General features: G+C 35.0%; 1 protein-coding gene and 2 long non-coding RNA genes across 4 annotated transcripts; 2 read left to right on the forward strand and 1 right to left on the reverse strand.

Annotated features, from left to right (window-relative positions):
- The first annotated feature begins 1,411 nt into the window (after nt 1-1,411).
- On the forward strand, nt 1,412-32,831 carry LOC111056352. Of its 2 annotated transcripts, XR_002606434.2 has the most exons (5): nt 1,412-1,698; nt 5,274-5,392; nt 23,381-23,531; nt 24,528-24,716; nt 31,953-32,831. It is a non-coding gene; the product is annotated as an uncharacterized LOC111056352 (long non-coding RNA). The 2 variants fall into 2 exon arrangements; XR_005573227.1 differs by lacking the exon at nt 23,381-23,531.
- Nucleotides 4,057-24,684, reverse strand: LOC120354826. The gene is made up of 2 exons (XR_005573228.1): nt 24,557-24,684; nt 4,057-4,108 (listed from the first exon to the last, which is right to left on the reverse strand). It is a non-coding gene; the product is annotated as an uncharacterized LOC120354826 (long non-coding RNA).
- A 1,529-nt stretch (nt 32,832-34,360) lies between the features above and the next one.
- On the forward strand, nt 34,361-57,485 carry LOC111056353 (transmembrane protein 234 homolog). The gene is made up of 7 exons (XM_022343714.2): nt 34,361-34,745; nt 36,315-36,494; nt 38,040-38,191; nt 39,125-39,194; nt 40,983-41,075; nt 48,587-48,788; nt 53,117-57,485. Exons 2-6 carry the CDS (start codon nt 36,485-36,487, stop codon nt 48,655-48,657), a joined length of 396 nt encoding a protein of 131 aa, XP_022199406.1. The 5' UTR covers nt 34,361-34,745; nt 36,315-36,484; the 3' UTR covers nt 48,658-48,788; nt 53,117-57,485.
- Nucleotides 57,486-72,089: the final 14,604 nt, after the last annotated feature.

Consider the following 72,089-nt stretch of genomic DNA (forward strand, 5'->3'; position numbering starts at 1 on the left):
AAATCTTTTTGTTTTACATACATTCCCAATACTTCTTTCTATATTGATCAGTTTATTTGACCAAAAATAAAACAACAAATTTGGTTATATTCCTAGTAAGTTATACCGTACTGTGATAGTTTCTATGTTTATTGAAAATTTCGGCCTACTTTATAGCATCTAAAATAAAAAACATAGTTGAAGAACAAATTAATCCTTATTCAGAAAAGAATAAATAATATCTGATGCAGAAATTGTGAATGTTTCCCTACAAAGACTATCATTCATTCTATCACACATTCTATGTATGATGTAATTTATGGATATAAATTTGGTGTTAAGCATCAGCATATAATGAATATAGTATATTTATCATAATATTTGTATACGGTATATTATAAATTTTTTTATGGTATTAATATAAATTTAGTGTAAGTAGCAGCATATAATACTAATAGAATCTATAAGTACGAAAAAATAAACATTTAATGAATTTTGTGTAAACACAGCTTTACAATAATGATTAATAATTCTGTGTTATCATCATGAGATGACATAATTTATTTTAGGTACCTACTTTTATTTTGGAAAATATGATATTGCTATCAGCTGAATTGTAATTAATTTTTGAAATCTTCCCATTTCAAATAAATTTAATAATCGTTCAATTTACAATTATAAAATAATTTTATGTGTATAATTATAAGTGTATTATTGTTTATATAATTTATAATTATAAAATAATTATTATTTAGCATATTTTACTGTTTGCTTATCATATGGTCATAATTATAATACAATTGATATAATGTTTCTTCATAGATTTCTTTGCGTCATTTCTGAAACTCCCACACTGATTTGAAATGTTATCAGAATACCTAGTATATTGCTATCATTACATAATTTAATAATCCTGTGTTATTGAATCATCATAATTTATATTATTTACCTACTTTTATTGTGAAAAATATGAGATTGGACTATGAGCCTGTTTTTTTATTCCCAATCATTTCATGACAGTTTATATTTGTCCTTGTTGAATAAATAAAAATAAATAAATAATACGCTTCTCTTGAATCTGGCCCAAAGTTATTCCCATGCTTGTGAAAAGTTGACAATACTAAAACTACTGCAGTCACAAATAAAAAAATTCTTTTCTTTATTAATATTCAACCTATTTCATTATTTTTGCTCTCAAAAAGATAACAATGAACTGCTTAATAAAGGAAAAATAACGCTTCCGTGGAATAAGACATACAATATAGAAATAAAATAGAAATTGAGACTGTGCAATGCATTCTCCCATAAGAGCCAATGCGTAACAAAATGAACGAGTCCCACAGCAATGCGGGTTGCCTATCTTTACCAGCTGCCTCACTTTTTTTGTGTTGTTAGTCCATTCCAGTTAGTTTAGAGTTCACTGGTGGCACTATGCCGACCGACTTCGTTCTTTTTTGAGGTTATGCTTTCGTCGCCGACCTCATTTTTGTTTAGCGGCTTAAATCTATTTACATTTACATTCTTAAAACTAGAATCCAAAACATATTTATTAACTTATGTAAAATCGCGTTTAAAGTATTAAACAGCATTGATTGCTAAAATGGTGCAACCAGTTCCTGAAAATATAGATTTTCCAAAGGAAGAAGAAAAGATTCTGAACCTTTGGAAATATATTAACGTATTTCAGGAGTGTTTAAAATATTCTATAGGCAAACCGAGGTAAGATTAAAATTATTACATAGCTTCCATGTCAAGTTTACATGTCATGTTTTTAGATTTTAGTGTAGGTTATGTAAAACTTTAATACATTTAATAAAAACTTTAACCCTCCTAGTACCACGTGGTTGCATGAGACATAGAAGACCAGGTGCGGTCATTTACGACCCAGTCTCCAATTATGATTTTTCCCTCACAAAATTTCATTTAAATTCGAATGAAAATATTATTTATTTGAACATTTATATATTTAAAAGGAGAAAAAATACTTGAATGATTAAAAACGTTTTATAATAGTACAAATTTCAGTGGTTCTAAATCTACATCGGAGTATGGTTATACCACAAACAAGCTTGCTGGTATTTACAACTTAAAAACTAAATCTGCATAAAAAAGGCATAGAAATACATAATGACATGTCTAGATAGGATTGAAATAATCCGTTATAATTTATAAACTAGTTATATTCTCTCTGCGAACTTCATAAGGTGTTTCTATGCATCTATACAGATTTCATTTTTATCTGTAAGTTGAAATTTCATTTCTATCATTACCCACGATCAAGTGCTCAACTTTCCCAGATCAACAAGCTAGAAGTGTGTGATAACTATTCCACTTAACAAGAACGCAAATTGAATAGTGTCATTCAAACAATAAGCATAGAAATAAGTTGAACAAGAAATACCAAGTGGGGTCGGATGTGACCCCGTTCTTGACACCTAACATTAAAATTGGCGATAATAAAAAAGTCTATGTATCACAAACGTAAGCTCTGGTCTGTGTCTGGAGAAATACTGAAGGAAAGGTTACATGGAAGGGGGTGGCGTTTCCCCCACTAACATGCCCAAAAACCGATAAGCAATGGCGTCTGGGGTCGGATACGACCCAACGTGGTACTAGGAGGGTTAATACAATACTTCATAGGCCTACAGGGACTGCTTATTTATTCCGTTTAAATTTAAATTCTGAAACTTAATTTTTATTTTTTTCTCATCATTACAGATTTGTTATTTGGGCCATACTATTCATAAAAAAAAGGTTTTGCTTATGCTCGTGAAATATGAAGGAAATCCTTCCACTCATCGCCGTATTCATAATAATTTAGAGCAAAACCTTTTACTTCTAGAGCAGAAGTATACTTGTTACTTGTTCAGTCTTCGCCGCAGTAGGTGACCGGGGAATTGTCAATATTAATTCCTCATGCTTGAGGAGATCAGTCAATATTGTCAGCTGCACGTCCTGCCAGATACTAATAGGTGTGATCCCGGATGTACTCTGATAGCGCATATAGTACAGCCTGGCTGCCAGATAATGCTTCAATGCAGCAGTAAAGAGCTTTTTGCCTTCCAGGGCCTTCAAGTTAGCCGGTAACAGGTTATAGAAATAGGCTCCGCAAAGGCTGGTGAGTTTTTATGTTTTTTCAGTCGGTGTTGTGGAAGATCTATGTTTTTGGAGTTCCTTGTTCGGTATCCATGCTTGTCGCCCCGCTGTGGTGGTTTTGCTTTCCTTGCCAGAATCGTTGCTTCCAGGATGTACAGAGAGATCATTGCGATTAGTTTATATTTCTTGAAGAATGGTTTACAGTGCTCCGTTATGCCCATTCCAAGAATAGTTCTGATTGCTCTCTTTTGTTGAGGTGTATTTGTGATGCTGAACCTAGGCCACTATGCCATATCTCATGTTGGAGGCAAACAGGGCATGATATGCAGTTAGAGCTGTCTTTTCGCCTGTTATACTTGTCAGTCGTCAAAGTACGTAAATTGCAGATGATAACTTCTTACTTATTTGTTCAATGTGGGGCTGCCAAGTTAGGTTCTGGTCGATGATGATTCCCAAGAATCTTGTATGTGAGGTTTGGCTATTTGGGGAAACTTCCGCGCTATTGTTTGTAGGTTGGAATTTTATGTGTATTATTTTCTGTTTATTTATAGTGAGGTCCAGTGCTTCGACTATTACTTTAGGCTCCTGGTTGTTATGTGGTACAAGTATAGTAGTATCATCCGCAAACACTATGCACTTGTTTCTGCTATCTATTTCATCTGGGAGGTCGTTTATGTAGTTAAGAAGAATAAGAATAGTTAAGAATAATGATTTTATTTTAACATTGTTTCCTAGATAATATTATACAAGAACATAATTTTAGTTATAACAAGCATTAAACCCTTAGTCAACGACCGTCAGGGTGAGGTTTGTCATGAGTAGACTCCATACAGAAATACACATTCTTGTTTTTCAAATACTTTTCCCTTAGTGTTCATGCAACAGTTCACAACGCACTATCCATTGAACTCTGAAATCAAGTAGTGTCTGTATTTCCATGCACCAACACAGTATGCACCTATCTTTAGCCAGTCATCTTTGTTTAGGTAGTTCTTCAGATCTTCCCATGACAATGCATTTGATCCTGTGTGACCTGGCAATGGAGAAATAGATATCAAATCAAATGTTTTTATTGTCGATCACAATTATACATGTATTGACAAAGTCATGAAAACGGAGCATAGTCCTTAGTCTAAAGCCGAGGCGAATAAAAACATAATATATATATATATATTATATATATATATATATATAGAATTTAAACATTAAAAATAAATAAACTATAAAAATAACACCAGGACAGACAATAAAATTTGGAATTGAATAACAGAATTGATTGAAACAACACTTCAGCACTTCTAATATGTTGTAACTGTACCCTTTAAAATTGAGTAGTCATTAATTGTCACAAGTTGACAATTTAATTGAATAATTGCAATTGTTTTGGTATTTTAGTAGAAATTATTTGAATGATCAGTGAGAAGTATTGGTTTAATAATTTTGATAATCTGAATGATAATTGTGTGAATTGTTAGTGTTTTCTTTGATTTAAATTGTAAGATTAACGAGAAGTAAGTTATAAAAATCAATTCTTTCCTTGTGCGAGAATGGACTCAACTGCTGGGGAGTTTGTTAAGCTGATGGGTGACATAGGTGCGAGGCAGGCATCCAGTTTCTGGGTGTCTATGGGTATGAGTATTGGATCAGGGACCACGACGAATATTGGAAAATTGTTCGGTCTCATGGCCAGTAAACATACATCCTGCCCACATATGTACGGAGTGAATACTTGTTTTTGTTTCGACGATGTGGGCTCCCCAATAGATAGCCAGGGCAATGGGAATTCTTTCCCAAAGTTATGCTATTGGAAGGAAGTCTATTTCTCTTGTTTTTGACAGTATTGATCTACGTTTCTGTTGCTTCTACTGTTCTCATCCCATGTGCGGGAGCGTCATCTTTGAACCGACTGGGGTCTTTGGTTCCCAGCCCAGGTCATATTCCATATGAATCAGCCTGCAGCGTAAACTTGATGCCGTGAAATTCGATGAACTTAATAATTAAGTTCATAAGTTTACATTGGACTTCTCAGCTCCCACTTGTTTCAGTTTCTTACGAGAAATAATCATAATATGTACTTGATGAACTTATACCCTCCCATCGATTTTTTAACATCTAAGTTTTGGCTTTAACTTGGTCAGTGTGCTATATTATAATGATGAGTTTTGTCAGGCATATACTTATTTGGGTTTTGTCAACAGAGGATGTGATCCTGTGACCTGGCAATGGCGGTCCTCGGAAACTTCCCCACTGAAACCAGATTAGGCCTACCTATGATTTATTTCCATAGGATGGATTACGCCGCCGGCAACATAATCAGGTTGGTCTATGACAATATTTTTTGAAAATATAGTTTTCATTACAGTTTGACCTCCAATGACCTCCATTACAGTTTGACCTCCAAAAATGTCTATCCTATAGGACTGTATTACAGAGAAAAGATAACATGAGAAGATATCTTTATTCTTTATTTATTGATACAAATAAAATAATAATAATATCGAATGACCTGGCTGGCTCAGGTCTGGTGTCAGAGTTTTCAGGTCGCAACTGATTAATTTCAGAGCCTCTGACATGACCTAACGACTGCTTCTTAGGCAGCCGGGACCGACGGCTTAACGTTTCCATCCGAAACACGGGAGTGGCCCGAGATAAATATCTTGCCCGGGCCGGGAATCGAACCCGGGCCTCTGAATCATAAAGCCAGCATGTGATCCACTCGACTACGGCCACTCCTAGATTGATACAATGAGTTGTGACGATTTTTTTAGGTCAAGAAAACCCCAAATAAATAATGTGGCTAGATGGAATAGTTATTTGTGCAACTAGTGCGCAAAGTGCCACTTTGCTGCACCGAAAGAAACGTTTACTTGACCCGGAATGATGGTTTCTTGAGTGCAGCAAAGAAACTTTGCGCACGTATTGCACATTAATTTTTTCCTACAGTTACCATAGAATGTGAAAAGTCATTAATAGACGGTGAACTTGTCCTACACCAAATAAAATGTTTGTTTGTGCAAATCTTTAGTATTTTTAATGCTGATAATAAATATTGCAACCATTCCACAACAGAATTATTTCAAATTCAGTCTGAATGACAATAGAATGAATATTATAAAGTTATATGAGATTCAATTATAATAATACTTCCTCTACAAGAAGTCATCAGCAAGTGTAGAAATGGCACTTGTCTGGATAATGTATGTATTTTGAGCCATCAATGAGCCTCAAAAACATTATACTCCACCCGTGACTAACAGTTTAATATTCTCCTATCCGAAAACACCCGTGACTAACAGTTTAATATTCTCCTATCCGAAAACACAAAAGTTATGCAGCAAACCTTTGCTTATACTTAAACGGTGCCCATTAATTTGGTTTATTGATTAATTTGTCTATGCGATCAAAGCTGTAAGCTTATGTTTTAATTTGTCTATTAATGTAAATAAATAAATAAGTTGATAGGCCCAGGACTGATCAAGGATTAGGCTAGTGATCAGCCCTCAGGACAGACTTCTAACCTGACCATTCTATGAAATTTTCATGTGTACTTTTTATTCCAGTTCCAAATATCTTCAATTTTGAGTCTGAATGATATATTATACACAATTAGTGTAAACATATAGTTTCAGCTTGTTTTTTTTTCTTGTAAATACATTAGTAAACGTGTCAATTTGGCCTTTCTGCTTTTCTGGTCAATCGCCTAGTAGCAGCATGAAACGTATAATTAAGGTTATAGGCTTACTGCATTATTTAAAACGTGATTAAATTATACTATATAGACATTACATTTACCTGAAATGCTGAACATCAATCATTCAAGTCACTCTTGAGTAAACAATATATTGTATTGTGTTTTTGATTACGGTATTCAATAACTCTATTCTGTATTCTGTTTCTAATTCATCAACGGCATTCATTGAAGTTGTTCTACGAAAATGTGAGTAGAGATGTTTCGGGGAGTTGAAGAACTGAATAACTTTTTTTAAAGTGTAAATATTTATGTTTCAAACCTAATGGATACATTATTGTTTTGAAAATATAACCTTAGTGTCAGTAATAAGAGAAACCTAACCACAAAAGTAATTGAAGATATAAAAATACTTGATTCCTTGATCATAAAAATGATCGATAAATGTTTCCAATGTCTTCCAGTTGAAAATATAGGCATCTCACACATAAAAAAATAGTTCATGATAACTTGAATAGAAATAAAATACTGATATTGAATACTATCAAAACTTCTTGTTTATTTACTGTTCGTTATTCAATATCTCACGGTAATAATCAGCTGTTTTACAAAAATTTCCAGCCAGCACATATTCAGGTTTACCAACATTTCTTTTACTTTGCCGCACTCTACCGTCATAAAGCGTGTTAACTATTTTGTGTTGTTATGTTGCAAATTTGGAGTGCGACAAAGTCTTTGCCGCACTCAAATCTACATTCCTGCACTGGGTGTGGGAATAAGGTATTTTGCGTACTATAATTGATGCGGGAATGAGCACTTTTTCGGGTAACTGTAGGAAAATTATTCTACCTAAACTATAGCTCTAACAATCAAGGCAGTGGCAATTTACTATCTTATGATAAAATTACTTATCAATGATTACGATTATAGATAGCAGCATCAAACTAAATCTCCCTATTCAATTATATTTTTGAATTAAATGTTTATATTATTTATTATATTCATTGTAATGTGATGGGTAGAATTATTGAGAGGAGGTGAATTAATTAATTTTTATTATATCTCATGATGCATTGATCTAAATTATTGAACTTTGGACTCAATGGCGTGTGATCAGACTGATTTTTCATAAGGTTTCATTTTTTTCTTGAAGTAGGGATATTTCAATTTTCTCTGGTGTGAGAAATAGATTATTGGGTTTTAGAAACTAATTGTGCACAGTACAACATATTCTTTTGCCTCGTGGAGAAAATACTGCAATCTTGTGACAGTTTTTCAATGAGGAACTATCTCTTTATCCATCCAATTTTGAACCTCTCACTCTCTTCTCCCGTAAGAAAAAAGTGAGTTTTCCATGCGTTTTAGGCTAGGGCAACGTTCACGGACGGCCCTCGAGTCAGTCGGCGATGGACTCTTCAATGAAACGGTTAATCTCGATACGCGAGACGCGCTGTGGCAAAATCACTTTAGTTTAGAAGAAATTATTAGGTTATCAGATATTATGTGGATTTAATTAATTGTCATTTTGAGTGGAAACGTTTATTCTCGAATAACGAGACGAGCTGTTGAAGTTTTCAATTCTCTACCAGGTTCTTTGAAAAATATGAGTAATTATCGCGGATTTATGGCAGCCTTGAAAGATACACTGATTGAAGCTTGTCCATATTCAAAACGAGAATGCTACAACTTGTTTCCTAATTAATTTTCCACAAGTTAATGAGAGTACAATATTCAGTAACAATTATCAGCTCTTTATCATGATTAGGCCAATTTGTATCACACCGACTAAAATTACATTATTTGTTATCAGCTACTTATCTGTGACTGGTTGAGATTCGTCTCACCTTGAATATTTTAGTTTCAAGCCCTTCACTAGTTAAAGATAATATACAAATCTTTCAAAATACTAGATGTACTCTCAGTCATGGGATAAAGCGGGATGAGTTTATAGCTTGTAAACTTTGAAGACTCTATCCGGGCGTTTTGCTGGATAAATGGGAAAATTTTAAATCTGGCAACACGCTCTGGTCTCCGCGGCTTTGTTGGGCTTGTCTTGGGCCATGACAAGATACGCGCAACGTGCGTGGATGGAGTAATTCAGTATTAGGATAACATTTCTATTTTTTGAAATTGCTGTGACCTCAGGGCTGGGAAAACTAGGGTAGTTCAATTATTCAACAGCGTGTCATACACTGTTGGAGCTATGCTCAAATTATACAGTTTCACATGACAAAATAATAATAATATAATAATAGTACGATTGAAAATCTCATCTAAAATCTCTAAACTTATCTTATCTTCAACTTGAGTAAATTGATTTCTTATCTATCTTGAGTAAATCTTCAACTTATCTTAAACCTAATACTTTATCTCAAATTCAAATTCAAATTCATTGATTCTCAAAAAAATATACAACACTTTCAAGACAAAATATAATATATATATATATATATATATATATATATATATATAAGAATCTACACCTGCAAAAAAAACCTTTGCGCAGGTGTGAGTTGCAATATAAATGTTTTTCAAAAATATTTAACAAAAATGATCCAACACAAATTTCTTGAAAAAAATACTGAATAAAAACTAGTACTTAATAATAAAGAGGATACTAAAAATAAAGGAACGGAAGGAGAAAAGACGGAAAAGGCCAAGAAGAATAAAGAAGACGAAGAAGAAGGAGAATGAAGAAGAAGAGAAAGGTAAGAGGTAGGTAAGTCAACTGCAACCATGGAGTGGACGAAAATTAATTTATTTAAAACATTTTTTCCTCGATTTTATTTGCTATTATCCATTTATCTATGTCTGATCTAAGCCTTTGGTTTATGTTTGTTTTTTCAAGAATATCTAAGGGAATGTGGTTTATTAATTTATTGGAAATATAAGAAAACTGTCTCCTACACACATTCAAGTCCATTCTGACAAATTGGAAAATGCCTCGCGCGGGGCGCAAGCCCAAAAGAGATTCTCGAGGTTCAAATAATTTTTTTTTTTATAATATATAGTACCAAATTTTTTATGAAAAGTTGTCGAACTGTTAAAACCTTGAACTACCTGAATAAACCTTTTGTTGGAAAAAGTCTGGGTTTGCCTAGAATAGTTTTTAAAAGATGTTTTTGAATAATGAAAAGTTTTGTGAAATGCGCATTCAAAGCTCCCCCAAGCCCGTATGCCATATTGAAAAGCGGATTGAGCATACGAATAATAGATTAGTTTAGCTATTTTTATATTGCTCAGTTGTCTAATTTGGTGAAATTTGTAGATAAGGAATTTTAGTTTGGAACACATGTTATTAATTTGATTATCCCACCTTAAGTGTGGATCCAACAAGATACCCAGGTACTTGACTTTTTTCTTTTTGAATTTTCTGACAAGAACAGCAGCTAAGAAGTCTATGGTCGTTACAGTTTAATCGATGGATTTTTATACTGTCTATTGTTCGTGGTTGAGTAAAGGAATTGGGTGAAAATAACATGAAGACGCTTTTAGTTGTGTTGAGGGTTAATATGTGTTGATTAAGCCAAGAGAACGCCAATCTGAGTCCACTTTCCGCTGCAATTTTCACATCATCCCATGAGTTTTCAGTGAAAGTTAGAGCAGTGTCGTCTGCAAATAATATTATATCACAATTCCTTATATTTAATTTAAGGAGATCATTGATATAGATTAAGAACAAAATGGGAGATAGGACAGTACCTTGCGGCAGACCAAAATCAGTGAGTTTCATATTGCTTGTGTTGAGTATCTGAGATCGATTTGACAGGTAACTATTGAATAATATTAGTGGTATACACCTTATCCCCAGGTGTTCCATTTTTTTCCATAAGTCGTTTTTGAGAGATAGTGTCAAATGCCTTGGCTAAATCCAAGAATACTGTCAACGTTTTTTTCTTATTATTAAAGTTTTTTGTTATAATTTGTAATAATCTGGTGATGGTATCCTCTGTAGATTTACCGGGCTGGAATCCATACTGGTTTTCATTAATAATGTTGAATTTATTCAGATAGCCTAATAATCTTTTTTTAATTATCTTCTCCATTACTTTGGCTAAGTTATTCATCAGACTAATAGGACGGTAGTTGGTAGGGTTGGACGGATCACCTGATTTATGGATAGGAACAATTTTGGCAACTTTGAACTGTCTTGGAAAATGACCCACCTCGAAACATTTGTTGATGATACGTTTGAGAGGTTTTGTAATTGAGGGAGCAATCTTCTTTAGACAATTAGCTGTTAGATTGTCCACTCCAGGAGCAGAATTACCTTTGAGAGAATTTATTGTGGCCAATATTTCCTCATCATCTGTATAAGCCAAAAAGAAGGAACTATACGATGGAATTGTAGTATCAACAAATGTATGTTGTATAGGGTTATCATTAATTAGTTTATTGGCATACAACTCACCTACATGTGCAAAATGGTGATTAAGAACATCGGACTCAATCTTAGGCGTACAAGTCTCTCTTTTAGTGTTGAGTAAATCATTTATACACTCCCATATTTTTTTGAGTTACCTTTGCATTTCGATAGTTTATTATTATAGAAGTCATATTTACATTGTTTAATCATATTATTTAAGATGTTTCTATAATTTATATACTGCGATTTTAGAATGGAGTTGAAAGGCTGTTTTTTAAGAGTTTGGTACATGAGATCACGTTTCCTTATTGAAACAATTAGTCCAGTTGTAATCCAAGGCTTGAGAGGTTTCAGTTTGTGGGGTACTATTTTCACATAAGTTTCCTTTTTTATCTCTGTATTTAATCTGTTCATGAAGTAATCGATCGCGTCATCAATACTCGAGTCAACCAATGCATCCAAATCCGACCAATTGCAATTTTTGAAATTCTTTATTAGATTATTATAGTGTAAAAATTCCTTATTATCTGTTGTTTGTTGTGTCATTTTTACATTTTCATACAAGCCCAAATTCATGCAAGTTAAATAGTGATCAGTTACACTTGTTTTTATTACCGAGCCAATTGTTGTATCACTGGAAAAAGAACTATTTTTAAAGAAAAAGTGGTCTATACATGATTGGGAACCGTTTGACTCACTCGTGGGCTTGTTTATAAAAGATTTGAAACCATTTGATGAAAGTAAATTAAAATATTCGTTTGTTACGTTGGTGTTCCGGTTTAAATCAATGTTGATATCGCCAGTTATTATTATGTTCGGACTGTTAGTTTTTTTTAGGTAATCAATGCACTCATTCAAACTATTCAGGAAAATAGTTAGGTTAGAAGAAGGTGACCGATATATAGCGACAATAGTTAATCTGAAATTTGATTTCTGTATGACATCAAGTATTAGAGAATTTGATTCCAATATGTCATAGTTTATACATTCAATTTTCAAGATATTTTTACTAAACACGCAAATTCCATCACATTTATTTAAGTTACCCGGAACGCTTTGAACCGAATAATCATTTAAATCATAATTGAAAAGGTTATTATCAACAACCCAGGTTTCGCTCAGGACAATTATATCAAATTTTGTTTCACAGTTTTGTATAATGTAAGCAAAATCATCAAAGTTTCGATTCATGGTCCTTATATTCATGTGGCAAATATTAAATAAGTTGTCACATAATTTATCAACATAATCATGAGGCTTAAAGTTGAAAATATCATCTACTTCTATCGTTTCATAAGATTCCAATAAGAGTTCATCTTCAAAGTTGTTGATCAGTGCCATAGAAAATTTTAAGAAAAGGAGAGGTTAAGGAGGTTGAGGTGAGAAAAAGAAAAAAAAAACGAAATTTAACAAAAAATGTCTTGGTGGCGCAACGAAGACCACAAGAAACAGTAAGAAATAAAAAATGAAATGTCTTCCTATATTTTTGTGGAAGTAGAGAAAAGAAAAAATAATGATGACAGCACTCAGTTTTCTCCGCTACACAGATCGTCACACTGAGAATACATACACTTTACTCCTGTTGAAACTCTCAAATGTATTATTCAAACGGTTTGAGGTCTTCATCCTTAGTTATCCGTTTCCCTGGAGAATCCTGTTCTTTCCGGACGAAGATCTTTGCATTACTGACCCAAACGTAGGCTAACTTATTGTTCTTTTTTAAACTCTTTGCTTTACTCAAGAGAAACTTGTTGTGGGACGTGAGATGATCATTTAGATAAATAAATAAATAAATATTATTCATATATGAATAAATATCTATTCATATATAGTCTAATTGTCTGATTCCATCACCACGAATTTCTCAGGGAATCAAAACTCGATTTATTAAGACAACAAACAGTATTTTATTGAATAGTAAAGCATCTGTTTGGACGTAAACAGAGGTATTTTGATCTATTTGAAGTGTCATTTAATATGTCATTTAACCTACTCTAGAACATGCTACGCCATAGTGGACAAGGTCAATTTCCACACAGAAAAAACTAAACATGTAGAGGACACATAAGAATTTTTTTGTAACTAACTGTTGTATGTAATTGTAATTTATCTAATATTTTCTGTAATTGATGTAGTAGTTTTAGTTTGTTTGGGGGAAATAAACATTATTTATTTATGTCGTATAAGCACCTCTGTTGTCTGGCTGTTATTGTATAGTGAGTGGAGCAATGGAAGGGATGCACTAGTACAAGCATACCAGTTACCCCCTGCACTTGAAAGAGTCAACTTTGGTACTTGTTATTTAGCAACATCTATCATTAAACATTAAAATAAATTGCGGTTGAACTCAAGTGTCGTGTCGTGTCGTAATGTGATTCATGAGCTACTAGTGTCGTCGAGAGCTCCATGGCACAGTAAGAACGATAGAAATAAAATAAGCTCAAATATGTTTGTGTTTGTATTAATGAATGTTCCACCCACACTGCTAGACAATTCTCGTTCCATTAAATATAGTTCACAGATAGCTGAACCAGCCTCTTTTCGTTGGGGTTGCTCATACAACATCAAATATTTCAAGTTCTAAACCAAAACCATTACCGCAAAAACCAGATTGATGTCTGATCATACTTGTTAACTGTACAAGAGTATTACAATGGATGAGATTGAAGAAAAAAATCTAAAAATTGTACGGCTTGGAAGTCATTGAATATGATTCCAATTAGAAATTTGGAAGAATGTGTTGGGTACAATTATGATTTGTGAAAAATTGTGACAACAGTGACAATTGTTACAATGAGCAACATTGAAAAAGAATATACCCATATTTTCAATATGGAAATATACCCATAGAATATGAGTATAATTCCATATACCCATGAAAGTATATGAATATATTTAAAATTCTCAATGTTTCAATTGATGTGGACATTTTTTTGAGAATTGCATGTCTTCACGAAATGTCATGCATCTTCGGAAATACAAAATTGAATTTTGAAGAATATACCCATATTTCCAATGAATATAATATGTAAGGATTATCAATTGGAAACCTTGTGTTAATTTGATTTCAATGAGCAACAAGGATGGACAATTGATAAAATACAATCATTGATTGTGATATCAATGCGTAATATGAAAGGATAAATTTGAATTTTCCCTTGTGCTTGTTGAAAAAACGTAAAATTTTTAACTTGAATTTATTGTTTCAAAAATTTGAAAAATATTTATTTTTCAATATTTTGAAATGCTTACAATTTCCAGTAGCAGAATCAAATTTATTCTATTCACAAGTTTCCATCATGAAAATTGTGATTTCAGTGAGTAACATAGAAAAGAATGTGTTAATGAGATTTCGAAGGAAGAAAATTGTTTAAATACCATGGTCGATTGTGATAACAATGATTAATGTAAAAGGATAATTTTAAATTCAAACTTTCCTCTTATGCTTTTTGAACGAACGTGAAATTTTGACTTTCATTTCTTGTTCTTCAAACATTCAAAAAAAGATATTAACATTTTTCAAATTTTGCCGCCCAGGAAAGGATTCAGCTGTGGCAGGGAAGTGCAGACGTCAATGGCATTGAACTTTAGGAGCGGTTGCCATCAGGAGCAGAGCTACTATAATATGGCAAGTGGAAGACTCTGAACCGCCTCAGAGCTGAATGTGCCTGCACAAGGAAAACTGCACAACTTGGAGGCAAATTGACAATGCGCACTGCGACTTTGCCACCTGTTAAAATGTCGTCTTGGATAGTATAGTTTAGTAGATTAACGTCCACGGGTAACCAGTCTACTAATCCCTTCAAACCCAGTAAACACGGACAGCAGAATACCGTATACCTTAATTCAATTGAAAATAGTTTTTTCAAAACGATTACTATTTTCTAGTAGCGGAATAAGATTTATTCTATTCGCAATTTTCTATTTAAAAAGAAGGGAAGGGGAATTCGCCATGGAACGCCTCAGGTGATGGAAAAGTAGTTAGTGTTGGGAACGCTAAGCTTGAATGTATTTTTATGGAAAGGTTGATTGTTCCTAAAGACCACCAGTCTTAGTTAGACGGAACATCCATGTCTCAAATCCAAATGCCATAGTTTGGACATTTTTCTATCGTGTTGAATGCATGAATCACTTACTTCAAATTCAGTCATCTTCGTAAAAGCTAAAACTTCCAAAGTTGGCTCATGAACTTTTTGGCTGATTTGAACTTAGCAAAATTGGCTAATTTGGACTTGGAAAATTGGCTAATTCGAACTTGGCAAAATTGGCTAATTTGAACTTGAAATGGGCAGGAAAAGACTGAACGATGTACTTGTTTTAAAGGAACCAAAGCAACCTATCGTGTTGAATGCATGAATCACTTACTTCAAATTCAGTCATCTTCGTAAAAGCTAAAACTTCCAAAGTTGGCTTATGAACTTTTTGGCTAATTTGAACTTAGCAAAATTGGCTAATTTGAACTTGGAAAATTGGCTAATTTGAACTTGGAAAAATTGGCTAATTTGAACTTGAAATGGGCAGGAAAAGACTGAACGATGTACTTGTTTTAAAGGAACATTGGACAGATAGGCCTAAGTTAGATTGTGATCTTTCAAGATATATCATTTCCCTTCACTCCACGAGTCCATGTTGATGTCTTAACATGACGTGAATTATGATTAAAAATGGCATTGAAGCAGTGGGAATTGAAGCACTTTGATCAAAACGAAGCGGATCACTGAAAATGCCAGCCTGTAGGAGTCTGAATCACGGAGATACTAGGTGTTACCGCCAAATTGCAGTAAGTGCAGTGAGTTTAGAGCATTAGAATAATATGCCGCCTAGTAAATACCACCAAGTGTACTAATTGCTCAGTACAAGACATTTTCACTTGTTCCAATTATATTGGGAATGCAACTTTACTTGCTATCCACTTCTCATCAACCTAGAAACTGGTGATGCCTCATTGCTCTCCCCCGCTGTAGTTCCTTAGATCCTGTAGATCTATATGAAAGTTTTTAACATGCTAAAGACATTTTTGCTTAGTAATTTTCACGTCAAGTACACTAGTAGTGTATGACTAACTTTTTCCGATGCTACAGCCCGCAACACCATGGCTTGACTTAATGCCAACATAGCCAACGCTGTCTTCAAAATCCCTTTGAGCGTCCAGAACACGTGGTCATATGACCCCACAATCGCCGACCTTTATAAAACCTTCGAGCTTGAGAAGCCTAACATCGTCAACAATAAAAGTGAGCTTGACAAAGGAGACAAGGGCACGAGACCTGCAGTATTCTCTTTCGCGGATGATACTATACTGTTATATGCCGGTGAAACATGGCAAAAAGTGTATGGAAACGCCTGGAAACTTATGCCAGTGGCTTCATTTCCACCTCTTGTGCTTTGGACGTTTTTGCTAGTGCTAATATAATGTATTATTAAAGAGACTTGAAATGTTGTCAAAAATCCACTTTATTTAAATAAAAATCAACATGTTACAGGAGCATGCTTTCGTGTGTGCTCACACATCATCAGCTTTTGTTGACAACATTTTGATGTTTTTGACAACATTTCAAGTCTCTTCAATTATAGAAAAGTTCCACAATATCAATATTCTCTATACAATCTTAATTAAAGATAATTTATTATACTAGGTTAAAGTACATGTACTGTAAAAAAAACTTTGTATCTGTTGAGTTTTGTGGAAATAAATTTTAATTGAATTGAATTGGATTTGATAATTAATGTAACAATGAGTGTTTTGAGCCAGAAGTTTTCCTCTTATGCTTTTTGAACGAACGTTAAATTTTGACTTGTCCTTCATTTCTTGTGCTTCAAACATTAAAAAATAGTTTTTTCAAAACGTTTACGATTTTCTAGTAGCGAAATAAAATCTATTCTATTCGCAAGTTTCTATTTAGAAAGAAGCAGAGGGGAATACGCCATGGAACGCCTCAAGTGATGGAAAAGTACTTAGTGTTTGAAACGCTTAGCTTGAATGTATTTTTATGAAAAGGTATTGAAATGATGGTGGCTCCAAAAGACTGTGTGATAAGGAGCATCCATGTCTCATATCCACATGTCATAGTTTTGGCTTTTTTTCTATCGTGCTGAATGCATGAATCACTGTACTTCAAATTCAGTCATCTTAAAAGTTGAAACTTACAAAGTTAACTTGTTAATAATTTGAACTTGAAATTGACAGGAAAAGACTAAACAATGTTCTTGTTTCCAAGGAAGCTTGGACAGATGGGCCTAAGTTATACTCTGTACAAAATTACTTCTTACTTGTGATGGACATGCGCGGCAGAGATACAACGGCGGCTATGTTGCCGTTTTGAACGAGCCAGCGTTCTCTAATTTCCAGTGAGTATTCAAGCGCACATGATACGCATACGGCTGTTTCCTCTCTGGAAGCGCTCAAACGACAAATTGGAACTGCGCTTCTTCCTATGACTATTAATCACTGTAATTGACTGATCTCCCTCCATTTCACTGCGCAGCAAATTCCTCCAAGTCTGAAGTAATTTTGTAAGGAGTATAGTGAGATGTTTGAGATGCTGCATGAAATGACAGCTTTTTTGTTGGAGAGTGAGTATGGAAGGTTACCCTATTCCTTATAGAAAATTTGGATAGAATAATCTAGTAGATTACCGTGGGTAACTTGACTAATTATAGTCTATAGTGAGGTCTACGTTATAATGGCAGTGTTTGTTTAGCATTGGTATTGCTATCCTTGTCTATCATTCAACAAAGCGGATAGCGCTATCTCTTTCTCGCTTTGCTCTGTTGCCAGATTGTTTTCTAACAATGTAGAAATATGATTTATTAACAAAATATTTATTATGAAATCATTGAAAAAATATAATTTCTCGTTTGATAAAATATAATTGATAATTTGAAACGAGAATAAACAGTTAATACAGGGTGTCCACGCGGCGGGAAATCCGGGAATTGTACGTGAATTTCATTTGGGCGGGAAATGTACGGGAATTTTGTCGAGATACGGGAATTTTTTGACACTTCCGTCAACTAGCTAATTGTATATTAATTAAGGACAGAGTTGAAATTTAGCCAGTGGATGAGTGGTTGGATGATGCAGGTTGGTGTATCGATACGGCGTTTTATCGGTGCCGTGTATCGATAGGTTCTATCGGAACGAGGTTTCTTTCGATATTCATTACTAAGGTATGTCCACTCATGCCAAACCGAACCTCGAACAGCGCAGCGAACCGTGCAATTCACTGCGCAGCGCGCCGTGCAGCGAACCGCTCCGCGAATTCAAACAAAATGCTGTCAAATGGTGAATCTTTTTCAATTTTAATAATGAAACATCTGTACTGTTGATTTAATAATTTCGGCTTCAAATAATCAGTTTTCGTAGTGTCAATGATATCTGAAATAATTTCAAGACATAATAATTTTGCAATCACTGATTTTTTTCTAAACATGATAAGAATATTATTTGATTTGGATTCTCTTATCATTTCTTTCTTGTGAATCAATAATTGATCATCCATTGAATCGATAGGTACTAAATAAATTGAAACCAATTGGAGAATTCAATCAATCAGGCTCTTGGATAATATTATAATATATTTGGTAACAAAAGTATTTGAAATAGTGTTATAATAACCTATCACAAAAAATAATATTATCCACCTTGCTTATCCAGTTTTGATCAGGGTCATTTCAAATAAGCAACATATTGGATAAACTGTTTTCATCTGCTTAATGTTTTTGTTTTTAAAATTATGTACGCGCAATGCGAGTACACATTCTTTGATGTGTTTATATTTGCATCAATAAGTTGTAAATCTCTATGATATTATTATTCAATTATAATTTTTTCAGCCCCTTCCTCATTTAAGTCATTAAGTGAAGTCACTGACGCACTGTACAGTCGGCTGAAAACGCTGTGGAGTGTCGTGCAGAATACTACAGTTCAGTACTGTTCTGAATGTTGCAAATCGATGGAAATAGCACTCCCTTATTCCTTGATCAAAACTTTATTATTGACTAGCAGGTAACACGTGCTCTGAAAGGGTCCATTTTAAAACTTGGCAAATTGAAAACGTGGCTTAATGAAAATTTGAAGAATTCAAAAAAGGACAATAACCATCCTCGGTTATAATTAAGAATCTATAAGCATAATTTCAAGTTGATCAGTCCAGTAGTTCAGACGTGATGATGCGTCAAACATTTCTATCCCGTACTAATATAAGCCAGTTCTTTACTTTATTATAGTATAGATTGGTTAGCTTGAAAAGGTCCTATCCACCTAAGTAAGTTTTTTTGGGTTGCCAAAACATAGACCAAACCAGACACCTTTTAGGGGAAATTATTCAACTTTACCCACTTTTTCGTGATATAACAATGATCAATGTTCTTACCAACAAAAACCGATGGCAAGTGGAAAATATTTTTATAAAGGTGTCACTTTTTGTGAGTTAGTTGGTATATTATGCTGTAGTATTTATTTAAAAAAATAGGATATGGAAATTACAGAGTCTATTCCAGTCAACTTATGGTTAGTTGGTGAAATTAATTATTAGTTTAAAAATTCTAAAATGATCATAATTTTAAAAGGAAATAATTGTCATGATACTGAGTTCTTGATCAACAATATTTTAATATTGAAATTTATGCAATCAATTATTTTTCAGAAATTATTCTATTTGCATTAAACATTTTTTATCGATTCCTATAAATGTATTATTCATGACAATGAATTGTTCAAAATAAAGATTATGAAAAGAGGCCTGTACTGTAATGTTCGCGAAAGTATTCATATGTTTTCTACTTGTGATGGGTAGCCAAAATTGGACCGCAAGCTGCTCGGCGAATTTTAATCGAGGGCTCTGATTGGTTGAAAAGTTCAGCGTTCGGCGACCGGCATGGAGAATGGTTAAAAGAGTGGCTAGTGGGACGACGAATGGTTCGGAGAACTGCGCGGCGGTTGTTTAAAAGCTGAGTGTTAACATTATATGAAACATATGGCTAATGTTCGCTGCACAGCGGATTTTACGATTCCCTACGCTGTTCGAGGTTCGATTCGGCATGTATGGAAATACCCTTATATCAATTTGAAGTATAGTTCCGTATCTAGTGTAGGTATTATCGATGTTGAAATTATTGATAGTAAATAAAATCACACATAGGCTATGTTTTTCAGAACCTGAAATGTTCAGTTTAATAGTCCAGTCAATATAGACATGAAAAAGGGAGTGTGCTTTCAATATAATATTGTAGCTCTGATTTTTCAATATATTGTTTGGATACATAAGAGAAGTCCAGAATCATTTCCTGCATGCAAAATTTCCTTGTGCTAGATACAGAATGGCCCAAACACTTCGTATTTTCGATTCATTGTCTAGTTTTCAGCTTATTTCCGCCAAATCCAGTCGTCGGACAGTCAAATTTGCTCTTGCCTTTTTTCAAATTATAAAATTCTGAATAAAATGAAATCACTTTGAGCTCTCTATATCTAATGTGTTCTAAGTTACAAAAACGAGAAAATTTCAACAAAATAATCAATTTTAATGAATTTTAGTTTTCAATCAACAATATCTTCTGATTGCCACAATTCAAATGTATAATTCAAAATCCCTTTAGGGGTAATCTTGTGCGCTCTCTGGTCTCAGGTTGAAGAGCACAAAATTACGCCCAGACGGATTTTGAATTATACATTTAAATTTTGTAATTGGAAGATAATGGAAATTTAGCATGAAAAATTGGTTCTAGACTTCTCTAATGTATCCAAACAATATATTGAAAAATCAGAAGTACAATTAAAAAAATACCAATGTATATAGGTACCGGTAGTGACTGGACTATAATGTTGTAAAGGGTAGGTTAGGAAGTTTCGTTTTTTCTTCTAAATTGCCTCTTATATAATTCGAAATAGTTATAATCGTATAATGGTGATAAATTTTGATGAAAAACATAATTGTGCACTTTTGAAATTGTTAAGAATAGTAGTAGTTCTGTGAACAGTAGACCTTACGCAGTTTTCATTCACAAGTATCTGATGTCACCTGTTCTAGTTGATTCAGTTGAAACATAAATTTACTCTTAAAAACTGTTATTTGTTTTCTCCAAGATCAAAAACTCACTTATGTTAATAAACTCAGTTATAGTTTGAATTTGTATTTTATATTATGATAATTATTTATCCAGTTCCGTGATAATCTTTCCATCTGATAAAAATGTTTCTCAAAAATTTTAAAATTAATTGTTTTCGATAAAGAATATTATAATTTCTTCAGCATGTTTTAGTTCATTTAATCATTTTTTGTTTTATTTTCAATCACCTATTAAATTTGTTTTTCAAATGTGAGAATATCGATACTGATGGGCACGCATCATAAAAAATATTGAAATCCTTATAGAAATATAAATTTAGTAGACATCTGTGTAATGCATACAATGAATAATCCACTTGTCAGCAGTTTGGCCGTAATCGCGTTACATATATACAGACAGATAAAAGAAAATCCAAGTAAAAACATAGACCTCACTACGTTCGGTCAATTATATTTTTCCAAATTGACCCCCTTCTGAGTAACACCATAACCCCCCCATATATTTATCATGTATTTTTACCAGTGAGGAAAAACGTGAAATATACGGGAATTTTCTGAGCCTGATTCAGTGGACACCCTGTAATTTTAGATCAATAAACCGGTATCAGTTACCCTCCATAGAAGGCATTGACAAGACAGAGGATCGGCAACGTTGTTCTACTATCTTTCTCCACTGCCATTATAACGTGGACCTCACTATAGTAGGTAACTGTATAAGGCAGCCCTTCCATCCAGTAAAAACGGACAGTCAGCAGAATGCACCTTAATTCAATTTCTAAAAACAAAACAGAGAAACCTCAGAATTATTGAAAATTTGAAGCCTTTGGAATCTTGCAAAAATTATTTCAAGATATCAAAAATACTCACTCTTCCTGCATTGTATTTTGTAGAAATTGCCACAATGAAGAAATAGAAGAGAGATACATACATTGATGTCCGTTATATAACACCACAAACCAAGGAGTTCATTTGCAGTATCTCCCAGTCCCTACATGACAAACTGGTGACACACGTGAAGAAAATACCCCTTATCAGCCCCTGGGGATAAGGGGATGCTTACTTATCCCTAAACAAGTTAACTTGCTAATAATTGAAACTTGAATTGGCAGGAAAGACTCACGATGTACTTGTTTTCAAGGAACGTTGGGCAGGTAGGTGTAAGTTATATTGATATGTTTGATAATTATGCTGCATGAAATGACAGCCTTTTTGTTGGAGTGAGAATTCAAGAGTCTCATGTGATGGGAGAGTACTTAGTGTTGGAAACGCTAAGCTTGAATATATTTTTATGAAAAGATGGTGACTCCAAAAGACTGTGTGATACGGAGCATCCATGTCTCAAATCCACATGTCATATTTTGGGCGTTTTGTCTAATGCTTTGTTAAATGCTGAAATTCAAAAATCACTGTACTTCAAAAATTATCTTCTTAAAAGTTGAAACTTACAAAGTTAACTTGTTAATAATTTCAACTTGAAATGGGAAGGAAAAGATGAACGGAGTACTTGTTTTCAAGGAACCTTGGACAGGTTGATGGCCTAAGTTATATTGAGATGCTGCATATGAAATGACAGCCTCTTTGTTGGAGAAAGACATCACATTTTGAAGTTTGAACTATGCTTAAGGCAGACTAAGTAAACTTGGTATTAGTCAAGTAACTGAATTAATCACAATAAATAAACCACTGGAAATTTACAAATTGTAATGATACAAGAATTATTCAACAGATGGAAATTACTGAGATATTGCAATTATTCAAATGCTAATGAATTAATTATTATTAAACGAAAATCCAAATTAAATGCTCTAATTCACCCCGAAGACTTCCGCTACTGCAAATATTGAAAACAGCTAGATGGAAATTCGATGAGCGCAACTATTCAAAAATAAAAAGCTAGCTGTTTACCCTGTTGTCAATATTTGCAGTAGCAGAAGTCTTCGGAGTGAATTACAGCATTTAATTTGGATTTTCGTTCAATAATTATTATTATTCAACCTCAAAAATAGAGCAGCGAAGAAAAAAATAAACAAGAAAAAATCGAAGATACAAAAACCTTTCCTCAAAAAATTTTGTTCATAGCCTTTTGCTGATGACACAACATGTATGAAGTACACACTTGTCCTGTCGTTAGTGGCCATCCTAATGGGTTATGTGGAAGTATTAACTTCAGTTGGATTCTTATAGGAATACGAAATCGACAAAACGTTGGGATTCAAGGGCTCCGATGACTTCATGAAATTGAGAATAGCCGCATACAACAGTGAATGCCGTAAAATGGTTATGTGATATTCGACTGAATGGGAGACAATTGTTAAGCGTATTGGTCGATGGATTGGTAAGATCTTCTATTTTATTTATTCACTCATTCATTTATTTATACTATCATAAATCATTTATACTTATAACTGGGAGAGAGCAACAACAGACTTGCCTAAAAACTGCTCTTCTCCCAAATTTTATAAACATTAACATTTCCAAAAGGTAGAATAGAATAGAATCTTTATTACAGGCATATCTGAGGTCTTCAGATACAATACAATAAGAGTCAAATATATACAACATAATACATGATACAAAATACAAATATATTACATTATTAAGTTACACTATCTGTACCCTATGATATTATGTCACCTGATTTTCAACTTATAACCCAATATTCCTAGCTAATGTATAAAAATCTTCAATCTTGTTTAAAGAAACATTTCATATGATTTTTAAAAAGTTCCATTCTCAATATTTCTCAGATCTTCAGGAAGTGAATTAAACAATTTTATGGTTAAAAATAGAATTGTTTTTTGTACTAGAATAGGTTTACCGATATGTAGTCAAATTACCCCTATTTCTAGTGTAATGGCTATGAACTACCCCCTGTTCCATAAACTTCTCCAAATTCTCCTTGACATAAATTAGGCTCTGTTGAATAAATAATTGAAGGTAGAGTCAATATTCCCAGAAGTTTAAAATGCTCATGACATTGTGCTCGCTTAGAAAGTCCACAAATCAGACTGATAGCCTTTCTCTGTATTCTAAAAAGTCTACTACTGTAAGCTGTGGAACCCCTAAGTATGGTGCAATATGACAAATGAGAATGGATGTGAGCATAATAAATCACCTTTAAAACATCCAAACTGACATATGACCTCAGTTTTCTATTAAGAAGATTCTTAATTAGTGAATACATTTCACTTTTAATAATTCAAATCCAATTTTTATCTCAAATAATTTTACTCCGTCTAAATATCCATTTTTTGAATGACAAGCATAATAATTCCAACACAGCAATTCACTATTATTAAGCAACTATTCTAATTGAACACTTTTGTTTCAGACTTTGAAAACGACTATAAAACACTGTACCCGTGGTTCATGGAGAGCGTCTGGTGGGTGTTTTCCGAACTGTGGAACAATGGTTTTATCTACAGGGGAGTCAAGGTCATGCCCTTCACGACCGCTTGCATCACTCTTCTCTCTAACTTCGAGTCCGGACAGAACTTCAAGGAGGTCGTTGAATCTTGCGGTAAGCTGCTACATTTTGTTTGCGTATCACAGCATGTTCCATGATGTGTTGTTAACGTTGCAGCAACTTAAAGGAAACGTTAACGCAACTGCATCGGTTCAGATGCTGCGGAGGCTCTTCTACATTCTCCATATAGATGAATATTTCTAGTTGTGAACACAAAATACCATTCAAATATTACACACAGTACCACGCTAATAATAAAGCTATATTACTCCCAACTTAGCCCTTTAACCGCCGTCAAGCTGACACTTTTATTTTATTTATTTTTTTCCTATCTTTAGTTTTAAAATTCATTAATATAATAATCTCTCTTATTATTCTTTCAAATTTATTTATTATTCATAATTTGTAATTTATTTTATTATTGCTAGTGTTTGCCCTCTGTCTGATAATTTGCGACTCCTCCCTGCACACGGACAAATCATCAAGGCAGGGAGAATTTATTCATGTAATTCATAACACTTTTATATTTTGTAAATACGTAATATTTTATGAATAAACCAATTTGAATTTGAAACTTTAAACACAACTATAGTAATTTCTCCAGGAAGAACTTTATTGCGATCATCGAACCTTGCGGTAAGTTGCTACTAAGCTTCGTCGCGTATCACGTAGCACGTCGCAACGTGTTGCATGAAGTCTTGCTTATAAAATGGCGGTTTTCAAACAAAAATTTTGCGTTGACAATTCGATCCGACATCGGTGAAGCCTTTCACACGTACCGAAATCGACACGATCTCTTTCATCTTGGCACAAGATGTGACCATAGAGAGAAAAGATAGCAAGGTGTTGATCCCGTGGTGTTGTGTATCAAGTTGAGATGATACTGTATCATACTGTGTTGATACTGTACCATATTTATTCAATGATTTACAAAACACAAATCATTAAAATGATTAGGAAAGGACCAACAGGCACAGCCCAAAACTGCTCCTTCCCCGAATTTCGATCCATACACTATATTGTTATCAAACATAAAAGCTACCGACCTCTGATCAGTAATTAGCTTGAAATGTTTGCCAACCAAGTAGTGACGCCATTTTGGCAGTGCTTCTTACAATGGCTTGTGCTTCTTTCTCAACACTTGAATGTCTTTGTTCTGCTGGTGAAAGTATCCTTGAGAGGAATGCAACTGGACGGTTTGATTGAGTCAAAGTAGCAGCAATGGTGCTCTCAGATGCATCAGTTTCCACAATAAATTGTGCTTCAGGGTCAATACAGCTTACTACAGATCCAATTAATTCACTTTTTATAGTTTCAAACGATTGTAACCCTGCTTTAGAGAAGGGAAATGCAGTACGGGCAAGAGGAATCACCTTAGTGGCATCTGGTATTAGTGATGCATAATGTGAAAACATACCAAGGGTCCTCCTCAGCGATGCAGTGTCTCTAGGCGGAGATAAATTTTTCAGTGGTTCCAATCGGCTGGGGTCAGGCTTGATAGTTTTGTTAGATATATGATAGCCCAACAAGTTGATCGATTTTAATGAAAATGAAGACTTCTCATTATTGATAGTTAGGTTGTATTTGTTTGCAGCTTTGATAAACTTTTTCAAATTTATATCGTGTTGCTCCTGTGTTTTGCCACAGATTGTAACATCATCAAGGTAAGCATAAGTGTCTTGTAGATGTTCAGACCGTATAACTTGGTCAATTGCACGTTGGAACACTGCCACTCCATTAGTGACCCCAAACGGAATGCGTTTAAACTGGTAGAGTTGACCACATGTCTCAAATGCTGTATAGTGCTTTTCTTCTTTCCTTATCGTAATTTGGTGGTATGCACTTTTCAAGTGGATAGTACTGAAAAACTCATAATTTGCAACTTTGTTTACAATATCATCAATTCTTGGTAGTGGGTAAGCATCCAGTAATGTAAAACGATTTATAGTTTTGGAGTAATCAATGACCATTCTTTTCCTAAGATTTTCGTTTGTAACCACTAACGCTTGAGCTCTCCATGGAGAAATACTAGGCTCTATAACATCGTCTTTAAGCATTTTACTTACTTCATTTTCAATAAACTTCAATTCATCCGTACTGTGTCGATGATATTTGATTGCAATTGGTTTACATTCCGGTTTTAAATTAGAAAACAATGACACCGGTTCTACAGGTGAGGCTGACACGCTACATACGGTTAACTGCGGCTTTTTTCCACCAAAAACTACTTTAATACTTTCATGGTTTTTCAAAATATCATGTCCAACAATTATATCCGCACAAAGCTCTGGTAAGACCGAAAGATTTGCTTGTTTGTAACAGTGATCAAGAATGACAAGATCTACTAAGCATTGCCCTGTTATATTGGATGTGATTGATGTAGTCGCCATTGATACAGTACCCCTACCTGGTCTTATAGGAAGACCTAGGTTAAGAGCAGTAGAATTGTTTATAAAACTCAGAGAATTCCCTGTATCTATCAAAGCAGAGACAGATTTTCCATTAACTAGGGCTCGTACTGACTCTTGTATTGACTCTTTGTCAATCCTCCGGGCGAAGCTGCTAGGTCAGTAGAGTTCATAATATCTTTAGATTTTTTTTATTGTTTGGTTTGTAATTTACTCGACCTGCAGACCTTGGCAAAGTGCCCCTGTTTTCCACAATTATGACAAATTGTATTTTTAGCTGGGCAGCTGACCCGAGGATGTCTCAGATTAGGTACCACAAAAAAAAAACATTTTTCATTAGCAGCAGCTAATAAACAGTTTTCTAAATTATGTGATGTTGAATCAGCATTCTGATTGCTGGCTTGACTATTTGGGAAGAAGTTGCATTTAGTTGGGATGAAGATTGGAAAGCTAATGATTGTTCATATGCAAGTTCCAGGGATCTGGCTTGACTATATGCCTCTTCTAGTGTTAATGCAACATTCTCTAGTAAACGCTGGCGAATTGTAGGAGACTTCATTCCAGCAATAAATGTGTCACGAATATAATCATCCCTATTTCTTTCAGCTGTCACAGCTTTAAACTCACAGTCCTTACTTAATAGTTTTAAGGCATGAAGATATTGATCAATAGTCTCATCAGGCTGTTGTTGACGTGCAGATAGTTTATGTCTTGAAAATATTTCATTTACAGGTTTTACATAGATTCTCCTTAAAGTAGATATAGCATCGTTATATGTACCACTTTCGCTTATGTACTCATAAATATCTGGAGTGATGAAGTTGATGAGTGTTTTGAGCTTTTCAGAGTCTGATGATTGTGTTGCGATACTGGTAATGAAGTTCTGAAAAGTTTTGTGCCAATGTGTCCATTCCTTGCTTGCAGTTGATAAGTTTGGATCCACACTAAACTTGTCTTGCTTCAGTATCGTATTCATTTAAAATATCAAGTTATCAAAATTGTAATAGGAATGAGAGTAAACACGACATAAGTATTCAATACCTTTAGAAAGGTTTTTAATAACTTGAACTATACAGGTTTCGAATTGGAATGAGTTTATTTGGAGACTTAGTAACAGTAATAACAAATTCAAAAACATATGTTGTTATACTACAGAAGATTTTAGAATATAGTTGTTTCAGAACCAAATATGGAAGAATTATCACACCTTATTATCACTACAATAGAAAATAATCACATATTGCAAACATATTTATTCAATAATTAATTTGATAATGTTTCTTCCTTATTAATAGGTTTCCATCTGTTGTCTCCTTTAATAAAGATTATTATTATTATAAAAACATTTAAAGAAGCACTGGAAAACTTGATAACTTTCCCTTGTGATTTCCTAATTAGCCGAGCGAAGTGAGATCTAAGATTCAAGTCTACGATTTAGCATTTATCTTTATGTCTATATGTTTATATTTATGCTTCGTATATCAAAATGCCGTGAAGCGTCTCAATGAAATCATCAAAATTACACCTGTCTGGTACTCTATACACCTCGAGAAAAATTACATTCTATTCTGGAACAAGAACCGCAGAAACTTCACATATACTGGCTATTGACATTTCCTTCAAGTAAGTAAGCTCACAGTATTTGATATCATCTCTTACATAAATAGCCGTACCACCCCTCCGTCCTATTGGTCTACTGTATTCACTAGCCAATCTATATCCAGTTAAACCAACCTCCATTATCTCAAACGCATTCAACCAGTGTTCACAAATACCCAAAATGCTGACATTATGCTCTCTAATCAAATCACCCAATCATCAGATTTGTTCATGACACCCTGCACATTCCAATGGAGGAGCATTTCAAAATTAGACTGCACAACTTCTGATGTTCATCACTATTTTCATAAATGAGTAGATGTGACACTTCCAAGACTCCTATTCAATACTCTGAAATCGATTAGCTGAGAAAAGTTCACCATTACAACTATTCCAATTAACCGATCATCCAATATAATTCAAATCAAATCAAATAGTTTCATTATTTGTTCTTGACCAAGTACTCATACAAATAGGAGTTGCTATCATAATCACATACATAATACATTCTTGATTAACAGAACAAATAATCAAAACACGAACATTACAAAAAATCCTGCTACGATAGTATCATCCTCAGTCATCTCTCTTGTTTTCAATACTATGTGCCAGTTGCTCAAAAGCCAGGCAAATTTTAATCGTGATTAATTCCACGAGAAACAATGCAGCATTCTAAAGCAGCATGGGATGTGAACAAAAATGAAATAAATCTTCCTAAAAAACTAAATCAGGTACCTATTGACCCCAATGAGCTGAACAAATCTTTCTTAAATGCTGGTACAAGCAAACAGGCCCAAGTACCAAAACCACACCCTGAGAACATATTACCTGCCCTAAATCCCACATACAAATTTAAGTGGACCTTCATAACAGTAGATGATCTTCATAAAGCAGTGAGCAAACTCACAAACAGTAGAGCAGAAGACTACTATGGCCTCTCAAACTTTTTAATTAAAAATATAAATCAAACAGATTGAACTGCCGCTAGTCAGTCTCTTAAATAAAATATTGGACGAAGGAGTCTTTCCAGATTGCTTAAAAGTCACAGTCACTATCCCTGTTTTTAAGAAAGGTGATAAAACTGACCCAAACAACTACCGTCCCATCTCTCTCATACCAATATTTTCCAAAATAGTTGAAATTATTATGCACCAACAGCTGAGCCTGTTCTTTCTTTGAAAAAAAAAATGTCTTCTGAACTCTGCTCAATTTGGATTCCGAACAAAGCTTTCAACAGTTAAGGCAGTAGAGAGCATTGTATCTGACATTTATGAAGGCTTTGTAAACAAATTACTAACTAGCGCAAACCTATTGGATTTGAGCAAAGCCTTTGACTCTATTTCACATGAATTATTAATTAATAAAATGAAACACTATGGAGTTGATGACAGGTCAATAATATTATTACAGTCATACTTGAGTAATCGGCTACAGATTGTTAGCACAAATAATAAATTCTCTGATCTTCTGGAAGTAGGAAAAGGTGTTCCCCAAGGCTCTATTTTGGGACCCTTCCTCTTCATAGTGTATATCAATGACCTGCCCAAACATTTAGCATGTAAAGTTGTTCTCTACGCAGACGACACAACATACTCATTAACACTGACAAATGTGAAATATCTTTAGCTGTTAAGAGAAAGCTTATGTTAGAAAGATGCACAGAATGGTTCAATGCTAACTGCGTTCAAGTTAATGAAACCAAAAGTGAAGAGATAATTTTTAATATGAAAATTAGCAATGAATCTAATAAATCCGTAAAACTTCTAGGGATAAAATTAGATGAAAAACTGAACTGGAGGATCATGTGGCCTTAATTTGCTCAAGGCTTGCACGTGTTAATTTTCTGTTGCTTAAATTAAAAAGTAATGTCAGTAACAACTTGCTGCTGAGTTCCTATTTTGCGTTTTTCCATAGCCACCTAACATATGGCATAATACTCTGGGGTAACTCCACTGGCTCAGACAGAGTTTTTAAATAGCAAAAGATAAAGCTCTGAGATGTATCTGTGGGCTGTCTCCTCAAGATTCCTGCAGGGAGACCTTCAAGAAATTGAAAATAATGACAGTGCCCAGTTTGTACATATATAGCTGTACAACTCACATTAACGAAAATATCAATAAACTTGCAACCAGAACATCTATTCATGCACACAACAGTAGAAAAAAACACACAATAGATCTACTTATTAATAAGACAATAATTTTGTCTTACTGTTTTGTTTGGTAATCTTATTAGCATAGTCTTAGTATATTGTGTTATTTAATTAGTGATATAAGTGATGCACTGTAACTCACTCTCCATCTCTAGCACCATCATCATCATCAACCAGCCCATACTAGACTTATTAGAATACTTATGTTAAATCTCATTAGTGATATAAGTGTTGCAATGTAACTCACTCTTCATCTCTAGCACCATCATCATTATCATCCAGCTCATACTAGACTTAAAATACTTATGCTGTTAAATAAGTTGTCTGGAATAAATTGAAATTGAAATTGTGCAGCCGGGCTTAAGTTACCATATCACGGTCAAGCCTTGTAATGAATAATATCCTTTTCCAAGAATAACATTGTATGAAAACATATAGGGCCGGCTTCCGTGCTCGGGATTTAGCTTAGGAAAGTCCTAGACTTTAAACAGCTGGAGTCAGAAAATTGGCTTTCCAAAACGGGGCGTAGTCGCAGCTTTTATAACAGTAGTCGTGGTTTTTATTTTCTAATTTCTATAATTGGAAACGTTTTTCCTTGACGAAATTAGACATTCCTAAATAATTCAAAATAGCTGAAACTTTACACTATTTTCTCTTTATTTTATTTTGTGTTCAATTTTCTAGTTTTTCGAAATTTAATTCAAACGTGACTATGACAATGACTGCGACTACGCCCCGTTTTGGGGCATACTGGCCACTGACGAGCTTTCTAACAAGCCAACACGCCACCCAGAATTTGTTCTATGTCCTACGATTTGGCTGACAATCAGCTGTTGATGAATATTAGCCAATCGGGGCACATTCTGTGTGGCTTATTTGGCTTGTTGCAACACTCGTCGGTGGTCAGATTCATCTACAAAAATGGAGTTATAATAGTGATTCCACATTATACCTACAAACTCAAAAATCTATTCAAATTTATTGAGTTATTGTTTTGGTTTGTTGGAACGCTTGTCAGTGGCCAGCTCAATCTGTCATGATGATGATTTTACATTCTCCCTTCAAACTCAAAAGCTTCTGTTTCGATTTATTGAATTATTATTGTTTTCAATTCTGTTAATTTCCTTTCAGGTACGTTAGCGTTTCTCTGGCTGGTGGTTCAAGTCCAGGCCTCAGTTTAACAGGCGTTAGCGGCTCAATCCTGCTCGAGAACCCAGTCTGGGAAAATGTGCTGACACTGCGACAGCTGACCGACGAAGTTAGCAGCACACTGTTCGGCCTGCAGAGTCGCTCCATCACTCTGGTAGACAGCGCCGGAAAACAGCTGACTCAGGCGTCCATATCGAAAATGGCGTCAACTGTGATAACGTGTTCACTATAATAGGGTTAAGAGACTATGGGCTGTTTTTATAAACTATTTTAATAATACTGTCTTAGCTAAGTAAGCGTTTATGAACAAATCAGAACTATTCTTGTAGTTTGACTATTATTATTGGTTTTTTATTGGTTGCTTAGCAACGAACCGCGCTTTGCTGAGACTGTTCTTTATAATATTTTATTAATAACTATTCATAATTCTAAATACTGAATATTAACTCAACGATTATGATTGGATCCTGTTATTGGCTGGTCAGCAACAAAACGTGCTTTGCTAAGACCGTTCTTGATAATTGTTTATAAATACTGCACCTTTGACATGGGGTGTAACCACGTAGGGCACATTGCTTAGTGTGAGTTTGAACTTGAATCTACTGGTGAATTAGATGTAGCTACGGTCTGATATATTGTAGTGTGATGAGTTTTCAGTTGAAATCATCGTATTACTTTTATTCAGAATAATTATCTTACACTGTGCTAACAGCCTATAATTTGAAGTAGGAACTTCAGTCTACTTTTGAAGATGAGAATATTTTTAGCCAAAGGTTTAAACTTGTAGCCTACGGTTTTATTAAATCAATACAACCTCTATTGAATAATGTGATAATAAAAATAGAGTGAGTTATTTAAAAACTTGTTTCTATTTTTTAGAGTTACCCTACCGTACCCTTCATGACTAGTTCTTGTGTAAAATTGTAAAATGCAATATGTAAAATGTTTAAATCTTATGTGTGAGTTTGAGTCTTATTTATGGATCTTACATTTGATTTGGAGTTCAATGCAACCGTTTTCAAGTTTATAACGTCAATGGTTACTGAGGCATTCTAAAAATGTGAAAAAATCAGTAGATTTCATAGAATGCACCAATAATTATTGTAATAGTATATCAATAACCATTGGCAAAATAATTTTTTGTTATCACCAATATGTTATCAAATGTTCAAATCTTATGTAAAATTTGATTTGGAGTTCAATGCAACCGGTCTCAAGTTCATAACGTCAATAATTATTGAGCGAGACATTAAAAAATATGGGCACAATTCATCAGTATATTATTACTTGGAATATCCCATGGGTGCCCTCCCACGACTCACCTCCTTTAAATATGCATTTGAAGGCCAGGGGCTATGATAGGAAGAAGTGCGTTACACGCATCAAATGTGCTAGACCTCCCACGACTCACCTCCTTTAAATATGCATTTGAAGGCCAGGGGCTATGATAGGAAGAAGTGCATTACACGCATCAAATGTGCTAGACCTACCTAGTCGTGGGTTCGAATCCCGTCGTTAGGCATGTACCTTTGAACATCTCATAACTCCCATTACCCACGCACAAGTAAAAAACTCATGTAGGCATCATCCGAAATGAAAAAATTACATAACCATAATTTTGGGACCTGCCGTCCAGCCCAATAAAATAATTATTATCAAACATCGATGTTCAAATATATTTTTCAAACATATAAATTTTAAACATCGTTATTTGCAGAAAATCGATTCTCGAAGATGATTTTCTGATATCGATCTTGAAACATGGACGTTCTGTTTTTTGTTAAAAGAGAAGAGAGCCTTGACCTTGATTGATAGACAGACGGCTTGGACTGCGAGGCAGGACTAATTCACCGGTAAACGGATTTTGGAACATTAATTAATACAACAATATGTTAATTAGTCTAATTACTATGTTGTGTTTACAAAATAGAATACTGTTTACTGTGTTCTCAAATTTGGAGGTTATCCTCATCTTATCTTTCGGTTATGTTGTCATGTTGTAATCTTAGACCAGATATAGAATCTGGTCTAATAAATTGAAGACCTATATCTCTATCTAGATATAGAATCCGGTCCAGATTCTATATCTGGTCTGAGGTAACCTGATCTCCAATTCGAAGGTCCCGCTAAAATCTTTGGCTAGAATGATGACGAGACGAAGGAGCACCTCCTTGAAAACAAAAGTCAACTTTTATAAATAACTGGGAAAAGTGTTTAATTTGTTTAATTCCTAAAAATAACAAAGCTCCCAATCTCATGATAATTTCAAATATAATTCTAGATAATAACAATTATGTAAACCGATATTGAAAAATTTTATTCACTTTTCTAAGGTTGTAGTGGTCAACCTGTCTAAACTTTCTGAACAGCTTCAGTACTTCAGTTTAGACTTTAGAGCCGCCATGCCGCCATTGCTCCATCTCCATCTATGACCAAGATCATTTCTTCACCAAGAAAGACGCCGAGAAAAGTTCAAGTTTTTTTCTAGCCCGGTACTCGATTTTTCAGCATTAGTTGTTAGGTTTTCTTGTGGAAGTTCGTAACAATTTATTGATGGATTTTGTAATTACTGGTCTGAATTATATGGATAATCAATTATCCCGCGAATGTAGTTTGACTTCGAAAAGGTTACTCAGTATGTTTGTAAACTAACCTTAATACATTTTTCCGTTTTTCATACAATAAAAATATAAATTGATAGATGATCTTGAACTTGCCCAACTATTAATAATCAATTATTGAAGAAATATTGAACAACATAGAAATGGCTATAAGGTAAGTGTCTTCAATAGAGTTTGCATGATAAAAACTCTAATATTGTTTGAAGTTTTACAAGATTTTAAACTCCAAGAACTATTGAATTAATCAAACTTTGATAATGTATAGGCTTAAAGATCAAAATACTAAGCCTGGACCGACAAATTAACGCGTCCATCCAAAACACGGGAGTAGCCCTAGAAAAATACCTTGCCCGGGCTGGGATTCGAACCCGGACCTCTGGAATATAAATGACAGCAGCAGTTAATACAGTGCGGCTATGGTCGGACCTTTAAGCTGGATTCCCACACCATTGTGACAGTGAAACTGACCGGTAAAGAATAGAATAGAAAAAAGTTAGAATATTTAAAGTTTATCCTAATTGGATTATTCATACACTTTAGGTCTTGCTGAGTGGGAACAGTCAAAACTCATGGAAATTATATTTTCACTGATCTGTGGTAATGTAGCTGTAATGTGCAATTTCTAAGCGCGCGGCTATAGCAGCGCTGTATTACTGTATGTCATTATAGTTATAGTCGATTTATGTTGACTATAGACTACAATAATACACAGTAATAGAATACAGCGCGGCTAGAGTCGCCGTTTAGAAATTCAATCTTGAGATTCATGTTCTAAAGTCATCACTTGATTAACATTGATCTGCCGTCTTTTGACGAAGCAGACAGCTTTTACAGTTCCGCATACCAAATCGGTTTAGAACGATGAAGAAATATAATGAACCAGGAGAATATTAATCTCTATTATGATCATTTATTAATGAAAACTTATATTTTCTTGGTTAATGCACTATATTTGAGATAAGGTGGAAATAAATGTGAGATTTGATTCTATTAAAATAGAGTAGGAAGCATTGAATTCACAGTAAAGAGCATGTTCCCTCAACTTCATCTATTCTCAGTTCAGGTTAGCCGATACGATTAAGGCGTTTTCACCCTCCTGTCTTCTAACAATACCTAGTCGTGGGTTCGAGTCCCGCCGGTAGGCATAATAATTTCATCAAATCACAAGCTTAAAGCTCATGTGGGCATCATCTGCAATAAAAATAACAATTTGATCAATTAAATATCGTTATTCAATCATATTTGTCTGTTAATAGACATATTCAACTGATAGACTGAAAAAGCAATATTCACGAAACCTGTTTTACTTCACATTATCGATTAATACCTATATACTTCTCGATATTGAATGATATCAATAATTAAGCATTCAACGTGCACCATTCCATCTGCTTTTGTCGGTGGTACATTGTTCATGTTCCAAGTTTTCATAAGCTCTGTCAACACTTGGAACTTAATTTGTAAGGTGCCTGGCCAACGTAAGGATCCATCACAGCTCTGTTTCAACTGATGAACTGCTAGCTTATGAAGTGAGTTGGCCGCATTCACTTCCACCTACACATGTTTTAAAAGAAACAAGCGGGCCGCAAATGATCTAGGCTCTGTTTATACTGCCGTGGGTTTTAGGCTACAGCCGCAGTGTATAATCGTAACCTCATTAATTGTCCACGCGTATTTTCTTTTGTAATAGCTCTTAATCACATTTTTCTCTATTGATTTGCAGGAAACAATGCTTCGCAAATGATGAGTCTACGATTACAAACTAGTCATCGCAAATGCTCAGACATTCATAATGATGTTGAAACCGGTATTGGAAACCTAGTGATTTTCTAGCTATCAAACCTTCACTCTGCAATAATTCGGCTTGGAATTCATAAGATCTCTTCAGAAAATATGTCTGCAGGTGAGCTATCCTAATATTGTAAGAAGATAGTGTCATCCTGCGACTCACTTCCAACACATAGGTTTTCCTTATAGGTGATGGTTTCTTGATCCATTCCGAGCTGCGATGTATCAACACACTTTTTTCTATGTAATTCACACGACATGCAGTCAAATATGCAAGTAAATAATCAAAATCTTTTACTTACTGACTGTAGTACTTTCGAACGTCTCGCGATCATTTTTAATAGTCAACAATTACTGTTCAACAGTCGACTGTTGAAAATTATCGTGGGACGGTTGAAAGTACTTCAGTCAGTAAGTAAAAGATTTTGATTATTTACTTGAAATATTTGACTTCATGTCGTGTGAAATACATAGAAAAAAGTGTGTTTTCCTTATGTTGGCAGTGCAGAAGATAAATTAATTTACTAGTTTCATATGTATTTCTATTTATTTTTCTACAGTATTTTCTACTTTTACAATTTTTATCTTAATCTATAATGTCCACATGATACTAACTGTAATTTGCCGACCAGAAAGCCGAGTTGACTAAGGTGTTGCGCCCTTAAGTCTGCTAGTGCTACCTGGTTCGAATCCCATCGAATAGGCATGGACGTTTGATCATCTCATAATTCACCCTCGCACTTCCCATTACCTACGCATAAGCAGAAAAGCTCATGCGGGCATCATCCGCAATAAAAAAATAGTTTTCTCTTCCAATAAATAAATTTTAATTTCAATACCTGCACTGGTACTGGTATTGCTTGTTCACGTTATATTATCATATCATAATGAGCTTGAACAATATTTTCTTTCAAGATCTGACTACTTGAAATCACTGTTTAAAAATTATTAATGAACACTGAGAAACCCTATGAAGAGTGAATTTGAAGAGTAGAAGTTGTGACTACAAGATCATTTTGAAGGTTTCCTGAAAAAATCATGATTCCAATCACTGAATACTTGGAATTCAGAAGAATGAATACGGGTGTGTGCACACAGAGAGTGGTCTTAGCAGGATATAGGAATACTGTACATAAGATCTATTTCCTTAGATCGCTGGAACTCGAAACGCCTGACAGCTCTCTGCCTGTACACACCCTTATAGAAAGGGATTGAAATTGGTTGTTAATAACAGTATTAATTAGTATAGATTGCTTCCTGTTTGCAAGATGAGTGTTGAACGAATAATGGTTTAGGAACTAGAACTATTTCCTCAATTTATAAACTATAATGTCATTTAATTTAATAATCTTAATTTCCGTATACATTGTTCTTCAATCAGTCTCAGATTTATTCAACAACAATCTGGGCTTAAACATGATTCACACATTTAGAATACATCTTAATAATTTTTTATCACTTCGAATACTTTTGGAACGACACAGCGTCTTATCATAATAAGCAGTTAGTAATGGAAAGTGAAATTGAAAATTATTAAAAAATTAACATTATTTTATGGAATTGCATCAAGGTAGGCTAATACTTAGTCATACATCATGATAATTTTCATTGATATTCTTGTATAGGTGAAAATTGAATTTCAATATTGAAAATTTGTCAGTTCTAGCGTTGCAGATGTTTACTGTCGCGCTGCTATGGGGCGTTACAAATCCATTCCTTAAAAGTGGATCAAAAGGGATAGAAAAGGTGGGCGCTGATGGTTTCCTACAAAGGATCATAAGGGAAATCATTTTCTTGGTCTTCAATTACAAGGTAAGTTGATTAAAATTCTATCGAAAATTCAATATTGTAGTATTTGAAGTATTAAAAGTGTTTGTGAGGATAATTATATCATTGATATAAACAACTATCTCTTCCCTTTTTACCATCTTATTCTGTGTCTTTCATTAGGCCTACAATTAAATTGTCTTGAATAAGAAGTAGCGTAGAAATATTCTCCTAACTAGCTTATGTTTGTACTTATTCATCGATCAATCAATTCATTCATTTCACAAACAAACAAAATGCAAAATAACAAATAAAGATATAAAAATGTGAAATAAAAGTTTAAATCCCTAGGCATACGCCCGATTGGGGTGTACTACTCCTAATAAAACAACTAAAAATACTCAGAGTAGTGAGGCCGCTCCGCTCTATGATGAATAAACTTAGCATAATAAACTATAACATAAAAGAAAATACTTTTTTCCTGCTACGGTAGCCCATAAGATGAACATAAGGATGAAATAATTACATTATGATAAATAAAAGGTGTACAGAGATTATACCTTAGGTACCATACATATTTCATTTCAAACAATGTTTAATGCTCATCTTCAAAACGGCTTCTCATAATTTCATTTGAAAAAATTTGTCTCCGAATAGAAAAACACGTTCTATGACCTTTATCGCTTCCCATGTTGAAAACATTCAATAATTAAATATGTATCATACTCAAAACTCGTATGTTCCCAATTATAGTTACTTGAAAAAATACAGGCTTGATTGACGCGCACCAGCCAGGGCAGTCTAGATCCCGTGGGGCATATAAAATAGAAACTGAAACTATAAATGATAGTCATTACAATTAAATGCTATTTTAAGTTGTTTGACTCCGCTGTCAACAAGCTATAATTTGATAAGTTATTTATATTTATTTTAGTAAAAAATGAAAGTATGTGAATTATTTGTTCGTTTGTTTTTCAGTATATGATACCATTCATCTTGAACCAATTGGGATCAGCAGTATTCGTTCTTTTAACACTTCAACAAGGAGGTAAATATATTAGTATATTATATGAGTGATACCGTTCAGATTTGAAGTGAATATCGCTATTGTTGCACCGCACCCCATCACCAACTTGAATCCCTGATCAGATTCCATGTCATCCATGTCATATTAATTACATACACATTAACGATTCAGTTGTAAATTATTAAAATTCAAACTATGCAGCTCTATTCAAATATTCAGTTATTTTTATGACTCTTGTTGTTTTCACTTGTTGTGTACCGTCATCTTTAGTCTAGTTTGCAATTGTGGATCCCCTCTATCGCTAGCTCGGCTATTGACGATCGTTCCCAAGAATAGTTAAATAAATTTATTCAAACAAACAAATGTATATTTATTCATACAAATAAATAAAACTAAATAACAATATTAATTCTGTAATTCTGATCTGACAGTCATTCGTAAGCAGCTCATTTATAATAGTAAGCAGTTGCACCAAAAATAATACTTCCCTTCAAATTTAATTGAACATTCAACTATAAAAGCTGTCCCACACAGAATACGAGATTGGATTATCAAAAATTTTTATTTGGAATTCATTAATCATTATCGGCGTGTTATTGTTAGATATGTGTGTTTGATATTGTATTATGTTATGTGAATTGTAATGGTGGAATGATTCCTTACTATCATTTTATTTTTATGTTGTCGTATTTATTATCTCATATCATGAATGATATGAGTATCATTTCAAGTCCACCCTTAGTGATATGGGTATCATGAATGTATAGGTTGTAGTTTTAGTATATTTTTCGATTGGTATTTGCAGTTTTTCGGTGCTGTTGAACATTAATTGCATTATGAATGGCTTGATGTTGAATAAATGACAGATATCTGTTATACAGAGTGGGGCAGAGCCAGTTTTTATTGTTAATTTTTGAAAATTATATCAGTTAAATGGCGGCCACCAGCAGCAATACACTGATTTAGCGTATTTTTGAAGTTTTCAAATGCATTTTGGCACACTGCGATTGGTAAGGCCTGTATCTCTTCTCTGATTCGCTCTTTTAATTCTTCCAAGGCGTGTGGACGATGTTTGAAAATATTATTTTTGAGGTAATCCCATAGAAAAGAATCGCAAATGCTTAAATCGGGTGAGCGTGCTGGCCACCCCAAGTCCACCCTTAGTGAGATAAGCCGCCCTGGGAACATTTGTCTCAACACATTCAATGAAATGTGGGCTGTAGCTTCATCCTGCTAAGACCATATTTTTCCCCAGTCAAGTTCTTCCAATTTGGGGCGCAGAAACGTTTGTAACATTGTCACATAACGCTGGGAGGTGACATTGACGGCGATGTTGCCATTCTCAAAGAACTATGGCCAGCACGCTCACCCGATTCAAGCAAATGCGGTATTTTTCTATGGGGTTACCTAAAAAAATAAAGGTTTCAAACATTGCCCACACCTTGGAAGAACTAAAGGAGCGGATCAGAAAAGAGATCCAGGCCTTACCAATCGCAGTGTGCCAAAATGCGTTTTAAAACTTCAAAAATACGCTACATCAGTGTATTGCTGCTGATGGCCGCAATTTAACTGATATAATTTTCAAAAATTAACAATAAAAACTACCGTACATTTCAAACAGACTTGAACCCATTAAAGAATGTTTTTATAAGTTGAACGGTTCATTACTTATAACCCTTCCAAACTCGTCAATCGGCTCTGCCCCACTATGTATATTCATACAGTGAATAATTGAAGGCATAGATTGGCGAATATATTGTTTTCTTCTACCCCAAATTGCATAAAATACTAAAAGAAATTATTTTCCAGATATCAACGTTGTGGTGCCTGTCACAAATTCATTAACGTTCGTCATAACTACTTTGGTTGGTTATCTAAAAGGCGAAGGGAAATTGAATAGAGGTTAGTATGTAATGAAATTTATTTATTTAATGATTCTCTTTTGCTTCTTTTCACGTTTGTGTTGTTGGTCTGCATTTGATAGACTATTCCTGTCCTCTCATTTACAAGGATGTAAGTTTTCGATTATGGTATTCTGACAAATTCGACCTTGTTTGAGTCAAGTACTAAGTTGAATTGAGGAGTCGCCATAGGTGCAGGTGAACTTAAAACTTTTATGTACATTAATTTTATCAAAAAATTGCTAAAAATTGTTGAGATTTCGTTTGAAATTTGTCATTTAAGCGTTAATTTCGGCTTGCTGTAACAGCTTCAGATGGATTTTAGGATTCTATATTAAAGATTAGATTGTATCAACTCCATACTCCTATTCACTTGAAGGAATGTGTATCACCCATTGTTAAGAGCACATGAATGAAACTGTTGTCATTGTAATTCTTCATTGAGAGGGGTTTTCTCACAATCCTACTTTGTCACCTTATTAAATTTATACAGAGTGGGTGAAAAGTCCGAGAATGGCTTGATATCTCATACACAAAGATAACAGTGGGTGTGATTGGGGATCCTACTCACATTGAAAAAAACTAATTTATAATGACTTTAAAAATCTGGTCCGCCATATTGAATGCAACTTCATTTTTTTAAATAGGAAGGTGGTCGTGCGATACATGATTTCGATAGGGAATTTGAAGAAAAAAATGAATGGTGGAAACCGCATATCGATATCTCAAACCGTTTCAGAAATATTCTCATTATTAATCAATACTATTCTAAGCAGAAAAGAGAGAAAAAAGTCTGAGAACGGCTTAGTATCTCATAAGAAGAAGTGATTCCAAGGTGGGTGAGATTAGTGATGCTACTCGAATTGAAAATACTACTTTACTATCACCTTATAAAAATCTGGTCCGCCATCTTGGATCCGCCACATTGAATGCAGCTTTATTTTTTAAAATAGGAAGGTGGTCATGAGATACATGATTTCGATACGGAATTTCAAGGAAAAATGAATAGCGAAAACCGCACATCGATATCGCAAACCGTCCAGAAGATATTCACATTATCAATCAGTAGCCTACCATGCAAATCAAAGATAAGATAAGATAATCTATTTATTCAACACAGCATATAATACAATATATATTTGAATATCGTCTAGTCACAGGTCATTCCTTGAGGAATTGTTGAAAATATACTCACATCAATGGACATAAAATAAGCACCAGTACAAAGACATCAGATACATAAAGTAGGTTTTAAAAGTAGTGCAAGACATAGAAATTTATTATTACTAGATGCTTCAATCATGTATTACAGAAATAATCATTGAAACTATAATAAGCTTTTGCAACAAGAAAGCTGTATAATTTCTTTTTGAATATATTCTTGTTTGTTAGGGACTGCAGCTCAATTGGTGAATTATTGTAGAGCTTTGAACCAATGTAAGAAGGCATTTTCTCAAACAGTTGAAGCCTATGCTGTCTTAAAGCTAATTTATTTCTGCCTCTAGTATTATGATTGTGGATGTCAGCGTTTGTGGCCAGATCTGAGATATGGTCGTGAGTGAAGACTAATAATTTGAAAATATAAATTGAGGGTAGAGTTAGAATGTTCAAATAGACGAAAGCCTCTCTACATGACTCATTAAATTTGAGTCCAGCCAAATAGCGAATAGCTCTTTTTTGGAATTTAAATATTTTTTGGAAGTGCAAATCTGCAGTGCTTCCCCATAACTCTATCCCATAAACAACATGGGAGTGAAACAATGCAAAGTAAACCATCTTTGAAACAGATAATGGTACAAATTTTACCATATTTCTTATCACAAAAAGATCTCTACTCACTCTACTAACTATTACATTTACATGCTCATCCCACACAAACTTGAATTCTAGCTCTAGGCCAAGTAATTTCACAGAATCTGTATTTCGTATACAATCATTTCCTATAAACAAATGTGGCTCAATCGCTCTGTGTCTCAGACTAAAATTTATTAGATTACTTTTTTCGAATTTACTGTCAGGGAGAGCGAATTAAAATACTGAACAACCCTATTACACACCAGATTACAATCAATTTCTAGGTCTTCCAAGTTTCTGTCCGCAAATATCAAAGATGTATCGTCAGCGTATAGCGTCAACTTATTTTGAGGTACAAGAGAAAAAATATCATTAATATATAGTATAAAAAGAAGAGGTCCCAAAATAGAACCCTGCGGTACTCCTGAGGATACTTTAACAAGTTTTGAAGCGGTTTGTTCCTGATCGCCTTGAATTGAAACATACTGATATCGATCAGACAGATATGACTTTATGAGATCATTTGCTCTACCATTTATACCAAGGCCATTTAATTTATCTAACAACAGGCTGTGGTCCACGCAATCGAAAGCCTTTGATAGATCTAGCATTACACCAGCCGTATATTTACCATCTTCAATGTTTGTTATCAGTCCTTCAAAAATCTCTATTAGGGCTGAAGTAGTTGATTTCTGTTTTACAAAACCATGTTGATTGGGTGAAATCAGATTGTGCTTAACAAGGTAGGATACCAGTCTAGTGAGAATGATGGTTTCAAAAATCTTTGAAAAAGCTGTTAAAATTGAAATGGGTCTGAAATTATTTATGACATGTTTGCTACCTTCTTTGAAAAGTGGAATAACTTTAGCTATTTTTAAAATGGCCGGAAATTCACCAGATTCGAGCATAGAGTTGACGATGCAAGATATTGGCTGGGCAATGGCTCTTTTACAGTGCTTTAACACCCTCAAGGAGACATCATCATGACCAATGCTATTTTTTGGCTTAAATCTATCGATAGTCTGTAAGATCTCATCTTTGTTAGATGGTATTAGGTAGAAGTGCTCAGATGGCGGAACTGGAACATTCTGGTTGCTTATAGGAGTATTATTAGAAGTCAGTTGTGTTTTATTTAAATCTTTACTTAATCTTTGAGCAACACGAGCAAAAAAATTGTTAAATTCGTCTGCAATACGTCTTTTGTCAGTAACATGTTCATCCTCAATATCAAGTCCTAGTAAGTCAATTTTTCGTTCAAACCCTTTACCTCTAAATTGATTTATTAGCTTCCAACTGGTTTTAGATCTATTTGTTGAATTTTTAAATTACCATAGAATCCTTTTTTTGCTCTGGTTACTAGCTGGTCATAATGATTTTTTACACTGTTGATAAGAGATGTATCTAAATTTGGTATTGCGTTTGCCTTCCCTGTTGCAAATTCAAGCACATTTCTAATTTGTTTAATTTCTTCAGTCATCCAGTTACCACCGCTACGTTTCTTCCTTTTCGTCGTAGGTGAGGGCTTGGTCACCATAGCAAAATGAATGTTATAATAGTGAAGAAAGGTTTGATGGAACAACTCATATTTGTTGTTTGTTACATTTTCGGAGGCAACAGCACTCCAATCTACAACTGACAAAGCCGCCTCAAAGCCAACCATATTATTGACACTGCAATCATGGAATGTAACATAGGAAACATTTTTTGCAGTGGGAGTACAGTTCGTAAAATTCAACACAATAGACTGAGCAGTGTGGTCCGATAGCCATGAGTGTATTACGTCTACATTTATATTAGTCAATGAGGAACTAGTAATTATATTATCAATGGCCGTTTTACTAAGCTCTGATATTCTAGTGGGAACTTCAATATTGTACCTTAAACTAAACTGATCCAGTACATTCAAAAAAGCTCTACGTTGGGAAGAATCGATCAATAAGTCAATATTGAAATCACCTGCACAGATTAATTTGATTCCCATATTCGCCGACAATTTCTCAAGGACATCAATCAGATTGTTGAAAAATAAGTTTATGTCACCATTTGGAGGCCGATAAATACCTAGAAGTACGTATACTTCCTTATTTATTATTTATATTGAACTTGGAACAAGCTAATTCAATGCATCCCTCTATACAAAAATCCTCTATGTTCATTTTAACTATGTTACGGGGCTGTTGATTACCGCACGTACTGTGGTATGTAGCAACGCCACCCGTACTCTTATTAACTCTACAATAATAATCAATTAGACGCATATTTTGTACATTCAAACAAGTTAGCTCCGTGTTTTTAAACCGTGTTCAGTTAGAATTAGGAAATCCGGTCGTTCCAAGTCAAGGAATATTTCTAGTCTATCTATTTTGTTATTTAAAGATCTAATGTTCTGGTGTATAAATTTTATTTTCAGAGGCGCTGACTTATTTGTTTGAGCAGATAAGGCATCATTATTGACAAAATTCAACCGATATTGATTAGTATCAATACCGGCCAAATGGTCTAGTTTTTTAAAGGAATAGGTTTATCAATTTGAATAGATGTATCTGTGATTAAGTTCCCTAAAAATCTGATCAGCAATGTAGCGCTTACCCCTGTTGTTCAAGTGAAGCCCATGATTTGTATGAAAGCGTCTCCCCAGCTTACCCAGCTCCAAAAGAGTGACATTTCCAAAGCGATTACACGTTTGACAAAAACTGCCACTCAGACAGAGGAGGAGGAGGAGGAGGAGGAGGAGGAGGAGGAGAGGAGGAGGAGGAGGAGTGATTGATATGGGAAATGAGGAGGCGGGATAGGCTGAAAAGGAAGGCGATTACACGTTTTTGTAAAAGAGTGACATTTCCAAAGCGATTACACGTTTTTCGTATCTGAATATTTGCTCATTCAACCAATTTATTAACGCACGACCAATCAGGGAGGTCATACCTGTGAGGAACATCGAATACGAGAGCTCTAGTATGTCTCAAATCTGACAGTCTCCTGCGTGAAACTGATATTAAATTCTTGGCCTCATTTCTGGCTATATCGTTAGTTCCAGCAATAAATACAGCGGCATCCAGCGGACCTAAATCAGAGCAGTCACCACCGCTCTCACTGGTCACATCTTGAAAAACAGCTCCCGGCTTAAGTGTACCTGTTACTTGACATTTTTCATTTTTGTCATTCATCAATTTATCAACGACATTACGACCCTGACTATCCATGAAAAGTTTAATTTTTCTTATAGGATCAGAAGCTTTTGACTTGGGCAAAAGAGATTCTCTCTCTAGATCAACATTATTCATTGAAATAATCGGTTGTGGAAAATCACCATTTGTAGCTTCAAATTCATCAGTCTGATGCTTCAAATAATTGACAATAGTGTTCAGTACATGCAATATTTGTTTCTTAGCGTCAAATTTCCTAAATTTAAAATTATTATAAATACCAGGACAATTATTTTTATTTCTAATTTTAATGTAACTTTCAAGATGAAAAAGTGCAAAGATGCCACAGTCGAAAGAATTTTGCTGCTGCAAACAATCAATATGAACCACTCTATCTGAATTGAATGTTGGTTTTAGCCTCTCTATTAAGATATTTAAAGATCTGTTATTATACTGTCGCAATGAGTCAAAATTATAAAACGTTTTGACAATATGATCAAAGACAACTAGGCTCCAGTGAGAGCCAGTCCATCCATCCATACAATTATTGGTGCGACTGTCATTCAGAATGAATGCAATATTTCTGTTTACACACGAATTTGAACTTAAAAAAGAGTGATCATATTCATTATCATTGACAATAAGTGATCCTACAACCGTGTCAACAACAATTAAATCCTTACAGCTAGAAAACATTTTCCTACAATATACATTTATGTCATTGTCCGTGAGTAATTCATCATTTATGAATGTATGTAATCGGTCAATTAGAGTTCCAGTAGGCGTACTGTCTCCAATTTTAACAGTCTGTGTTGTTGCATCTCTAGCAGCATCCAGGCGCTGCATAAATTGAATATCTAGATTGATTGATCTGTCCAAGGCCGCATTACACTGAATCTCTAACTCCTCAAGACGAGATTTCAACAGTTCATTTTCACTTCTTAACTGAGAAAGTTCATCATTTAATGGACCAGATAGAAGGTTCGAATTATTATCTGATACCAATAGTGATTGATTGAAGTCAATATTTTGTTTCTCCACTTGGGTAGCAAAGCCATCAGTAACAAGGGATGGTGACGAAAATTCGGGTAAAGAATGCGTTTAAATATTATCACACTTGTGTGTACCAGCTAAGTCAACAATGCTATCACACGTTATATTAGTATTTAAGGAAGCCGCGCAATCCTTATCAAGGCACCGCCACGTGATACGATTGCTAACAGTAGAGCTGAAAGATTTTCTGTATTTATGTCCTTTATATATAATTCCAGGTTTACCCTTTGAAGTTTGAAAAAGATTAATACTTTCCATTTCAATGAGAATGAGTAATCAGCGTTGTCAGAGACAAAGACAACAGATAACACAAGTAATGAGAAGCTACAGATTTCCAACAATACTCTTGGTTGCTATGGCAACGAGTTTCCCACCAGAAAATCAAAAGTCCGCACAGCTGATCATACCAATTGACGGTTCAAAAGCACATTCCAATACAGAACTGTCTTATCTTATCACTTGAAATGAAACGGCCGAAAAGACGGTAAATTTGTACAGTTTGACCCACCAAGATAAACATTCAGTGTATATATCTGTCATTCAAAAAGTTCCAAAATATATAGTATGAACAACAGAATCTGACATTGGATCTGACGCTTTTAAAGTCATAGTGAAGTAGTATTTTCAATTCGAGTAACATCCCCAATTACACCCACCTTGGAATCACTTCTTTTTATGGGATACTAAGCCGTTCTCAGACTTTTTTCTCTTTTCTGCTTTGAAATAGTATTGATTAATTAAAATATATTATTGATTATTGAATAGAATTAGTATTGATTAATAATGTGAATATTTCCGAAACAGTTTGAAATATCGATATGCGGTTTCCACCATTCATTTTTTCTTGAAATTCCCTATCGAAATCATGTCGCATGACCTTCCTATTTAAAAAAATGAAGTTGCATTCAATACTGCGGATCCAAGATGGCGGACCAGATTTGTATAGTCATTGTAAAGTAGTTTTTTAAATTTGAGTAGGATCCCCAATCACACCCACCGTCAAATTACCTTTGTGTATGAGATATTGAGCCGTTCTCGGACTTTTCACCCACTCTGTATGTAATGTGATATCATTATTTATATTGAATTGATTACTCATTATATAATATTATGCTAGTTCTGTTTCTCACTCACAGATTAAAAATTGAAAATTCAATAAATAAAACGACATTCTAAAATATGAATGGAAAATAGATAAGAATTTTTAGTTCTGTGAGGGAAGTAGGGTGTTTTGTAGTGTTTGAATAAAATGAATTCCGCTGCCCTGGTTGAACATTGTCGAAATCTAGAGGTCCAACATGAAACATTCCATTATTTTTCTGAATAAAATTAGCATTTTATTCATAAGCCGCCCTCTGGCGTGTCAGCAAATTCCAGATTCGAATTGAGCGCCCCAAAATACATATAGAACTGTAGTGAAAAATTCTTTCGGGGCTGTTTCCTGAAAAACGTCTATTTGACTGGACTATTAGTAAATATACAAACTATACCCGTCCTTAAAGTGATTTATCTTTTCTTACAGATTCAATAATTGGACTCATTCTCATATCACTTGGCTCAACCTGCTTTATACTCAACAACTCATCGACTTAAATAATAACTCATAAATAATGATGGTTTGAAATGGTCATCTTGATCATCATAATTCATGGACCAAGGATTCTGAGACCTGTTTTCTGTTATGGTGGCAGTTGCTGTTTCTCTTTCCATGCTGCTACAAATTGGTAAATAAGTTGATAACTTTTTTAAGTTTCTATTACAATTTAACTTGACTAATTTGACTCAGAAAATAGTTTAGAACAGACGCTAGATGCCATGCGCCAGATCCCCAGTGGCCCGTTTCTTGAAATTCACAAGTTGACATATTCACCTATGAATTGTAACGAAACACATAATTGAATTCACTATTGAAGCTAGCCATCTCTAAGTGTAACAACGTTTTATACGCAATCTCGTGGTGCGGCTACTATCGCATGTTAATGAACTTGTAGCTTTTAGGAACATCATATGTTTTCATTGTGACTAACTTTTTACTTTTGAAGAACATCATATATTTGTATAGTGACATTATATTCCTCTACCTTCATTTGTATGTAACTAGAGAATATTTTTTACTTTTGAAGAACATCATATATTTGTATAGTGACATTATATTCCTCTACCTTCATTTGTATGTAACTAGAGAATATTTATTATTTTATGATTCACTTTCAAAAATTCAATTTCAAATCAAAAGCTCATATGAAAAAGTATTAGTTACCTACCTATTGAGTTGAAATTTTGGCCGGTTTTCACCAGTGATAACCGGTTATTAAAGGAATTAAATGGATATCATAAAAATAAAAAGTGGCCATCCCTTGTGAATTTCGAAAAAAATCAGGTGATTAGAACACATTTTGATATCGACAATGTAACATGAAAAGTAATAAGTCCATGTTTATGAATATATATAACTTGTGACTTATAATAATAATTCATTTAGCCTACTTTCGAGAAACGAGCATCAGATGTAGCATGTATATAACACAAGTATAGATGCACAGGTTACAACGTGTAGCGAATAAAGGTCTCATAGTGTTCAATTAGTGTTGTAGCGCCTACATTTGAATGGCTTACGAAATATATGTGGAAGGCTGTAGGTAATTCTATTTCAATACGAGGGAAAACAGCTCATTCAACGACTCAAGATCTTGGCTCAGATGCTACAGGATTTTGGTCAAGATGAAGAATATAAGGTAATACAAACCATTGGCCTACATTCAACAGGAAAAGAGATTCTGTTTAGTATTGTTTAGTTTGTCAATAAGAACTATATAATCAAGCAATGATAAGTAGTGTATGACTGGTCAGGGATTTGTGATATGAATTTGAGTATATAATACATATAGTCCAGGCAATGAATGCTCAAAAAAGGGTATAGAGGGAAAAGTTTGGAAGACAATTTTTGACCCCGCAGTTATGTTTAGGGTGATGAGGAGGTAAACATATCAAAAGTCCCCACCCCTACCCCATATGCTAAGGGGGTGGGGGTGGTTCAAGAGTACCATTTTTTGGTTTCTCGCATATAACTCGAAAACTACGCATTTTACAGACATGACTATGCTATAAAAAATTAAAGCTTACATAATTTCCTATAATATTTATTTAACAACTTTTTCTATATCTCTTTCACTTTTCGAGATATCCGCTCTAAAAGATGTAAAATTTTTGAAAAAAACACATTTTCCCTCAATTCTTTGCTATTTTTGCTCTTATAACTTTTTGAATATCGATGGGAAAAATCCATGCTGATCATGAGCTTATAGAGCATCAAATTCTCTTCAATTTGGTGTATAATTTCACAAGTTTACGCACATCCCCACGACTGTAGCAGCAGCTTCAGTGTTGAGTGTGAGATCTTCTGTTATGCAAAAATTGACAAAGGAATTTGGAGAGAATGTTTTGAACACAATTTTTGACTTCGCAGCTTTGTTGGGACCAGTTAGGGGGTGAACATATCAAAAGTCCTCATCCCTATCCCTTTTGCTAAAGGGGTGAGGGTGGTTTAAAAGCTGAATTTTTCAATGTTTTGCTTACACGCTCATATCTTGAGAAAAATGCGTTCAACCGACATGACTAGCTATTCAGAAATAAATCTTGATAAATTTTCTACAATATTTGATCCGTGGTGATTTGTGATATCTTCAACAGTTTTCGAGATATAGGCTCTAAAAAGTGTAAAATTGTTAAAATAACAACTCTTAATCATATTTTTGATGTTTCAGGGCCTACAACTCTCCAACAATCCATAATAAAAATGAATGCTTACCGTATATTTGTAGAGCATTGTTTTCTTTTCAATTTGATGTATTATTTTACTACTTAATGTTTTCCCTCTATTGTTATAGCGGATTCAATGTGGGGGGTGAAATTTTTATTTTGTAACAATTGATCACTTGACAATGAAATTTGAGTCTGGAACATCTGGTACACATTTTTTGACTTTGTAGCCTTATGAAGAGAGTTGTAGGCCCTGAAACATAAAAAATAGGATTAAAAGCTGTTATTTTAACAATTTTACACTTTTAAGAGTCTATATCTCGAAAACTGTTGGAGATATCACATATCACCACAGAACAAATATTGTAGAAAATTTATCAAGCTTCATTTCTGAATAGTTAGTCATGTCGGTTAAACGAATTTTTTTACAAGATATGAGCGTGTAAGCAAAACATTGAAAAATGCAACTTTTAAACCACCCTCACCCCTTTAGCACAAGGGATAGGAATGAGGACTTTTGATATGTTCACCCCCTAACTGGTCCCAACAAAGCTGCGATGTCAAAAATTGTGTTCAAAACATTCTCTCCAAATTCCTTTGTCAATTGGTCTGTTTTTGCATAACTGAAGATCTCACTCTCAACACTGAAGCTGCTGCAACTATCGTGGGGATGTGCGTAAACTTGTGAAATTATACACCAAATTGAAGAGAATTTGATGCTCTATAAGCTCATGATTAGCATGGGTTTTTCCCATCGATATTCAAAAAGTTATAAGAGCAAAAATAGCAAAAAATTGAAGGAAAATGTGTTTTTCAAAAATTTCACATATTTAGAGCGGATATCTCGAAAAGTGGAAGAGATATAGAAAAAGTTGTTAGATCAATATTATAGGAAATTATGTAAGCTTTAATTTTTTATAGAATAGTCATTAGTCATGTCTGTAAAATGCATAGTTTTCAGGTTTTATGCAAGAAACCAAAAACTGGTACCTTTGAAGCACCCCCACCACTTTGGCACAGTGGGTAGGGGTGGGGACTTTTGAAATGTCTACCTCCGTACTACCCTAAACAGAACCACGGGGTCAAAAATTGTCTTCCAAACTTTTCCTTCTATAATACTTCGTTGACTGGGCTAATACTCAAAGGTGAGAAAAAAAATCTGAACATAAAAAGGAGTTTTCTATTCAGGACTGATCACAAACTTACTTGTATGAATAGACCATTAACTCCAACAGGCAAACTCCTCATCTATGCCATTCGGTGAAGCATCTAATAATTTCTTCTCAATTGTTATCTTGAACAGGTCAAGCCGCTCAATACTCTAGAGAATTATACGCTGTAAAGTTGTTCTCATTCCAATGCTGCAGTTCTATGTTGCGGTTATTGCATATGAACTCCTTCGTTCCTGGTATTTATCTATGATAAATATTATGATGTCCCCTGAACATCTTCTCCTTCTTCTTCACCAGAATATCAGTTTCCGTGAAATATATTGATGGAACTGTGAGCACTCCATATTTTTCAAACAAATTTTTACACAACTCCCATGGCTGCAAGATGTCATTGATTCTGAGATCGTTTTCTTCTTGAAAATTTTGAAGTCACAGAAAAGTAATATTTCAAATTTGATTAAGTTCCTCAATCATATTAAACCGCTATCTATTTTCTCAGCCATCTTGTATGTTTCTCATTGCTACTTTTTTATGTGTTTATTATCAATTTTATGTCTTTATTATCAATTTAATATTGAACCATGCATATTTATACTTTACTTTTTTCTTTATTCTCAGAAATGACTCAATGATGAGGATTTTTTTTTGAAATATTATTATAATATTTTCGATTTGCAACGGTCACCAGCGGGCAAAGTTTATTCTTTTGCTGGTGATGCCATAGGCTATATAATACGTAAATTATATATACATACGTAAAGAGATATTTATGATTTTGTATTATTATTTTCTTATTTTTAAGTTAACACTTGTATTTTGTTTAAATTTATTGTTCATCATATTTGATTTGCTCTTTATTTGTGATTGTTTTTTTAAATGGCGAAATAAATGATTGAGATTTGAAAAAAAAATATATATATATATATATAAAAAACAAATCAAATAAAGAATGCAGGGGAGAATCATAATATTATGATAATATGCATAACTTATATGTTCATCATAACTTGGGGGCATGCATTCCATTCAAGTTAAAGCTATTGTTTTATTATGGTCAAAAAATATTACTAAACCACTTTTCTATTCAATTCTATTTGAGATGAATGTGGCTGGTGTTGCAGGAAACATGCACAGGACTGTACATGTGCAGCAGATGGGCGCATGCACACCAACAGCTACTAGTGCGCAGCTCTCTCTGCGCATCCACCAAGTGCAACCTCGTCTCTTTGATAATGGACTGCCACAGGACAAGGTGCCAACCGCCCATCCCGTGCCTGCCGACCAAAGATAAGATTCTGTGATTAAATACAAAAAGTTCATTCAGTTTAACCATACAGAAACAATATCGTAAGTTTGTTTACGCTATTGTTTCTCTATGGTTTAACCTTCCGGCAGTCGTGTTGTAAAAAGTGCAGCAGTTGATGATTTTTCAGTTTTAAAAGCCTAATTTTACTTTGCGGGATTTCAGGCTATCATCTATGCCTTCTACAACATCCCTCCCAACCACAATTAAAGACAATTTACATTAATAAATAATGCATTAATTGTTCTAAAAAGTAGATTTATCATCTTAATTACTGACTGTTGTTAAACGTACATCACGCGACTGTTTGTGCTTTACCAACAGGATGATACTAATTGGAAATTAGATTGTGGCATTATTTGCAGTGCTAAACATTTTAAAATGAGTATCAAATACAACTTGGAATAATTTTTTTTCATAAATACCAATTCAGATTAAAAATCTTTTCATCTTATGAAAGATGAATATATCTTTCATAGAAAAAAACTGTTTAAAAATATAACACGAGATCACTCATGTTATTCTAATGGACGCGATTACCGGAAGGTTAATGAAAGAATACACAGTCGCAAACGACTGAAATATGACCTTATTTTGTAGTTTATAGGATTATCTTAGGAGTTCTGAACATGGAGCATTGTCTTTGCTCACTCCCATTTTACATACTGTTGTAACTGAAACAAGTCAATACGTCAAAATGGATAGTCTTCCTGCACTGGCAACAGAAGTAAACCTTGTGTGTTGGAAGTGAGTCGCAGAATAATATAGATTGTTAATATAAGTTTCAGATTGGTTAACTTTTTCAGATGTGCTCCCTCAAGCTCAATGTCGTACCCCCCCCCCCAATTTATGTAAAATTCTGTTTCAGTCCCCCCCCCCCTGGGATAAGGGACCTTGCAACAGATCTCTCTCCACAAGAATCTCAAATACGTCAATTCTTTCTTCCCCTGTTTGCTCCCCTGATTTGTTATTGAAATGTTGAAAGATTATAGTAACAACTAGAAAATAATTTCAGAGTGAATGAATAAATATCGTACAATTTTTCAAAAAATTATAATTAATAATATATATAAGGCAATCATGATTAATCATTTTAATATAAATAGTTAATTTTGCAGAGTTAATACATTCTTTCAATTATATTTTAATTACGTATAAATCTTCCAATAAAATCACTTCACTTGTATGGCCATGGGCTACTTTAAAAACAAATATAAATCAATTCAACGTCTTTTGAAAATGAAAGTAAATTCGAGTCCTTTCACTATCACTTCACATCAATAATTATTCACTGTTATGTACCGGGTGCTTCAAAAAAATGTATACACACTTTGAACTTTCATAGAAAAATTATTTACCGTTCTACAAAGTTAAATTTCAGGAAAATAGAAAGCTGATAGTCCAATGTAAATGAAACATAAATAACAAATAATGTTAATACTGTTCAAATTGGTGACCTGCAGCATCAATACAATTCTGAGTACGATTCACCACTGATTCTGTACATCGTATCAAAACGTCCAATGAGATTTCTCTACACACTGCTTGAATCTCATTCCAAGGAATGTCTAGGTTACGTGGTTTACGTTTGTACACCTCATCTTTTACTGTGCCCCACAAGAAGAAATCCAGTGGTGTAAGGTCTGGAGAGCGTGCTGGAAACTCGATTGGCCCCCTGCGTCCTATCCATTGGCCTGGCAAATTTTGATCCAGGTAAGCTCGTACGTCCCTGTAATAGTGCGGCGGAGCACCATCTTGTTGAAAATAAAAATCATCATTACCGTATAATGCACGAATGGCAGGAAATATGGAATCAGCAAGCATTGTTAGGTAATTAATACCAGTTACAGTGCCTTCAAATCGAAAAGGTCCAATGAGTCCCCTTGAACACAAACCGCACCACACATTTACACCAGGCAAATTTACAGCTTTTTCAATTGTAATGTGAGGATTTTCTTCACCCCAGTAAACACAATTGTGCCTATTGACAGTTCCATTAAGTTTGAATTGGGCTTCATCCGACCAAATGATGCTACCCATAAATCCTGGTTCACGTATCACCATCTCCTGAATCCATTCACAAAATTGCAACCTTCGATCTGGATCGTCGTCATTTAGCTGTTGCACCAGCCTTGGAATGTAAACACGATACTTGCCTCTCTTCAGAATGCGTAGCACGCTGCTAGCACTTACATCACTTTCACGTGCCCCTTGCCTTGAAGATTTGTTAGGAGACCGTTGAAACAGTTCCAAGACTGCCGTTGATGACTCATCACTTGTAGCTGTTCGAGGCCGACCTGAATGACCTTTATGCACATCACACACTGTTCCATGAACTTCGAATTTGTCTCGTATGCGTGTAATTGTTAATCTTGAAGGTGGTTCTGTATCATACTCCCTTCTCCACTGTCTTTGAACTTCATTTACATTCTCAAACTTCCAGTACCACTTAATAACCTGCTTACGTTCTTCAAAACTCAAACGTACGTCCGCCATGTTGTTATTACAAATTCCAACTAACAATATAACATAAAGGGACGATTATGCTGCCACCTGGCGAAGAAATATAACATTAGCCTTGTAGAGCGGAAAACTACGATTGTTTAAAGGGTTTATACATTTTTTTGAAGCACCCAGTACTTTTCAATGTCAATGTTTGTAGTTTGCACTTTATATAAAACTCTTACACTAGTCCCACTATTTTGTAAAAATGTATCTTCTTTGCTGCGTCTTCTTCTATCTTCCTTCTTTTTCTTCCCACTGTTCCGTTTGAGCAGTCTCTCTCTCCTCCATGCCCTATAAAAAATACAAACTATCATTAAAATCAGAACATTTCAAACAACTAGTTTCGGCCTTTGCACACTTTAAAATGGCCAAAGGCTGAAACTAGTTGTTTAAAATATTTTAAATAAAAGGGTACTTCATGTTTTTATATTGTTTTTAATAAATCTTCCAATCTATAGAGAAGTGGCCATATACTTTTAATGTTGCTCTGTTACCAATATCTCTTTCACTTTTCTTTTAAATGCGTTTTTCATAATGTTCTTAATGATTTTTTCATAATGGTCTTAATGGTTTTTTCATAATGGTCTTATGAAAAAGTAAAATAATAATAAAGTTATACTGTCATATATAGTGTAACGGATTTTATTACTGTCAATGGGCTTGCTAATAGATTTTATTTTTATCAAAATAATAACTCATAAACTTTTTTAAAAGGGGGTTTTGATGAGCGGAATAGGGTTTATTTTCAAAATACCGAAAAACTAATTATTAGGAAATTTGGTACCTAGTAGTATTCATCCTATTCGGGATGATGATAGATAAAAAAATATACTAGAAGATGGGTAAATATAATTTGAAACTGGCAATGACAATAAAATATGTGATTTTTGTACTCACCGCTATTAATAACGAGTTGCCTACGTGCACATGTCTCTCTCAGCCAACTGCGTACTCGCTATTCCGCAAATGTGGATTTGTAGCATATATTTATTACGGTAACACACGGCACGACGACACGAGATGCAAAAATACACGAGATGCTAGAAACGACTCTCGGCACGAGCTACTAGATACCGCAACTTCCGGGACCGCACTGCTCTTTTTCCCGTCACTGCCGGATCATTACTTGCATTGTCCTGTTGTCATTTTGCCAGTGGATATGAGGAATGGTAGAGGAACCTAAATTGTTTTCAACTATTATCTCTTCACTAGGTATTGAGAGTTCTGTCCAGGGTAGTTCCCAGGTAGATTGGATGTGGGCTTGCCTGAATGACAGTGCCACAGAAATTCACTGTATGAACTGCTCTAGACTGCTTGCTATTCAGGTGAAATGCAGTTATTCTTATCTTGCTTGGGTTTGGTTTTAATCCCCAGCACTGCAGGTAATTTGTTAAGGTATTGATGTATTTTTGAAGCACTTCACCTGTTTCTTCAATGGTGCTTGCCTGTATAGCCTGTGCAATATCATCCACATACATAAACTTGCGGCCTTTAGTAGCTGGGATGTCTAATGCATATATGTTGAACAATACTGGAGATAGTACAGAACCTTGTGGGACCCCATTGTTTAGGACTTTCTTCTTACTTCTAACATGGGTCTCCTGTAGAGCAACAACATCAATTCTGTGTTGTTTGGTGAATTTTTTAAGTATCTTAGCTTTCGAGATACCTTCTATATTAAGTTGAAAAATCCTTTAATTACTACCAACTTCAAGTCGAGCGTCATGGCTCTGAGAAGAACCGATTTTTTCCGCTGCTTTCCACTTTCTATCTCTAAATGTATCACTGCGATTGCCGGGAGGCCGATGTACGGCGTTCGGCACCTTGCTGACCATTTCAATTGAGCACGAAACAGATAGTATGCGCGGAAAGCCTTGCTCAGCCTTTGTATGCAATCATTGCTAACCTACTAACTAATACCAATATTTTCCCACCCAGCGATTTATGAGGACACAGACCAGTAGGGAAGAAGAGTTTGCGTCCTGGCAGATGTTGTTGTCTGTCCGCTATGGCGGAAGAGGAGAGGAAAATGAAAATAAGAGTTTTGACCAAGGGAGACCAAAAGTATAGAAGAAAAGTAAAGAATGACACAAAGCTTAGTCAATGGAGAAGTGCCATTCTAGAAGTTAATAGCTCCAAAGCAGTGAGAAGACTAAGAGGGGACTAATAAGAAGGGTTTTGGAGAGACTGATTGCAGTTGCATTAGCAACTGGACGGTGGGATCGCCAACCCCTACACCTAGATAGTAGATCAATACATTGTTCTTCTCCTTGCCTTATTCCCATTATTTGGGGTCTTCTAGTACGCAGTCGCTAATTCACACGATCCTGGGTTGTCTCATTTGTAACATTTAATTGTTCCATATTCTTATGGACTAGCAACATCCATGTGAGGCGAGGTCTGCCTCAGCCCCTTGACTGTGTCTCCATCTCAAGCACTTGTCGTGTCATGTGGTCTGATGTGCGTCTATTAAGGCCAAACAGCATGGAAAAAATTGTGATTCTAGCCCTATAGATAGCAGCACTGTTGGGGTCAAATTACTTCTTGTGATTACTTACTTATTTTTAGTCCAATATGGAAGACCAAGACTGTCTTGCAATCAGCTTAAAGTTTTAAAACCCGCTACCATATGCTATTTTTTCCATTTTGAATAATTTTTATAAGAAAAAATGTAACTAATGCAGGTAGTCTTTTTAAGGCAAATTTTTTTCAAGAATTTTAAAATTAATTTCAAAAAATCGGTTGAACTGTTCTGTCGGAAGCGCGTTTTTAGTTCCAATGCATTGTTCAATTGCATTGTATTTTTCACGCGGTCAGAACAGTAGCACACGGTCAGTTCACTGGCTAAGCCTAACGCAATGATTGAGCGCCTTCTCACTCATTCTCGCTCTCTTTCTCTTTCTATCTCACTAGTTCCAGAGCTGTGAACATTGATTGATCAACTAATATTTGCTAACGTTGTACCGTATGCACTCTAATCAGACTATTTGCGTGCGGTTGACTGTAGTGAGCCTCCCGAGTTGTAAAACTCACTCAGGAAGTATTGTACTGATTTTGAAATCCGCGATTTGTATAATAATATTACTGATCATGGGTTTGTGAATCTATAGAACTTTATGAATACTTTATATATTATGGAATAAGTCAGAATCAAAATTCAAGACGGACAGCTGAAATCACGTGTTGTGTAATGGGCCCTACATGGGCCGTGTCTTCGAGAGACACTCGGGTTACGGAATGTTGGAAAAAGGAATAAACACTTTTTGAAAGCAAGCTAAATAGTTCATTTATTTACGATACCTCTTGGTGTGAAATAATACATGGCACCTCTACGGTCACTCCTCGCTGGGTCGCTGTCCATGAGGCGGGGCTTTGGGGTGGAGAGTCGTACACAAACACTTGATCTAGCTACTACTGGATTCTCAGTCAGAATGCGAATAATTTGTTGAGTCTCCCTTGAGGAAAACTTATGAAAAAACTCTCTCCACTCCCACGAGCGTTCCTCTCCTGAAGGGAGAGAGAGAACTCACGTCCTCTCGTCCTCTCTTTACATCCACTACTTTATATCCACTACATTACACCCCCCCCCCATGAAAAAAAATGTCAAGTACCCTAAACCAAAAGCTAATTGGGTACTAGACATTTGGTACATCAACATTTAAAAAAAAAACTAATGAGAAAAATGAATGTACTAATAATGGTACAAAGCTAGACAGAGGGTCTAATCCAAAATTTAGACAAAGGGGTATCAAAAAAAATGGGATGCGACCGAACCTGAAGTGACTCTACAAACCCAAATTCCAACCAACTGATGTGTAAAGTTTCGGAATTTACTAAAGTAGTTCTGAATTTTAATGCGTGGAATACACAGGGTGAGGTGCCGTTTCAAAAATAATCATAATAGCAATACAATAATAATAGCAAAGATACAAAGAAACATAGTACGAAATATGTACGTGAACAAAAGGCAAATAACCAATAAACGATTACGTTACAAAAGATAAATATTCAAAAGCACCACCAAATGTGCGCGTATAGCGTAGAGAGAGGTCTGTTTCCTCCCTTTATGCAATAAAATCATGAACGAATAAAATCAATCAAATAAAATAGCAATGAAACAATGACAAAGAAATCAAATCTCCATAAAAAAAAGTTGAGTAGTGATTCATCAATGAAAACGTTACAATTTAGAAAATTCAACAAAACAACTAAAGTCCAAAAGGCTTTCATAGTGCACAATTTACGAAAGTCTATAGAATGTCTTTTTGCACTAACACTTTTGTCATAAGTAAAATAGCTGAAAATAACATGCAAAGAAAAAAAATGATTAGACAAACCCAATAATAAGAAAAACACCAATAATGACTGAAATATGAGTCCAATAAAATAAGTCCAATATAAGCATAATATTAAAAATTAATAGTTCAATATTATCAAGCAGATGAAGAACACACACTTCCCCAATTTCACTTGGAATTTTCGTACCCAGGCCCCAATACACTCCAGGCTGGAACAGTTAGATTGCCACCTAGCCGGCAACCTTGCCAGGCTTGGCGAAGCGGATCGCCACCTCTGGTACCGGCGCCTCGGTTGTTGTCGGTGTAGGGAGCGTCACTTCGCTCAGGGACAGGCCATCGTCCGGGGAATCGGCACGACGTCCTCTCGCCAGCAGGTAGTTGTAGAAGGAGCGTCGAGTGACACCAGTCACTACGCAAAATATTATGATGCAGGTTGCCGTCACAGCAAAGGCTACGGCCACCGATTTGGCAACGGAACTGGACTCTTGGCTGTGAAGCTCAGCTTGTAGCTTACGGCCATGACTCTACACCTTCTTCGCCTCATGGATGAGCTGATTGATGGAAATCCCAGGGGCAGGCATAGCAAGCCGCTGCCGCAGAACATACAAACGTTCTCGATGTAGGTCGGAATGATTTTCTTTGATGAACAGTTCATGAATGAGCGATCTTTCTCCTAGATCGAATATATCTAGTATCACTGGACTGAATATGATATTAGTTCGGTTCACCGTAACTTTCGATACACCTGTTGTTGAAGGTAGTAAACTAAATTTTTCTGAGTGGACGAAACAGTTTTGTACATTGTTCATGATACCAACACCCACAAGGATTTCAGACTTCGTGTGAGGCTCATTTAACGAACATTCGCGAACAATTCTGATTGGCTTACTAACACTGTATAACCAATCATTAGTCTCTGGAATTCTGTAGTACTGGCTCAAAATGTTCTGACACTAAATATTTTTCGCAAAATTTTTGTACCATCTGCTCGTTTCCCACAAACAGTTGGAAAACGCAGCTATTAGAGTTCAATAACACTGGTAAGTTCGGCGGGCACAATGTATATAGTTCACCGCTGCACTTGCCTACGTCACTATGTGTCATAGGAACGTGGCGCTGTCCATCGTGTGAAACTGCTAAAAAGTCTTCTTTCACTTTGATGACGAAAAATTGATTGCTTTCAGTGTCTAGAAAAGGAAGAGGTTTTACGGAATATAAGGTGTAATATCGGTTAGGAGATTTTAGAGGGATTTCTAGGAACAATCTAATTGTATTAGAGGTGGATGCAGCGTGTACTGTAATGATATGGTAGTATTCGTAAATTTGATCAATGTCAGTTGTCGTTAAAAGAGATAATCCAGTTGGCAATTTATTCACAACTTGTTGTAAAATTACTGACAAATTTTGAGGTGGTAACAATAGTGAACTGAGTTTACCAGCAGATGTATCCCCCAGTGACTGTCTAAGTTCAAGAAGCTCTTTTTGAACTTGCAACAAAATTATTTCCAATTCTCTCATTAAAGAATTCACAGAATGTGTTTGGCCTAATGCCTTTTCAATAATTTCTAATTCACTTCTAATAGTACGATTCATTTGACTTCCTTGCTGTAAAATTACTTCTAATAAATCAAGAGTCTCATTAAGAATTATCCCATGGTTACGAACTTCCTGATCTATAGTTTTTACAACAGTTACTTGATCCTCCACAAGATGGGTTATCGTCTGAAATTGGTCCCCGAAATGAGATATTTTATGATTGATTCTAACTAAATCGTCATCACTTAATGTTCCGAATAATACTTTCAATAAATCTCCCCCTACATTGATTAATCCGCGCTTCTTTCGTCTACGGTCAATCAATTCCGTCGAGTCTTTAGGTAACATCAATTCAAAAGACGCAATCTCACTACTGAGAAGATCAACAATACGTCGAATTCTATTAATTTCAGATGAACGAACATACATTAACATATCTTCTGTTGTAACCTCTTTTTCAACCTCTTTTTCTAACATCTGAATCGCATCTCTAGCGGATGAAATTACTGAGTGATATTCTTGTACGTGAATGTTAACAACGGTCCACTTATCCCCAGTGATAAGAATGTCAACTTCTTTCATGAAAACCAACCCGGTTTTTAGAAAACAATGGCTTTCATTACACGGTAGGTTCGCATGTCCTCTTCCAATCATCAGAATGATGAATAAAAAGATGCCTAAAACAAAAGAGATTGAAAGATTTCCTCACATATCTATTAACTACCATAATTGATTTATAATTGAATTTCATAAATTGCTTCCTTAAACATAACATGAATATGCATTAGGGTGGGTCGAAAAAAATCGATATTTTTTTTCGGATCGTAATACCGCGGAAAAGTTGCTAAATGGTATTACTAAAAAGGGGAAAAAATATTAAAATTATCGGATGTTATCTTCCGTTCGCGCATGAGCTCTAAAGTTTGATTAAATTTTGAAAAAATTCTATTCAATACTTTCAAACTGCACTACTGGAAGTGTTTCACATTTGATCAATTTCTCACCAATCGGTCCTTTCAAAGAATTTAGCCCGGTCGACTTACCATATAAATACTGAAATAAATGGCGGAAGGGTAGTTCATTAAAATGAAGAAGACAAACTGCCCATTGCAGAGGCTTACCTAAGTGTGTTTCAATACGGCGTATTATACCGTTTTTCAATCCGGTGTTAACATTGGTGCCATCACAGCCAATAACGAGTAATTCGTCCAAAGAAATGTCATTGCTTGTCAAATAGGATATTGTAGAGGTCGCAATATCCTCTGCACTTCCTGAATTCGGGGTCACGTGTCCCAGAAATATATTACCAGGTTCTTGTATAAGCACGTAATGTTCCTCCTTTACCACTCTTTTAAATAGTTTTGAATGTGCCTCTTGTACCACAATAGTGTCGTCTTTACGGCCATCAAAATATAGCCCAATTAGCTTATTTTCTGTTATAGAACTGGACAAATCAGCCCTAACATTGTGTTTTTCTCTTCTTATTTTACACTTGTCAACTACTTGTGAATTGTCGCTATTAGTTACCATGCCAAAGTCCTGCAAAACACTTGAGGCTATTGCTGCTGTAGCACGATCGAAAACACCGTAACGATCAGTAGTTAATGCAGTAGATTTAAGGTTAATCCTCATTTGCCAACCAGATTTCTTTTTTGGAGATTCAGGTATGAATTCTTGGTCACCGTCACTGCAAACGTCACTGGAGGGCAAGGATTCATCACGTTGTTCAGTTTCGGAAACTTGGACATCTACTTTTGGTTTTGAAGAGCTGGAACAAGATTTCCTCTGTGAAGATTTGGCACGTTTCTTTGTTTCATTTAAGTCCACACCTCCAATTTTGCCAATGCCGTGAGTGCGTAGTGAATAGATAAATTTCAGCTCAAGTAAAGGTATTTTTTTAAGCTTTTCACAAGTACAAGTTATTGAGCAGATACACTGGCATTGATCCGGTGTTTTATGACAGGTACATTCAAGGGCAATGGGGCATTTGCATGCCGCAATGTCAAAAAGCAAACAGCATTTTTTCTTAAAATCATCAAGGTTTCTCTTAAAGACTTCCTTGTTTTTGTCTCGAGTATGAGATTTTCTTGAACTATAATACTTGTCATGCAGTGCAGTCAACAGTTGTACTACTCTCTTATCACTTACGGTGGGAATTGATGCTCTATTGTACAAACACACTATTTTGCCAGCTACTGTATTGGCTACTTGTCCAAAACTAACTCTTTTGTTGCTTACTTTAACTGCTAAATTATACCTCTCATTCGATAAACATTGAAGAACGTCCTCTCCTGTAGGGAGCTTGTTAGGCGGCAAGTCTCTTGGTGTACCGAAAAACGGACACTCGAATTCTTGTCTAGTGATCACTGTCTTTGATAATGCCATCATTCATTGCACAATTGTTCAAAAAACTACACTGAAATATGAAATTTGGAACACACACTACGCAACACATTCACCACACTCAAGAGACAACAGCAGACTGGCGCACAAAATGGCGCGGCGGACCACTGTTTTGGCTGCTTGCAGCGGAGAGGGGTATCACGTGACGCGGCGTGGGTCGTTGACCCGCTAGTGGCGCTGGCCTGCAGCGGAGAGGGGTATCGGAGCAGCGGAGAGGGCGCTGACAGTAAGTTTTGTATCGCTGTGCGCGATCGAAAAACCAAGCTCAATTACGTCTGAATTTTTTTTTCTTTAACTATCAGAACATGTATAATCAGATATTAGGTCATTATTCATATCTGTAACTATACATGAAAAGAAAATAGGACAAAAATCCGATTTTCTTGTAATTTGGCTATATTTGGATGTCCGTGCGTGAATGGAAGATGTTGAAGTGCAATACCGGTATTTTTATATTACTTTATTAGTGTGTCGTAGATGACATTTTTCACTATTACATATTAAATATCGTAAAAAAAAATTATTACAAATTTTCAAAAAAAAATTATTTTTTTTCAAAACTTTAGAGCTCATGCGCGAATGGAAGATAACATCTGATAATTTTAATATTTTTTCCTCTTTTTAGTCATACCATTTAGCAACTTTTCCGCGGTATTACGATCCGAAAAAATATATCGATTTTTTTCGACCCACCCTAATATGCATGTGTATATCGGATACACGTATATACATTTTCTTAAAGCCTAAGTGGATAAAAGTATTTCTAACAAGAAAAAATTCTACTGTCCTATAAATATAGTTTCCTGAATAAAACAATATTGTGAAACGTATGTGTTTTCCCCTTTCACATATTTCTAACTTGATAATTCTTTATTACATATTTACTACATAGTCCTTCAAATGAGTAGGCAATCGCCTTTCACGTTGCAGACGTGATAACTCATGCTCATTTGTGACCTCCACAAAATTTCCGGTTTCGACTTGGTTAGTGTCGTTATTTCTCACATCATTTTCAGATATCGGTTCTAAGTTACTAGGCGATGAAATCGCATTTTCAAGTTCATTGATATCATTGTTTGAATTATCAGCATCACTTGCTGGAATATCATTCTGCCATACCCAGTGATTTCCTGTGTGGTCTACCAGCGTGTTAGCATAATCACTCTCCAATAGAGTGGAATCAGTAGGCTCTTGAGTAAGGGGTTTCCGGGAAGTGCTATTACGATTACGATTGAAACTACGTTTCAACCGATTTGCATGAAACATGACAGCCTTGTTTCCAATTTTTATCAAATAATTATACTCATTTTTCTTTTCAATAATTTTGTAGGGTCCTACCCACTGTTTTGCGAATTTACGTTGAAGGCCCCTCCTTCGAGAGGGTTGATGTACCATTACCTTATCACCTTCTTGATACTCTATATGCTTTTTACCTACGTCATAATAGGATTTATTCTTACGATGTATCTGTTGTGTTCGTTCACTTGCAATCTTATACGCCTCTGATAACTTTTTTTGTAGTTCTCCAACTCTGTTATCAATAATAATTTCTTCAGTTACTTTTAGATTAGGTTCAAGAGATGCGTCGGAAGGTAGTCGCATCTCTCGACCATGTAACAAATAATAAGGACTATAACCCGTTACACTATGTTTTACACTGCGATAAGCCATCACTACATACGGCAAATAGGTATCCCAATTCTACCGTTCCGCTTAACAAAATGAGATAACATGTCATTTAAAGTTCTATGCCATTTTTCAATCAATCCGTTAGTTTCCGGTCGATATCCGGTTGTATTCAATTTTCTAATACCCAATAAATTACAAGTTCCTTTAAATAAGTCTGAAATAAAATTCTTTCCTAAATCAGTAAGTAGTTTTTTTCGGTACTCCATGCCTGATAGCAATATTGCATATGAATTCTTTAGGTATAGTTTCTGCGGTTTGATCTTTTATCGGTATAGCTTCGCAATAACGAGTCATATAATCCATAAACGTCAGTATGTATTTATTACCGTCATCACTCACAGGATGAGGTCCTATTATATCCAAAGATACTAATTCAAACGGTTCATAGACTGGATCAAAAATAACTAAAGGTACTTTCCTATGTCCATCTGACTTAAGTTCTTGACATGATTTACAGTTTTGAATGTATTTTTGAACATCATTTTTCATACCTTTCCAAAAATATAGCGATTTTAATAAATCATACGTTTTATGTATTCCCTGATGAGCTGCAAATTTAGTATCGTGATGAAATTTAATTACTGTGTCAACTATTTCTAATGGGATTACAAGTTTTAATTGTTTACCGGTAATTTCATGATTATCTAGTTATATATAGTTTATATAGTACGTTATCATCTTCTATCACATAGACATCCGTATCGTTTCCTGCCTCAATATCTTGAAGTTTTTGTATACAAAATTCATCTTTGCGTTGAACGATTTTCAGAAATTTCTTATCGATAATTGGTTCATCACAAACATCAATTACTTTAATAGATCGACTTAATCCATCGGCGTTTCCATGATTTTCACCTGGTTTGAAATGGATTTCAAATTCAAATTCAGATAATCCAATAGCCCACCTGGCTAGTCGTGAAGTTGGATCCTTTAAATTAAGCAGCCATTTTAAAGGAGCATGATCTGTCTTTACTATAAATTTCTGCCCAAACAAATAACACCTGAAATGTTTAGTACTCCAAACTAATGCTAACAATTCGCGCTCCGTAGTGGAGTAATTTCTCTCGGCTTTATTCAGCTTCCTACTTGCATAGGCAACTGGACACTCGATATTGTCCCAAACTTGAGATATAACGGCCCCAATACATGATTGGGATGCATCACAACTTAATATGAATGTTTTAGTAAAGTCTGGGTACTTGAGAACTGGTGCCTCGCACAATGATTTCTTCAATGAATTAAAAGCTTGAGTTTGAGATTCTCCTCATACAAATTTCACATCTTTCTTTAGCAGTTGATTTAATGGTTGAGCTATATTTGCAAAATTTCCTATGTGTCGGCGATAATACCCTGCTAAGCCCAAAAACGATTTTACGTCGGTTGTATTAACCGGCCACTGAAAATTTTTCACACTTTTTATTTTATCAGGATCAGGTCGGATACCCTCTCCCGAAATAACATGCCCTAAATAATTTACTTGTTTTTCAGCAAATTTACATTTCCAGCCTTGTATAAAAAGATTTGCTGATTCCAATTTTTGAAAAACATTATTGAGACGTTGCGCGTGTTGTTCCATAGTTTGAGAGAATATTATAATGTCATCTAAATAAATTAAAGCTTCTTGGCCTTTTAATCCTACTAATAGATTGTCTAGAAGACGTTGCATGGTTGCAGGAGCGTTTTTCAGACCAAACGGTAAAACGTTGAACTGATAATGCTCTCCTGTCGGTAAGCTGAACGCTGTTTTGGGTGCATCACTCTTATCCATAGGTATTTGCCAATATCCACTAGTGAGATCGATAGTTGTGAATATTTGACTACCACCCAAACTATCAAGAGTATCGTCTATCCGGGGTAGCGGATAAGCATCTCCACAGCTCACCGAATTCAAGTCACGGAAATCAACGCAAAATCGATAACTAGGCTCGTTTCCGGAACTTTTCTTCTTTACAATAACTATAGGAGCACTCCAAGGCGACTCGGAGTTTACTATTACGTTTTTCTTTAGCATATCTTTTACTTGTTCTTTAACGACAGATTTCAATTTATCCGGTATACAATAAGGAGCTTTTTTGATAGGTTGTGCATCACCAGTGTGAATCCGATGCTTAACATTCAGTTTACACCCTAATTCTTTAGTATCATTGTAGAATAAATGACTAAATCTTTCTAATACCGGTCTTATTATCTTATTTTCCTCTTCACCGAGGTGACTCAATTTTTGATTTACAATTTCTTTGATCTCACTTTCTTTGTCTCTATTGTAGGCATTTCACAAATATCACCAAAATCATCAGCTTCATCAATTGTCTCGTTCTTCTTATGTACAAAAATATTATTACATAGTACAGTTTCTTCATTAGGCATAATTTCAAAATCAGATTCCCATAAACCAATACAAGTATTCTTAGCAATTTTAAGTTCTTCGTTAGAGAAATTCGAAATTCTTACATACACATGGGCTATTCTACTGTCACTATTATTATATACTATTGGGCTCACTGTTCGGGCAACTGCTATCCCAGTTGGTTTGATCCCAGAGGATCCATCACTTTTCGAGTATTGGGAGGATGGTCCTTTCTTTTTTACAAATGTTTTTCTTGATGTGGCGGAGTGGAGGTCATGTTTGTCCCAGAATCATTATATGAAGAACTGGTTTTTACTACATTCACAACCAGGTCCTCTGTTTTCTTGTCTTTGGAAATCTCTTTCTTGGTGTATCCGTTTATGGTGTAGTTGGTGTGGAATAGTGCATGTTTCAATTTTATTAGTCCTGTTTCTGCCCCTGGAGGTACTGGTAGACATCTTTCAGCAGGGTCCATGGCATTTATCAGCAACCTGGCTTGTTTCCCCAGCATTATTCTTGACTCTAGTGTCATTTTGGCAATTTCTCTCAGCTTGTTGATGGTGTACCTTGTGAGGTTTTTATTAGGCAAGCTGAATCCTGGGAACAGTGCTTCTATCACGGCAGGTGTCCTAAGGTTGTTTGGTATTTCAAATAGGGGCTCTCTGGTCCTTACTATCTTGCGCTCATAAGTGGTGTGTCCCCAAGTGATGGAAGACCTGTTCCATTTCATGTTATAATATTCGTCCCTCTCATCCCTGGCCTGTCTACTCAACAGGTCTATCACCTTCTTTTGGTGTTCATCCGGTTCTGATGCATTTTCTATAAACCAGTCTATGGTATCTAGCTTGGCCAAAACTCTTCTGTGCTTGTGAGTGTCTTCTCTGTCTTTGGAATTGGCCGGCATGTACTCGTTTGGTATGTTGTAATTTATTGCCTGGTTTTTGTCAATAGATAGTGGATATTTTGTCCCCATCAGTCCCATTGTTGTAGCTAAGGGGTTTAGGTCTTTGATGGATTTGGAAGACTTTTCCAGTGTTTTAAGTGATAGCATTTTGTTTGCTCGGATTATCTCTATCGATTTTTTTGGAGGCACCAACTATTTCAAGGAGAGCTTTTTTGAACAATTTCTTTCTCTCATTTTCTTCTTCCATTGTGGCTAAATAGCCTGTATTCTTACAGCGTGATATTATTGTGATAGCGTGGTTTCATTTCAGAACATGTAATACATTTGGAACATACTTCTTTTACATCATCTATTGAATATGGTAAGTTCTTTGTTTTGGTCCAATGATGGAGTCGAGTAACTCCTGGATGACACAGGTCCTCATGAATTTTTATCAGTTTCTTTATATCTGTATGGCATCCAACAGTGGCACAGACTCTTGATAGCGTATCTGCTGGTATATTCTCTTTTCCAACTCTATAAATTATATTGAACTTATATTCTGACAATTCAAGGCGCCATCGTTGGATTTTGTCATTCTTAATCTTGCTGGTTTGTTTATTACTAAACATGAATGAAACTGATTTCTGGTCTGTGATAAGTGTAAATTCTCGTCCAAGTAAGTAATGTCGCCATTTCCTGATTGATTCCACAATGGCATAAGCTTCTTTTTCCACTGCAGAGTGCCTAGTTTCAGATGTGGAAAGAGTTCTTGAGAAAAACGCCACTGGTCTCTCATTCTGTGTTAATACTGCTCCAATAGCGTAATCTGAGGCATCAGTTTCCAAAGTGAACGGGACTTTTTCATCAATGTGCACTAGAACTGCAGATCCTATTTCTTTCTTTAATGATTCAAATATATTTCTGCATTCTTCATTCAACGGGAAGTGAGTATTATGCACAAGTGGATGGATCTTTTTTGAAAATTCTTTTATCCATTTGGAGTAGTGTGCAAGCATTCCAAGGACACGCTTCGATTCTTTCTGATTTTTTGGAGCTGGTAAGTCAAGGAGTGGTTTCAATCGATCTGGATCGGGCTTAATCATACCCTGACCAATTTCGAATCCCAGAAAGGTTAAATTCTCCATAGATATTTTACACTTTTCTTCATTAATCGTGAGGCCATATTTTTCTGTTGCTCTCCAGAAATTTTCTAAATTTTCATCATGTTCTTCTTGGGTCCTTCCGCATACAATAATATCATCATACATAATGTCATTTCTCATGCAACATCTTACGTTCGGTACTAATTTAGGTCGTAATTCAGCTACTGGTTAGACCCCCGGGCGTTCGTTGTCGAACCCTTCCGAAAATCCTTCGGTTTCCGGCACGTCTTAGCTACGTGACCATGGATCCCGCAATTGTAGCATTCCACGTTATTGTAATTTCCATTCTTAGCCCCATCATTTCTACTAGGTGAATGAGTTACCTGGTCACGGTTTTGATTTTCGTTAGAATTATGTTTACTAGTTTTATTATCTCTCTTTTTCAGTCGACAGTCCTTTGATATGTGTCCGACTTTATGACAGTTGAAACAAGTTCTCGTTTTCTTGAACATTTGAGGATTCCCCCTAGTATTCGCTACGAATACTCTCTTAGCGCCGTTTGTACCCTGTCCTATGATGTTGGACATGGTGACCGCTAATCGAACGGCTTGTCCCATCGACGTTGGGAACTGAAAACGTACTTGTTGACCAATTTCCCCCTCGAAACCTGCTAAATAAGCCGCCAATAGTCTACGTTCAGATTCCTCGTTCAATACTTTTTGAACTACAGCATCCTCGGTTTTTCGAATTGTTTTATCGCAAATAGCTCTCAATCTATCAGCGTACTGTTCAGGACTCTCACCTTTTCTTTGAACGGTTGTTTGCAATACGGTATAATAGTACTGATCTGGGACTTTCTCAGAGAAACGATCAACTAGGGCAACCCTAACTTCCTCATATGAAACGTTCACTTTATTTACTGTGGGACTAGTTTTGAAAAATGTCAAGACGGATCCTTTCAGTTTTAATGAAATTACTCTCAATTTATCAGAATCAGACCAATCTCCTAAAGCCGCGACTTGAGCAAGAAAATCTCCTACAGAAACTCTAGACGAATCACCGTGCCATGGCTCAATCACATTGGCCAAGGCAAAGTCTTTCAGTCATAGGCATACTAGGTGGGTCACATTGTCTTTTTATCTGTTCTACCACGACTTTAGTTTGTTCTGCTAACGGGTTTGTTCCCTGCGACGAGTCTCCAGGATTAACCATTCTGACAATAGTTTTTTTTTTCAATTTTCAATACAAGAATTAAAAAATTTTTTTTTTCTTTTTATAAGAATTATTAAACGGTATTTCAATAAGAATTTAATAAAATCAACTATATCAACAAAACCCTTACAAAATTTTATGATTTGAAACGAATTTCAATTTTAGTAGCACGAACTCGCCTTGCACTACTGTATTCAGTACTGGTTCACTACTGTATTCAGTATAGCCGTTTATATAACCCTCGATTAGAGGATTGGAGGATTGTCTCACACCGATCCAGCAGAGAGTCTGGATCTCCTATCGGTAAATAATACGTCGGAGTTGCTCGTTGGCTCCTATCAGACATAATTAATACTTGTGAAACGCAAAAAAAATTATGACAACAAAACAATTCATTTACTTGGGGTTAATTCTACTATTAATACTGCTCATAGCTATGTATCCAGAATTATCATTAGTACTGACGGAAGTTGATGGTTTAGTACGAGGAATAGGGACGTCATATGTCACTTCGCTTGAAGTACTTGGAGTAAACAATGAATAACTACTTGAAACAGGTACAAAAGGAAGAACCTGTGTTCCTACAACGGGTGGGTGAGAAGTAGTGGTACTCCAACAGCCGTCACTATCTTTCTTTACGTTTAGTTTAAGACTATCGGTGTCCTCTACTGGTACCAAAGAGGTCGCTCCAACGGATCTTACAGGACTTGGTTCGATTTCATGTTCGTAATACGCGATAATATGGGCTTTTCTCGTACCTATTTTCATGTACATTTCCCGAGTATGACTACTAGTTCGAGAAGTTTTCGACA

Source organism: Nilaparvata lugens, chromosome X (assembly GCF_014356525.2).
Source record: "Nilaparvata lugens isolate BPH chromosome X, ASM1435652v1, whole genome shotgun sequence".
Taxonomy (NCBI): Eukaryota; Metazoa; Arthropoda; class Insecta; order Hemiptera; family Delphacidae; genus Nilaparvata; species Nilaparvata lugens.

Bases quoted from the DNA above. Each gene is read 5' to 3' on its own strand.
- LOC111056353 (XM_022343714.2), top strand. The intron at 38,192-39,124 runs GTAAGTTGATTA...TTTGTTTTTCAG, and splicing joins TCTTGGTCTTCAATTACAAG to TATATGATACCATTCATCTT. The intron at 41,076-48,586 runs GTTAGTATGTAA...CTTTTCTTACAG, and splicing joins CGAAGGGAAATTGAATAGAG to ATTCAATAATTGGACTCATT.